This window comes from Pituophis catenifer, unplaced genomic scaffold (assembly GCF_029215685.1).
Source record: "Pituophis catenifer annectens isolate HBS135680 unplaced genomic scaffold, rPitCat1.0.hap2 SCAF_1, whole genome shotgun sequence".
NCBI lineage: Eukaryota > Metazoa > Chordata > Lepidosauria > Squamata > Colubridae > Pituophis > Pituophis catenifer.
Genome location: NW_027256881.1, coordinates 131,510,219 through 131,582,307, shown reverse-complemented (window position 1 = coordinate 131,582,307; position 72,089 = coordinate 131,510,219). Strand labels below are relative to the sequence as shown.

Sequence of the window (72,089 nt, the reverse complement as noted above, 5' to 3'; positions counted from 1 at the left end):
ACCAATGTGAGGATGGATATAAAAATAGATGACAATGGGAAGGGGTATAATATAGAATAGAAGGGAAAATTGAATTTGATTAAGATTAGAGATGAGGATGAAGGGTAATATTGGTTTTTTTACAAAAATAGATGAGGAATAAATATGGCAAAAAGGAAATATAGAAATTGTAAATTTAATTGAAATGACTAAACACTGTTTAAATTTGTGAACCGGCCAAATACTCTGTTCAAAGAAAATACATTGTATGTTTGTATGTGTGTTTCTAATTATTGTTATTGATTCATATTTGTTCTCTTTTATTCTTTAAAGTTTAACCATTCATTCTTTATCTTAATATCTTTATATTTGTTTGGGGTTGGCTTTCTTCCCTTTCATCTTTTTTATTGTACAGCAATCTTTCTCCTCAAACCTACCACCTCTCTCTTTTCTTTCCTTCTTACTTTCTCTTCCTCCCCTTCTTCTTCTCCTCCCTACTTCCTCTTCCTTTCTCCTTCTCCTCCTCTCTTCCTCCCTCTCTTACCCTCACTCCTACTCTAATTTCCCTTCCCTTCCTTCATCCCTCTCTATTGCTGTACCCTTTTATGCATATGGACTACTCAGAGGGCTGAAAAAGTTATTTTTGACTGGTCCTCGCACTTTTGACCAGTCCTCGAACTTACGACTGTCCTCACATTTTACGTTTTTGCCCTATCTTGTCACCATGGTGAAGAGAAGCAGTTGTGAAATGAGTGACACGGTTGTTAAGAATGCTACAATGGGCATAAATGATGACCAGTCGTAAGTGCGAAGACCGGTCAAAAGTGCAAAGACCTGTCAGAAATCACTTTTTTCAGCCCTCTGGGTAGTCCTTTTGTGCATATGGACTACTCATTATTTTTGACTGGTCCTCGCACTTTTGACCAGTCCTCGAACTTACGACTGTCCTCACATTTTACGTTTTTGCCCTATCTTGTCACCATGATGAAGAGAAGCAGTTGTGAAATGAGTGACACGGTTGTTAAGAATGCTGCAACGGGCATAAATGTGAGGATGGTCATAAGTGCGAGGACCGGTCAAATGTGCGAGGACCTGTCAGAAATGACTTTTTTCAGCCCTCTGTAGTTCCTATGCAGATAGCCACGCCCACCGGTCACATGACCAGCTAGCCACGCCCACCATCACATGGCCACCAAGCCACGCCCACCCAGTCACATGACCACCAAGCCACACACCCCAACTAAGCCACGCCCACAGAACCGGTTGTTAAAAAAATTGAATCCCACCACTGGTTATAGGCTTAATTAATGCTCTTTTTTTAAAAAAAAAAAAAAAAAATTTCAATTTACCGCCCTTCTCCCTGAGGACTCAGGGCGGTGCACAGTCAGAATTAAAAACATGAAATACAAATATTAAAAACAATTAAAATCTATATAAATTTGGCCCAAAATTTAAAAAACCACAAACCAATTAAACATTTAAAAATTTAAAAAAATTCTTCCTAAGCCAGCCTGGCTTGCTGGAAAAAGTGGGTTTTAAGGGCACGGCGGAAGGCACTGAGGTCTTGGATTCTCCTTATCCCTGGGGGCAGCTGATTCCAGAGGGTAGGTGCCCCCACAGAGAAGGTTCTCCCCCTGGGGGTCACCAGCCTACATTGTTTGGCTGATGGCACCCTGAGGAGGCCCTCTCTGTGGGAGCGCAGAGAGTTGCTAGATGTTATATTTGATGCTGATTTTAATCATGTTATTGTAGTGTAGATACTGATGAGTCAATACAAAATGTTTGCATCTACCTCTGTTCGTCTGTTGGCTGTATTGTTTAAACTATAAAAAGGGGCTAATTGTTTTAAAATTTCAAGGCTTATATGTGGCTCTTGATGAAATCATGGTCTCCTTTGATGTAGTATCCCTATTTACATCCATCCCACACTGAAAGACTTTCATATGCTACTGAACTCCATCTTCTAGACATCTTAATTTCTTTAAGAAGGTTTGGATACCTATATTTTTGCAAAATCCTAATCTTTTGTAGCTACCTTTTACAAAAAACATGATAGTTGACCATTTAAGATCAGTATTAAAGCAGGACACTTAAATTAAGTTTAGATCATCAACAACATAGCATGTTGGTTTGATACAAAATGTACAACAGCATATTGCATAGTTAGGAATTTGGCAAAGTAAACAGAAAGAGTTGTGCCTCATGGGTAATTACGGAACTGTTTAGGAAGAAAATGTAATATAAACTTTTCCTAAAGTATAACAAGACATAGCAAATGTCTCTTTGGCACCCTCTCCTAGATTCTAAAGACACATTATTTTGGAAACAAAAATACCAATTTGAAGATAAGAAAAACTCAAGAGGCCAGAATGAATGGGAGAACCAGTATATTAGATTGTTTACTCATCACACTTCAATTAATTGTCCAATTAATCTAAAACTTTTGTGATGCTACATCCTGGTCTTATTTCTTTAAAAGAAATTGAATATCAGATCCTGGCATTACCATCGGTCTAAACCCCCAGGGAAGACTATCCCTGGTAATTTATTAAAAATTAGTATCTTCAGGTGGAAGCCTATTTCAGCTAAACCATTTAATAACCTTAATTTCTCTGGTCAACTTCCTAAAGATTGGAATAAAAGCATAGAATTATAGTTTATAGTTTACTTTGTCATTGCACATTGTACAACGAAATTAAATGGCGTCTTCAGTATACATTATAACTATAGAAATAAAAACACAAACATACATCCTTTACATTCTATATAATTGAAATTGAAAATCCGATATTGCACTATATCACTATAGACTGATTAGTCTGGCTAACTTCACTGCTAAAATGTATGCAAAACATCTAAAAGGACTGAATCATCAGTAACAATATGCAGAGGAATAAACAGGGTTCAATGCAGCCTATTCAACAATTGATCATAAATCATCTGATAAATAGTATTTAAAAAACACCCACATGTGTTGCCTTTGTGGATTTTCATGCAGCTTTTGATTCTATTGATAGAAACAAACTCCAAAATAAGTTAGATCAGTTGAATTTGGACAGAAGGCTATTAATTTGGATCATCATTTTATATACTAATACTCAAATTCAGATTAGGTTTATCCTGGTCGGACATCTTACAGATAATATCAGGACTTTTAAAAGGGAGAAACAAAGTTGTTTGCTTCCACCTCTGCTTTTTAATTTATTTATTAATGATATTGTTCCAGCTTGAATTGATTTTTTTCCCAATTCAAGGTGAGAAATAGGAATTTGTTTTATTTTATGCAGATGATTTATTGTTTGTATCACATTCTGAGATATACTTGGGCAGAAACTTAAAAGCTTTGGACAGTTATTGCTCCTTAATTTATCTAACAGTGAATACAGAAAAGTCAGAATGTTTAGAATTTGGGGGGGGGGGGAAGAAAAGGTGCAAATGGAGAATTGAGGGATATATTTTAGAGCAAATTTTGTCTTACAGATATTTGAGCATCCTTTTTAAGCTTCAGATAGAAACTTAATTGGCTGTAGAAAGTTAGTACCCACCCCTTTCCTGGAAGAATGAAATATTTTAGGAAATATTAAAAAAACAGAATATTATATTTCCCTGGATGAGAAATGGAGAAACATGTTTTAAAGACAAAGCAGCTTCCTGCCTCCCCCACACACACCTTTGTTAATGGGCCATAATCTGCAACACAATAGCAACAGAAACTAACACAATGGGACCCATCTAGGACAGAAACTCACCACATGGCACCTGGGAAGATTACATCAGCCAGCAAGGCTAGCTAAGACCCCCATCCCCTGGGAGTCTGACAACCAATCAGGATACTCTTTCTGGGCCCCAGGAAGTTCAAAGCCAGAGAAAGCATAAAACCTGGGGACTCGCTGTATCTCTCTCTTTTCTGTGCAGGCACTCAAGCCATGTGATCCTGTCCATCATTAAACCATCTTTCCAAGCAGTCTCCGTGTTTGCAGTGTCTTTTTCCCCACTTGGAGCTGAACCCAGGAGGATATTTCTTCCTACAGCACTTTCCCAATCATGCCCAAAAAATAAAAACCAAAAAAGCTTTGGCAGTAATAATAAACTTCTAACATACAAGTGGTAATCAACAAATTCCTCAAATCCTAACCCTTTTAAAAACCAAGTTAGTTCCTTATTTTTCATATTCTGTAAAGTTATGGGCAATTTCTTAGGTCATGATATTATTTCCAAACCAGCTCCTCGGAATTATTTTAGGTGTTAATGATACTCCTATTCCTATTCTCTGCTGAAACAGGTTTATACCCTAAAATTAGAATAATGAATAATTGTAAGTGCTTTAATTTTATTAATTTATTCATATTATTATTTTTACAAATAACTCAAGGTGGAGAATATATCCAATATACCTTCCTCCTCTTATTTTCCCCACCGTGTGAGGTGAAGCTGGGTTGAGACAGAATGACTTTTCCAGGGAGAAGTTAATTACTACGCCAAAAATATTTTTTTCTGAAAAATTGACATGAACACATTTTGGCATTTTTGGTTAAATTTTAGCAATTTTATTATGCTAAATTAAACATAGATGCTTATAACATTCGTTACCCAATAGATCAACTTTCCAAATATCACAGATAATTCTGTAATTCATATATGGTCTAATCTACACTTTTTTCAAGTAAATGTAAATATTCAAAATGGCTTATTTTAAAACAAATATTTTAGGTTCACTGCCTTAAATTACAATCCTATGTCTACTACATATAAATGTTGCTCAGAATAGTACTCAGAAAAATAGTTCTATGTATCTGTAAATAATAGGTCACTTTTCAGAGACTTAAATTTGAGGCATTCAAGAAAAAAAGATTGTATATAAGCTTCCCAGCAGGGTTTTAAAATGGCATCTTTATTTCCTGCAGCAAGAGTAAGATTGGGAAATCTGAATCAAGATGAGTATCTTTTAATATTTTTATGGTGTGTAAATATGGGTACTAAACAGCTAAAATTAAGAAAACACTAGTATAAAATTGATAGTATAAAATACGTAGTAAATTTACTATGTACTTCTTTCCCCAGCTGAATCCCCAAAAACATGTTTGTTTTGTTGAAACTCCCATATAAACGCTGAATGTACTCGTGTGAGAATTAATATTGGTTCCTGATGGGGGGTGTAAATAGGCTGTGTCTCGAAGTTTTGCCCCGGCTCTTCCTGATGGGAATAAAAGTAACTTTTAAAAACTCTTTCAAGCGTTAATAGCAGCACCTAAACAGGTACAAAAGCAGGAAATGGAAGCGGAGAGGCGATGCTTTGTTGCTTGAAGGTGAAGGTTTAAAAGTCGCTTTGACTGCCTAGAAAGCTAGGAAGAGACGTTAACGGTCAACATTTGCCACCAGCACCAGCTTGTACTCCTGCCACGAGACACCTCGGCCGTTATTCTTTTTTTTTTTTTTTAATTTGATTTATATGCCGCCCTTCTCCGGAGACTCAGGGCGGCTTACAGTGCGTTAAGCAATAGCCTTCATACTTTTGTATATTTATACAAAGTCAGCTTATTGCCCCCACAAACTGGGTCCTCAATTTACCTACCTTAGAAAGGATGGAAAGCTGAGTCAACCTTGAGCCTGGCGAGATTCGATCTTACTTTAATTGCAGACAGCTGGTGTTAAATTACAGTGCTTCTGTCTGTTCAGCTATCCAGGCTCCTTCACGAAGCAAAGTGAACGGCTGAATGAAATGTAACAGTTGGGCGTTGCTCTCAGCCCTGGTTTCCCGCCTTTTAGCCTCAGACTTCAGGGTTGCGTTTTAAAACTTTAAAATGTATTGTACACAAGTGAAAATGTAGCACGCATAAAAGAACAGCCCAAAGTCTGTTTGAATGAAATACTCAAATTCAGATTGGGCTGCTTATCCCAGTAGGGCATCTTACAGATAATATCAAGACTTTTTTTTAAAAAAAGGATGAAACAAGGTTGTTTGCTTGCACCTCTGTTTTTTAATCTATTTATTAATGATATTGTTCCAGCCTGAATGGGGGGGGGGGGGAAATTCCAGTTAAAGATGGGAAATTAGAACGCTTCTTAATCCATTTTATTTATTTATTTTAAGATAAGGTTGGCCCTATTCCAAACTCTGAATGAACTTGATTTGCAAGAGGATTTATATGCTGTGCTTCATATGGATCTCCTGAATGAATGGAAGGAATCCAACCAGGGACCTTCCGAAAGTTCTGAGTAAAACATGAAGAGTTGTATGTAGTCCAAACAGCCATTCAGAAAAGATAACAGAAGAAAATATCAAAATGCAAGGCTTTAGGTAAGAAATCTTTTTAAGCATAAATAAATATTACAATTTAGGGACATTAAAAATAAGTCATGAGGGTGGCCACAAGTGTGCGATGGAAGCTCAATCTCTTTGACATGTACTGCATTTTTTGATTTCTCACTTTCCATGTTATGCAGAACCTACTGTCATGAAGACTAAACCTGATTAGAAGTAGTAGTATATTAACATTCCCATTACTTCCCACAAATAACTCCTACTCCCCCAGTAGAAAAAGATTTTTCTCTGAGAATAGATGGTAAGAATTTTATCTTACCCATTTCTAGGTTTCTTTTGTCTTCTTTTTTCATCAGGCCGCGTAGTACATTTCCATTCATTTTGTTCTGCATCATCTTAAACAGAACGCTGTGAAATCATTTTATACACTTAAGTAGGGTACATGGCTTTATTCTTTTTTCTTGTATTAATATTTAGCTGTTAGGATTTTTTTTTTTTACCTTTAGTAGACAAATTTAAAATATTTTATTTAAAAAAAACTTTGTGGAGAAATAGTATAAATAATTCATCCAGAGTTGCGTGCTTGTTGGTTATTGTTTTCATCTGCAGCTTCTGAATAGCAGCTTCAAAATCCCCTTCAAATAACCCTAAAAGCTCAGTCCTCCTATAGCTGTCAGTTGAGATGACAGGATACCCAGATCTATATTTGAGGAATTTAAAATACATTGACACTGGGATCTTTATGGATTTTAACTTAATTTAGGAACTGCAGAGCTTTGCAGAGATATTTTCATATATTTGTTTCTTTGTGTTCTTGTCTTTGGATTTGCCCCATCAATAGTGTGGCAGCCTAGGATGAGAATGACGGCTTTCCTGTTATCTGGGTCGAGGGTAAAAAGCTGATGTCTTGAGTATGATGAAAAGAAGAAAATGGCTCTGAAATTATCAAGGGAATTAGAAAGTTTTAGTTTGTCTACAAATTCTGTCCTTGCAATTAGTTGCATTGAAACAGTGAAAGGCAGAGAGAAATATGACACTAAGTGACTTACTGAAAAAAATAGCTATTTAGAAGAAGTCCCACTAATCAGATCACCCACAAACATCAGAACCAGATTGGTCTGACACCTTAACTTCCACTTTATGCTGGTTTCTTCAATAGCAAAAAAATCACACATGGTTTAACCATCTTATTATTGAGTTTTCTGTTTGTGAGTTAGATGGGCTCAATCTGATCCAGCTCTTTTTTTAAATACTTAATAAAACTTCAAAATAGATTGTAGTGCAGGGTTGGGATATCTGTAGTGCACGGAGCTTCAAGTGTTCTTACCAGGAAACTCTTATGCTTTGATAGGAAACATTTTGTAACAAGTCATTACCTACCAGCTACTTTGTGAGCAGGAAAGTATTCAGTATTTTAAGGTATCTTGCATGTTCTAAATGTCATAATCAGCAAAAAAGCATGCATCACTTATCCCAATTTTAGTAATGCTTATCATATTTACTTTGTATCAGAAGACTGAAGAAAATACTTCCTAAATACTTGTCGGACAGTTAGTCCCTTAAGAGATTAAGCTTCTGTTAATAGTCTCTATTTACTCTAAAAAGCAGTAAGGGAAGTCCATGTATTTATTTTGCAGTTGTAAAAAGCACAGAACTGTACTAAAGTAAAATGACAAAGCTATGCTAGTTTTCAGTTCAGTTTTTTAAAATAAATTAAACAATACTCTAATAAGATATCTTTTTTTCAAATAAGATACATAATATTCTAATGCTTAACATAACAGAGAATAACAAAAGAACAGTTGGAAGGACCTTGGAGATCTTCTAGTCCAATTCCCTGTTCAAGTAGGAGACCCTATACCAGTGATACCCTATACTTTTTTGCCATCGCGTGCCAAAAGCAGTGGGAGTACGGTGGGGTCACACGCACGCGTGCCCACATCCATAATTCTATGCGCCCCCCCATGCTCCCCCCACTTTTGGCACGCGATGGCCCAGTGGGCCTGGTAGGCCTATTTTTCGCTCTCCCCAGGCTCCAGAGCCTTTCTAGGAACCTGGGGAGGGTGAAAACGGCCTTCCCCTCCCCCCCAGAGGCCCTCTGGAGGCCAGAAACAGTGTGTTTCCTGACTTCTGGTGGGACCAGAAGGCCCAAAAATCAGCTGGCCGGTGCATGCGTGCGTGCTGAAGCTGAGCTCACGTGCCCACCGATATGGCTCCACGTGCCATCTGTGGCACCTGTGCCATAGGTTCACCATCACGGCCCTATACCATTGCAAACAAATGGCTGTCCAATCTCTTCTAAAAAATCTCTAGTGATAGAGTGCTCACCCACAATTTTTGGAGGAAGCTATTCTCCTGGTTAATTATTCATTGTCAGGAAATTCCTCCTGAGTTCTAGTTCTAGGTTCGTTCTCCCCTTAATTAGTTTCTTCCGCTGCTTTTTGTCCTGCCTTCAGGTGCTTTGGAGAATTGGTTTGACCCTCTCTTGACCCCTTACTCTTAATCTTGCAACGGTTCTTCATATGTTTAGCCTCCAACCTCCTAATTATCTTTGTTGCTCTTCTCTACTCTGTTTCTAGAGTCTCAACATCTTTTTATACCATGGTGACCAAAACTGGATGCAGCATTCCAAGTGGGGTCTTACCAAGGCAATATAAAGTAGTATTAACACTTCACATCAGAGGTGGTATTCAGCAGGTTCTGACCAGTTCTGGAGAACTGGTAGCAGAAATTTTGAGTAGTTCAGGAGAACCGGCAAATACCACCTCTGACTGGCCCTGCCCCCATCTATTCTCTGCCTCCTGAGTCCCAGTTGATCGGGAGGAAATGGAGATTTTACAGTATCCTTCCCCTGCCAAGCCCACCAAGCCATACCATACCCACCAAGCCACGCCCACAGAACCGGTAGTAAAAAATTTGGAATCCCACCACTGCTTCACATGATCTTGATTCTATTCTTCTCTTAATGTACTCTAGGACTTTGTTGGCTTTTTGGGTGGTTGCAGCACTCTGCTGCCTCATATTTAAGTGATTGTCCACTAGGACTCCTAGATCCCTCTCACAGTTACTGCCATTGAGCCTGGTACCACTTATTCTGTACCTGTAGACTTGGTTTTTCTTGCCTAAGTGTTTTTCTCATCATTGAATTTCATCTTGTTAGATAGGGCTTAGTGAGCCTGTCTTCAATGAGCCTATCTTCTGGGGTGTAAGTATCCCTCTCATGTACCTATACACTAGATATGATAATAGTCAGCAGTTATCCAATCAACATTCCCATGAAATGGCAAAAAGTTCCTTGACACATTTCAAAGCATTTAACACACTGCTGCTTGTGATAAACCCAAACTTCTTGGTTTCCACACCCAAGGGCACTAGAGGGCAGTGTGGCAACATAAATGATCATATTGCACATTGCTCAACTTGGGTGGCATGCACTGATTTCCACATTCAGGGCTGATTCAACCTGGAGAGAGAGAGCTGAGAAAAATAGTGCAGTATGAAGCGAGGAGAATTGCAGACAAGGGGATCTAATGCTGATGTATCAGAGAACTATGGTTAACTGACAATTCCTGATAGCCCTGCTAAAACACCTTTCAGAAATATTACAATCAGCTGAGCACCTATTGAAAAGCTGGTAGGTTATGCTACTTCTTCTCCAGGCCCAGAATCATTCTGATTTAGACAATAGAAAAGCCCATTTCTTTCAAACCAACTTTATTATCTTAACCACTGGTTTCTCCAATGCTGGGGATCAGGTGATTTGTGAGTTTGGAAACTGGCCATTAAAATCTTCCATTTTCTCTACCATCCAGACCAAACATCTGATTCCCATGTTTGGAAAAGTATCAGTAAAGAGAGAGAACTTGGTTTTTCACTTGTGAGGATTTTCCTAGACATCTAAGCCTTGGACTTGAGGCCTGGTGCCTTTGAAAACAGTGGCTTTCCTCTCTTAAACAGGTATCAGCTGTCTGGGAATGGTGTCTCATCAATCTGATAAAAGCAGCAGCATCCCCTTCTGATGACTGTCTCATGTTCAAAACAATCAGAATTCAATATTACAATGCAAACTATCTTCAGACAAATGGATTAAGGAACTGCATCCAGAGAACAGATATATGTGAGAGTAATGCAGGTTCCCAAGTGGACCTGGACTGTTGAGCCTTTCTTTGCACTTTGGAACCTCTCAGCCCTTTGACTACCCACCACTGTAGACTTAAAAGTGTTTTGTGGTCATAGCCTGGACTATGCTTTTTCATGCAACAGTACTCGAATTCTTGCAATTAATGGGCTTTCAGGTCTCCACAGATTCATTCTGAATTCCTGTGGATCCAAAAGGATACCGTATTTTCCGGCGTATAAGATGACTTTTTAACACAGGAAAATCTTCTCAAAAGTCGGGGGTCGTCTTATACGCTGGGTATAAGCCTACGATATCTACCTTGACAGACTGACGGAAGTGGTAAGAGCAGCTACTATCATCTCTAGTCATTGCTAGAGATTTCTAACCCGAATCTGAGTTGCCGGCGCTGACCGATGATGCTATGGGAGTGCCGACAACATTGAGGAAAGCTGTGCCGATCTCGTCAAAGCTGCATGCCGCTGAATGCTGGACCCAGCTGGTTGCTGCGCAGAGCTTCCCCTACCGTCCCAGGCATCCAGGTGGATATTACCGACGCTCTGACTTCCCCAGACAGCTGGGGCTCACCATCACTGGGGACCCCCAGTGTCTGGGGAAGTCGGAGCATCAGTAATATCCACCTGGATGCCTGGGACGGTAGGGGAAGCTCTGCGCAGCAACTAGCTGGGTCCAGCATTCAGTGGCATGCAGCCTTGACGAGATCGGCACAGCTTCCCGAATCTGAGTTGCCGGCGCTGACCAATGACGATACGGGAGTGCCAACAACATTGAGGGGAAGCTGTGCCGATCTCGTCAAGGCTGCATGGGTGACAGGATATGGGTGACAGGACAGGATGAAAAGAAAAAAACCTGGTACGAAATAGCCCTCTTGCCGCTACACGTGGCCCGTTACCTTGACAGATGGGCAGCCTGGCTCGTAGGTATCTGTACTGGTTCTGTTAAGTCCTCAGGGTTACGTCCTACCCACAGTTGTCACTGTTGCCACCCTACTCTAATTGGCTAAGACGCGAGCAGGCTCTTCGCAGGAAAAAACACAGTTCTCCTATTGGTTTTCCTCTGCCTGACAGGCTGCTATTTAAGCAGCTGTCAGTCGGCCACCTGTTGTCAATTGTGTGCCTTATTAAAAGTTAGCTTGTTGTTAATAAAAAGTTTGGTGTGCATTGGAAGAGGGGTAGTCTTATACGGCGAGTATAGCCCAAACCCTTTATTTTAACAGGAAAAGTAGGGGGTCGTCTTATACACCCAGTCATCTTATACGTCGGAAAATACGGTAATTAGAAAATTAGAACAACTTGTAAGTTGTTCTTACAAGTTCTTATCCTAGCATTACATTTAAAAGATTAGATTTGCTGCCAAACTGTAATGTTTAATATGAGCAAAAAGGGAATAGTTACATGGAAACTATAATATACATATGAAAATAGAACTATCATAGAAGAAAAAGTCAAAGTGATACTAAATAAATTACCAGGTAAATTGTCTTTAAAATTTATTACTGGTACACTATCAGATTGTAGCTTTTGCAGAAAAATAAATGGGAGCAAAAGAAAAACTCAACAAAGTAAGATAAAACTTTTTATTCTCTTATACATAAGATATTAATTATTTTGAAAGTAAACATACAAGAAACAAAATTATTGTGTGTTCATGTGCTAGTTGCTAACAATAGATTTTTAAGAAAGATATGTTCAGTCTTAGAATCATTGATTGTAAGGATTTGAAAGTTTCTTAATTATTATTTACTGGAACCTATTGCCAGTTCGTCTGTATTATGCTAAATATGCAAATATTATATTTTAGCCATTTAAATTTTGTATTTTTTGAGATCAGTATCCCACTGTTTTTTTAAAAAATGTTTTGGTCCTTTATATATTTCCTTTATATGAACTCAAGATGGTGTACATCGGTGGGCCATAAAGTATTTCTGATTCAGTTCCAAAAAAGTAGCTTGGCGCACATGGAAATGTCAATTGAGCATCTTGTCTGCAATTCTTTAAAGAAATTTTCATTTTTTCTTGGACCTTGTTGTCTGGAACTGTCATATGATCCAGGGAAAAATAAAACTCCTTTAATTATTTTCACATCCCTAGAAGCATTTTTAGGGAAGTGAATTTGAAGTACTAAATAGTACTAGTACATAGAACTTCACTTTTCACAATCACTTTGTGAGATAAGTTGAGAACTAAAGATCTACCCATTCATCAAATCTGCTTCTGTGGTTCCCCCAAGTTCTTATCTAACATCTTTACTACTAGTCTATAACAATACACTGAAACAGTCTGTGAGGACTCATTGGTGTAGTGGTGGAAAGCAAGAAAGAGTCATGCTAACTGAAAATGTTTTGTTTATCTAATGTACCCTGCAGCTCAGTAGGGCTGATTCAGTGACTTATTTAGAAATGCCATAACAATGTAAGTCAATGTAGATAAGTTTAATATAGCATAATAAAGTGAACCTAAAGCAGAACTATAATCAATCAAAGCAAATATTCAAATTGAACATCTTTATTAATTATGTTTATTAAATAAGCATATGCTTATCCATACACAGATCTAAAAAACATTAACTGACTTGTTTCCTTGTGCTGCTGTGAAACTATAAGCCACTGATACTGTTTGTAGTAAGGTAGCTGTAGGGTTCTGGATCCCCCAAAAGTCAAGCAGAGATAGTTAATCAGTTTTAAGTTTTGTTTGCATGCTGGAGTTAATTTTGTAGCTCATTTATATTCATAAACGTATCCCAGTTTAATTCCAACACTAGCAACCTTGAGAAGCCAATTAAATAAATACCCATTTCTTACAGCTGGGATTTGTCTCAGACTTCATATGGATTTATTTGTGCTGATGAAATAAGAACATGCTAAATTTAATTTTAATTTCAGTCATTTCATGTGCACCTCCTCAATTGTAACCCAGGTAGAAGCACATTACATTCAGTTGAATGTAATTCTGTCATGGGATTAAGAACTCAGTCATCCTTATTACAGATACAGAACTTCACAAGAGTTAATTTACAGTTGTAACTAATCTTAATCTCAGATGGAGAAATAGTTAATATTAGATAAATTAATTCAAATTTTTGTTGTTTAATACTAGGATAGGTGATACTCAGCTTCTCGATGCCTACAATGGCAAGAATAAAGAAAACCATTTAAAAATTGTATATTATCAGACCTTGGATACAAAAATTACAACTATTGTACTATATAATAGCCTATAGATTTAAAAAACATTAAATCCTTGCTGCCATCTGCTGCTCATCAGACCTCGCAGCCCAGGCCTGGTCATAAAACTGCATGGATAAGAGAGATCTGCTTAAATTCATTTCTTCATTTGCTTATACATAGGTATAAGCATGCCAGCTACCCTAAATCAATAAAATAGTTTATTCTTTCTATAATCTTGTTTCTTTTAATTTCCTATTGTCAAGTTATAAAGTATTAAATGCTACTTGGACTGTTCATTTAAATTAATTCAGTCCAGGAAATCTAAACTGCAATATTTTAAATGTTAAATATACTAGAGAATATGAGGAATTAGTGTGCTAAATTTCAGAAATTACTATTCTCCTGAAGATGTATTTAAGAAATCACATGAACATGACTTCTTGTTTAAAGAGTAAGTTTTTTGTGTAAAAAAGGAAATCATAGACATATTATTTAAATATCCTAAAAGAATTGTACTGTATATCTTTTATTCATCTCAAAAGTGAAGAAATTGAGGGTTTTGCTTCAAGGTATAGGTTTCTGGACCAGAACTCAATTTAAGCCCAGTGATTTCAAATAGCTAAGCATTGCCTGAATGTGGGCCATATTTATTTCAGGAATGCAAATTGTGTCATCACTGCTCTTTCCTTCTAAGGGGAATTGATATTTGAAATACCTAGAAATACCTAGATTATATTTACAGCTGTACAATTCTAATATATATTTCTAAACATCTTATAACCCATCACATTAGGAGCAATTAGGGTTAGGGTTAGTTTGCAAACTAACATATTTTGTTGCTTTTCCTGATATTTACATTTTACTACCATTGTTCAATAACTTCTCAATGCTGCATTTAAAAGTTTATGTTCCTGTGTGCCAACTTCTATCCAGATCAGTCTATTCACAGCAGCGGTAATCAGCTGAGAAGCACTTTTACAAAGTCTTATTGAAAATTATAAAAGTCTTCATTTCAAAAATTAGTGGATTTCTGAGTAGTTTTGCTATGGAAAACAGTTTATTACATTGTTAGACACTTCTGTTTGTACTGCACAGGAATGAACCTACCAAGTCAGCCACATATCTTCCAACTATGCAAGATATATTTTGCACTTTTATCTGTTGCATGGACAGCTAAACAATGTGATTCCCTGCATGTGTATATACTGATACACACACACACACACAAATAGTTTATCGAGGCAAAACCACTAAACATATTGTGGGTTCATATTTTCTGCAGGTAAAATGACAAAAGAGGAGTTACTTCTAAGTCATCCTGAAAAAAATGAGTTTTTCTAAGATCAAAACACCATAAATGGTTTTATTAATAACAAAAACAAATCCTAATGCCAAATAAGAGTGAAGTAAACACATGAGAAATAATACCTTCCTTCTCCATAGTGGGTAATCATAAATAGCCATATCTAATAAATAAGGTTTATTTCCTACATTACTTTTCTCTTACCTGTATCCCACTATACTCACAAGTATAGAGGGAAAGGTCCATACTCAAGACCTGCACAAAAGAAAGAGAAATTTTAACAAAACTTTTTAATTATGTATGGGTTGATGGTGGGATTGCTTGAAAAAATGTAAATAAAAGGATGGATGAGGATAAAACTATCTTGGGATAGTTTTACGCACTGATAGAAAGGATCTCATAAACAAGAAACCAACTTCCGTATAAAATCAATCCAGAAATTGGAGTACAGATTACAATAGTTGGACTGCCCAAATTATTCACCCTCCCTCAAAGAAATGCATATAGAGAGCCTGGCAGGGGGAAACTTTATTAAACATTTTCTTTGTCAAATTCACATACAAAATTCATTGTAATGTGACATGCCACATCATTCCAGCCCCCAGAAGTGATCATTTCTACACAGTCCTCCTCATCATAAGCATTATTTGGTTCACCGCTGCTCCACTTGTTGAAGGTCTGCATAGGGGATCGGTCAGAGTAGACAAAGCTGCCTTCTTTCTCAAGGTCATTAATGCCAATGAAAACTCGGCTGAGGCCAGCTTGATTGATGTAAGAAGCAATGAGATTATTGGTGGCTTCATCCTTGGGCATGCTCAGTGTCCCTCCTCTTCCTTGGCAGTAGAGTTGGGCGTCCACATACTGCTTCTGTTCTTTCACCAGCAGGTATGTCTTATTATCTGTCTCACGCACACCAGCAACAGCTGCGGGGGAGGGCAGTGCTGAAAAGTGACCACTTGCATTTCTATAAACTTACTTAATGCATTCCATATAAGACAGACACAGCTGACCAACTAAAAAGCAAGCCAGGTTCTTCTGAAAGCAATTCCTTATATTTAGGAGGGGGAATATGTTTCCATAAACATTCCTACCTTTTTTAATGAACTTCAGCTCTGTTGTTAGCAGGGTCACTTGATTATCCATTTTACCAATGGCTGTTCGTAGCTGGCCACATTCACAAGGAATACCTAAAAAGTATAAGAGCAGTCTAAAGGCCTATTTAATGGAACATTCTTTTTCCATGAAGCCCAACCCAATTTTGACAAAAATCCCATAAACCAGATATAAGTGCATTACTATAATACTCTTCCTTCTGTGTTCACCAACAACCAGTCCTGAAAGTCATATAAATTCAAATTTTAATTGTTCTACTCTGTCTTCAAGTGCTCATCTTCTTTACAAGGCTTCCCCATGGAGAAGACCCACAGGAATAATAACTTTTTTTCTGTTAACTGTGTTTAAGCAGGTCTTTTCTGTTCTGATAGTCAGCCAGTTCTGATATAATTTACCTGGATCTCCATTAGGACCAGGTGGACCTATATCTCCATTATCTCCTTTTTGTCCTAAGAAAAAAGACAATTCATCATAAAAATAAGTCCTGAAGGATATGTTGATAAGCCTTAATCAACATATTAAATTTTTCCTGAAACTAATTTAAAATATACTGGTTAGCATGATTAATAAATCAGTTAATTAGGAAGAAATAATATCTATAATTTTCTTTTACCCATATCAACAAACTCAAATTCATACATTTTTTTTATTTCTAAGCCTTACACGTGACTTTTAAGTTAGTTTTTAAAATTTTTATACACAGACACACATACACTGTGTTTCCCAAAAAATAAGACCCGCCCGGTCTTTTTTTTGCCTCAAAAAGAGGCATTATGTCTTATTTTTGGGGGAGGTCTCTACTGTCTCACCTCGCAGTGGCAGCACCAACAGCCCCACCCAGCTGGAGCCCGTGTGGCCACTGCCAGCCCACCTCTTCTGCGGCTGCTTGCCACTGCTTGTGTCTGGTGCCCCCGGCCTCCATTTCGCCATCAGAGGCCTTCAAGAAAGGCCTCTGCAGCCAAGAAACGAGCTCCGGATTGACACACAGCGCTCCCCAGCCTCATTTTGTCATCAGAGGCATTCAGGAAAGGTCTTTGTAGCTGAGAAATGAGCTCAGGCATTGCCTCTGACAGTGAAACAAAAGTCGGGAGGCGCACATGCTTGTTTCTCAGCTGCAGAGGCCTTTCCTGAAGGCCTCTGACAGTGAAACGGACGCCAGGCACGACGCGCGCCACTGGTGGCTAGCAGCCACAGAAGAAGTAGGCCGGCAAGGCGTGGCAGGTGTTGGAGTATGCGAGGCCTGGCTGCAACTGTCCAAAGGTAAGTGGGTACGGGGCATGTGGGGGAGCTCCCCCCATCCCCCCAGTTTGATTTTTACCTGTGCCCCTCTCCCCACCCTGTGCAACTGGGGGTGGGGGTCTTAACTAGGGCTTATATTGGGGGTAGGGCTTATATTAGGTGCACGCGTAAAAATCAAGCTATGGCTTATTTTTGGGGAAATACGGCGCACACGCACACTCACACACACACATATATAGTGAAAATTAAACTATATTTTTCAAGGCTTGATACAGAATGAAGAAAAATATACCTTTTGAGCCTATGGGACCAACTTTTCCATGTCGCCCTATGCTACCTTTCTGCCCTTTGTCTCCCACTTCTCCTATAATATAAAAAAAATCAAAGGAAAATTAAAAGGACTTCTGTTTTTATGAACTTCTAACATCGTATCTGTCTTAATTAAAGCTAAATCTAGTTGAAGCTAAAAGGAACAAAATGTGGAAGAGCAAAGGAAAGGAAGAATGTGTGTTGAAAGAATTACTTCCAGTTATCATGGTCCACAGGGAGAGTGCATCATATTTGCTTGGAGTATACACGCTAAAGAGAAAAAGTTAACACAATAATGATAATTCAAAGAAGAAAATACTGCACACCAGCATATGTTTATAAACACAAAAAAGCTCCAGATAAATGAATCCATCTTTATTATTGGCTTGTATAATTTCCTCAGAGCTTAAAGCTTTAGAGACAACAAATTAGAATTGCAAACTGCTGATTTTGGAAAATTTTACTTGAGAGATGTTTATCCCAATCTTTTCGATCCTTCCAATCTGGTTAGGCTCGATGGGCATGTTTCGGATCCCACTGCCTAAAGAATGCCGGCCAGGCCCAGAAAATATGCCTTTTTTGCTATAGTATCTGAGCTATGGAACATTCTCCCTCTGTAGATAAGGGTAAATATGGAATTGCAGTTTATCAAACACAAAAAAAACAAAGAACTTTTCCAGATGACAGTGTGATTCTTAACTCTTTAATTCTTTCAAGCAGTAATTTTTCCTCTTCTCCAGAAACAATTATTATTTGGGGCAGGATCTGGCATCTTTCACAATAATGAGATTGCTGTTGCAATCAGAGTGATGTCTGCTCAGCAACTCTGGGTCATTTTGGGCTGCTGTTAGCTTGTCCACACACACCCAAATTGCTGAGTACACTTTCCTAATTCTAGGCACCAAAAGAGGAGGAACAGATCTAAATATTTCATATTTTGTATTTTCCACTACAAAACTCAATCAACACAAAATACAGTAATTCTCAAATAAACCATCCCACATGCATGCTAGTTTTAATAAATCAAAAATTTAAGATTGAGTTTAATTAGATACAAACCTATATATGCAACTGTGGCATTAAGAAAATATACACAAAAAGTATATTCTCCATTTATTATTAAGCAATATTAATCCAATGCTTAATCCATTTTTAAAATAAGATTTACCTTTTTCCCCTGGAGGCCCAACTCGTCCAGGACGGCCTGGAGCACCTTTTTCCCCCTTTTCTCCATTTTCCCCTATTATGTAATAAAACATAAGGTAAAACCAAAGAAATTATTCAAAATTCAGTGGTATTATGTTCATAATTCAATTTTTGTAATGAAAATGACAGCATCATTCATATTATTTGTCCTGTCTCTATATGTAGTGTTCTCATTGCTTCAGCATCTCTATCAATGTTTACATTTAGAAGTTTTTTTTAAAAAAAGAGGAAAACAGAAAAAATAGGTGTTTTGCTACAGAACTTCAAAATAGATAATGAGAACATAACGAATTTCAAGAAACAAGTCTAAGAGAAAGTTATATACAAATTTCAAATAATAGTTATTTAAAATAACTATAGAAATAGAAGGGGGAAGTAGTTTGGCTTTTAGTTTGGTCTGAAAAAACTAGATGGCAAGAAGAAATCAAAGTTCTCTGTCCCTCTTTCCTGCTACCTTGTGATTTTCCAGGTTTTTCACATGAAGGATGCAATTATATTAACTGTTGAACTTTACGGTGAAGAACTCATTCATCCTTACTTCAGACAATAACCTTGGATAGAGCCTGATTATTTGTTAAAAGTGACCTGACTATTGATTGCACTCCGTACTCAGAACATTCCTTATATTTTCTCCTCTAAGGACTAGATTAGATTTAGTTAGAGTACCGTATTTTCCGGCGTATAAGACGACTGGGCGTATAAGACGACCCTCGAGTTTTCCTGTTAAAATATAGAGTTTGGGCTATACTCGCCGTATAAGACTACCCCTCTTCCAACGCATACCAAATAAAAATAAAAAAAACATCAACTGGCTCACCCACAATGTAAAAGCAGCTGTGCTAGACCCAAAATGGCCCCTGCAACAAGCAGGAACCTCACACAGCCACAAAAAGCCCCCCAAAAAACAACTTTCACACTTTACACACACAAAATTCCACATACAGCTTTGTGACATTATGTGTGTTTGTGTAGTTAGAGTGAAACACTACAGAAACACACTAAATCTCAGAAAGCTGCACAAATATTATTTTATTTTATGTTTATATGAAAACTAAATTTAAAACTTCCTAAACTTTAAATGGCTAGGTCTAAAAAAGAACAACTAAAAGAAACCCCAATTAACTATTTTTTTAAAAGCTCCCAAAGGGGAAAAAACTTACCCAATAGAACAGGGGTCTCCAACCTTGGCAACTTTAAGACTTGTAGACTTCAACTCCCAGAATTCCTCAGCCAGCTTTGTTTTGCTGGCTGAGGAATTCTGGGAGTTGAAGTCCACAACTCCCTGCCTGCTTGATTGCAGGCAGGGAGTGGCTTGCTGATGGAATGGATTCAGGCAAGCGAAGCAAGGCAAGCGTTGCGACTAGCAGCTAAGGTAAGCAAACTGGAGGGGGAAAACTTTTTTCCTTTTACATGGCTCTGGCGATCCCAGCTGTGTTGCCTGATTAGCAGGCAACGCAGCTGGGATCGTCAGAGCTTGGATCGCCAGAGCCATGTAAAAGGAAAAAAGTTTTTTCCTTTTACATGGCTCTGGTGATCCCAGCTGAGTTGCCTGATTAGCAGGCAAAGCTGGGATCGTTAGAGCTTGGATCACCAGAGGCATTTAAGGCTCGTCAGAGCCTTTCGGGCTGGTCTGCCTGATTACAGGAGAACGACACCTGGCGTATAAGATGACCCCCGACTTTTGAGAAGATTTTCATGTGTTAAAAAGTCGTCTTATACGCTGGAAAATACGGTATCTGAAGATATTTCAATGACGTACACCATTATTGAACTAGTAGCTATTATTTTGTTTCAGATAATAAGCCACTCTTTCCAAACATGTTTTTTCAGGGGTTAGCAATATCGCTACTATATGATCACAGGATGACCATCAGGCATATCACTCATCTAGGCAAGTCTATTGCAATTACAGTAATAACAGCTGATTATTACTGATCAGATCCTCTGCATTTACTCAGTGCCTGTTCTGTTAATTTTTTCTTTAAACATGTTATCAGGTTTCTTGACCTATAATACAGAATAGAACAAATTAAGGAGTCATTGCACAACAAAACAGCAGAAGATCCTTCAAATACCTTCAGATATACTAATTAAATCTAATTTTTTCCTTAGGAGTGACAATATAAGGAATGTACTGGCTATGGAGTGCAGTAGTCAAGGTCACTTTTAGCAAGTAACCAGAGTCTACCCAAGGTTATTGTCTGAGGTAAGGATGAATGATCCTTTAGCAAAAAGTTCAGCACTGTTAATGTGAGTGCCTTCTTCACCTTACTGAGGGTAGCTGGCAGCAATAGCAAGCGTAGAAGTGTAGCTAAAAACAAGGAAGGAATAGTAGGGTGCAGCTGCTCTCTTTCCCGTCACTATACATTTATTGCCGGGAACAGCAGTATCTATCATGCTATCTAGATTTTGGTAATAGCATCTCAGACATATGGTCATTTCAAATGATGTGGCTCCTTGGTTCAACTTCTTAGTCCTCTCAGAAATTACTCCTAACATCTCCTAGAAGAAATATGATTGGTCTGCAGTACCAAGACTCAGATTGCATAGACATTAAGGACACATTGGATTTCAGCCAACAGATAAAAGACTTCATATCTCATTAGTGCACATCTAAGCCAGGGAGATATCCCCCCGACAGTTTAGCTCAGACACTGATGATTTTTTAGAGATTTTACATTAGCTGCAGTCTTCGTAGGTTGGCCATTTTGTGCTTCACTGCATTTCTTCATCAATCTTCACCATTATAACTACAGCTTTTAATTAGAGAGACTATGCTGAAGCATGAACAAATTTGGGGTTGTTTTTTCCTTCGGGCTTTCATTTTTTTAGTTTTATATCTCAGTGTTCCTGTTTCCTTGATAAAAGAGCAATTATTGCTAGAACAGAAGAATCATGCATAATACTTAGCTCTGGTGTGGCAGATTTTAGCAGGCTGTTTTTTGGGAAAACACTGCCAATTGTTCAGGCAGACTGAGCAAAGCAGTGCAGTTTTTCTAACCATAAAGTTTCAGCTTTGCAGATCGAAAGGGAAACGAAGATACACTACTTCCAGTGTGATTTCCAAAGAAGGGGGTCAAGATGCAAAAATTGGACCAATAAGAAATAGCATAATGAAACTGCATTATTAAGCAAACATACACAAAAAACCCCATTTAATATGTCTATTTTTGTTCTTCTATAAAGACCCATATTCTTTCTTTGACATTGAGAAAGATGAAGACAATAGGGGTGTGTAGAAATCAGTACTTTTCACTGAGGAAGAGGCATTCCAGAAAGGCAAGGAAACAATCTGAGAAGGTGTCCAAGGACAGACTGCTAGAGCAGGTGAGAAGCACCTGTGCTCCTTCCTCCTCCTCCCTTCATGGCCCTCCCTCATTGTCAGGGCAATCCAGCTGCCAATCAAACAGCAGCATTGGGATGAGGCAAGAAAGAGGGAAGACAGGATGGTTGCCAGAGAGCTCTGCAGCCATAGGCTGAATAAAGAGAACCGAAGCCCAGGAGTCCAAGTAAAAGGGGAAACTTAAAAGTTAGCAGCACACATAAGACGCAACAGGAAAGTAAACAGCAGCTGAAAAAGCTAGGGAGAAAGATATGTTTCTTTCCTTCCCGCATACTGGCATGGCATACTCTGTGAGCCATTTCCCTCAGATGGAGCAAATATTTGGAAAAATAAGAAAACAATGAAGAAGCTCCACCAGGAACAAAAAGCAGAAAAGATTAAGAAAAAAAAGTGATTTTAATGGGTCAGAGATAGAAAGCAGAAATTTTAAAAAAAGACAGATTGAACTCTAGAAAACAAGTATAGTTCTAAAGAGAGTGAAATAGAGATACTGTATAGAGGGATTCAGACAACAGAAATATTGATGTCAGCAATAAACAAAGATATTGGAGATATAGAAAGATATGAGATTTTTAAGCTTTCTTTTTGAAGAATCAGTCTCTTTAATTTATTGTCCACATTTCCAGCACTTAATATCTATTGGGACTTCATTAATATAGTTATTGGTAGTTTTAAAAAAAAATGTGTCCATGCTTTCCCATCATACATACAGTACAACCCTCTAACGGAAAGGAGTGAAAAAAACAATGACTACATTCATGTCTTGTTCTAATCCAGCTTTTGTGGAACAAGATATGCTGGGTTCAGATTATGAATAAGCATAATATGGTTTATAGGCTGAACTCATTTTTTTATTCATTTACATATTAAACAAATGTAAATGGCCACCCAACACAGACACAGGTAACACTAGCACCCATACATTAGTCAAGATTTGTTAAATATATTGAGTTAAATAAACCAGAGTCACTTTTACAACTGAAGAAAGCAATTATGTTCCATTAGTCAATTTCCATTTCATTTCCTCCTATTTTCCATATTCCAAGCTTCCTCACAATATTAAAAGACTGCTTGTTCAGTTCAGGATGTAAGGTTATTGTAATATTACAATATCTGTATGAGAAAGTTCGGACGCTAAATCCTAACTGAGTTTATTTGCAAATCATACCAATGCTTTCTCTATTTTCCCACAAAACTATCACTCACGCTATGCAACTTCCTCAGCCTTAATTCTTCATGTTTAAATGCTTTTTTCTTCTGCATAATTGCTTGGCCCCTGGTTCACAAATATTGTGGAACAAATACCCAGATTATTTTTAAAATGTATTGTCTCCTTTTTTAATAACTCAAGTTGGAGAACATCTTCCTTCTATTTTTCCCAGAAACCCTGGGAGGTGGCTTGAGCTGAGAGAGAGTGACTGGCCCAAAGTCACCCAGCTGGATTTCATGCCTACAGCAGGACTAGAACTCACAATCTCCTGGTTTCTAGGCCAGCACCTTCACTATTAGACCAACTGGTACTTGAGCAGAACATCTTTATAAGAAAGGAAGTGATAATGCAAAAAAGATTGTATATTAGAGATCTATAATGATTTAATAATAGAAATGTATATGAAATAGAAAATATATTGTGTTTAACACTTAGAGCAAAAGAATCATCTAATGGAACAAATTGTTCCATTAGAATGTTTCAAGTTGGCTGTGTTCTGCAGATAAAAAGTTCAAACAGTTCGAGCAGAATATTTTTAGTCTCCTGAATTAGTTGAATTGGAGACCATGATAGACATAATTACTACATAATACAAATTGCAAAAATCTGATATAGAAGATACTTTTAAAAAATAAGTACAGTATCCATAAGAAATCCACAGCACTTTTCTTACTCAATGAAATATTTAAATCAGAAGCAAGCATCCCATCCCCCTTCTCAAGCATAGAACAAGCAGCGGTCATTTGAGTTACTTTAAATAAACTCTTGGTCAATCAGGGTTTTTTTTTCATGAGTGCAAAAAAATTGCTGGTACTTTTTAATTGCATGAATAACTCTAAAATAACAAATACAAGAAACAGGCATGGCCATTTTGACTTGGAATGTTTTGGATATGTATTATAATTACTACTTGGATTCAATTCAAGGATACATTTTGGAGACAGGGAGCTATTTCTAGCAAAAATGACCCAACTATGATTCTATCTTTCAGGATGAATTCATGAAGATGACTTTGAAGCACTAAGAGGCACCACAGTGCTTTGAACAAAGTTTTATTGTGGCATGAGTTTCTTCAGAAAATTAATTTATTTCATCTGATTCATTGAACAAATAAAGTAATAGAGCAGTACAATGGAGAATAAGTTCACCAAAAAGTTAACAAAAATACAAAGAGTACATCCTGACATCATCAAAAGAAAATACGAATCACATCCACCACCCCAAAATCTACATTAATGGAATACTGTGAAAAGAAAAATCAACAGAGGCTGGAAAACTTCTGGTTGGCGTCACAGCGATCCAGACGGTGGAATAGTGGGGCTCTTAGGAGCCCCGCAAAAAACTCATCTCTTATGCTGCCACCGCCAGGTCTACGGACCTACCCTGTCCTGAAGGGACAGGGGGAAAGAGAGGGACCCCCCGGTCGGCCGAGAGGAACGGGCAGGTTCCTCGGGGCCAGAGAATTACCCTCTGCGTCGGCGGCGGCTCAGCAGCAGCCATGGTGGCTGCTTCGAGGCTGTGGCAACCGGGAAAAGTGATGTGCAGGAGGAAGAAGTGAAGAAATAGAGCAAACTGTTTGGAAGCCGGGTAAGTGACTTAACCCAGGCGGGAACAGCACTTAAAAATGGATTTTAAAAAGAGAGCCCCTAGCTTTAAACAGTGGCTACAGACTGTGGGGGCAAGAAGATTTAAAAAGTTATTTGCTGGAGGAAGAGACCCATCTTTGAACTACCCTTATTATTGAATGCCGTGGAATGGCTGTTAGTTGGAAATTGTAAACTTTGAAACTCTTTGTCATTGAAATGGATTACTTTTGGAGAGATAAAGAGGGAAGAGGTGGTAAGAGAAATTTTTTGAAGCAACCAGGAAAGCTCAGTGGAGAATTACAGCTAAAATGGAGTCATGCCGTGGAGAAGTGAAAGTTTAAACCTGTGGATTGCTTTTGAATTAACTCAGACACAATGTATCTTGTTACCTAAATTGGTTTATTATGAAAACAATTAAGGAGCTCTAATTTTGGGGATTTTTAACTTGTTTATTGGTGGTATTAAGGAAAGAAATAAGAAACAAGACGGAACAATTTAAACTAAGTAGATGTGGCAGAGGAAGCTAAAATGGTTGCCTGTTAAGAAGTGAAAGTGAAAATTGTGGACTGCTTGTTACTTAAAGGAGAAACTTTGACTCTTGCTTTCTCAATTGGATTATTTTGAAGGAAAACTAAAAAAGTTTGATTTTAGATGTACTTATTTCATTTTTAGATTACCTATGGATAGTTGGAAAGAAGGAATTAACTGGTCAATTAAAACTGTTGATTAAAGGCGAGGCAACAAAAGGAAAGGGTGTAGAAACGGAAGAGGACATGACAATATCACATAGGGAACAAAAAAGAACTAAACACTTTAGTCTTTATAACTTTACTGATATTGGAATTGAAAAGAAGGGGGGGGAATTTGGGTAGCAAGATGGAAAATATTACAGTCTGATTAAAATGGATGTAAATTTTTTTATGTAATTGATGTTTAAATAATATAAGGAGGAGATTTCCTCTTCCTTCTTTTACTCTCTTCTTTACTTTTTCTCTTTCTTTTTTTAATTTATTTTATCATTCTTTCATTTTATTCCTCTCTTCCTTTTTTCTGTTCCTTTGTGGAATTCTTTTTTTTTATCCTTTTCGCCATACCTTTATCTTTTATTTTATTTTTATTTTTTTATTTTTTATTATTCCCTTTTCCCTTCCTCTTTCTTTTTCATTACTGTTATTAAGAGAAGTGATTTTTAAGGTGGGAAAAATCTGATTTTAGAAAAACTATAAGAAACATGAAGAGTATGAATAAATTTTTGATTATTAACAAGAATTATTGACAGATTTAATGATTACAGAAATTTGCTTTTTTAAAGGGTCTAAAATATTGTTTTTTTACAGAAAATAAGAAAATGTTTATGAAGCCTTTATTAACAAGAATTGTTTATAGATTTTAATTATTTTCAAAGTGAGAAATGTTATTATAGAAAAAATACAAGAAATTTGAAGACTATGAAAGAACCTTTTAAGTATTAATAAGAGCTTTAATGGTTATAGAAAATTTATTTTAAAGTGGATTACAATGATGTTGGTTTTTTTTTCTCTTTAAAGTAAATAAGAGAATGGGAACGAATTTTTTGAATATTAATAAGATTTGCTTATAGATTTTACAATTATGGTAAATTGTTATTGATCAGATAATTAAAGTTAAATTGTGAATTAGTTACATACAAGGTTAGGAGTGGCGGAAAGCATCCCTGGAGAATAGATGATTAGGCTGTGAACCAGCCCAAAATAAACTTAGGAGGAGCGGAGGAGATAAATGCTGGAGAGGAGTTAGAGCCAAACTGTGAACCAGTTAAATATAAGGTAAGGAATGGAGGAAAGCACCACTGAAAAACAGCTAACTAAGCTGTGAACCAGCCAAAAATAAACCTAGAAGGAGTGGAGGAGACAATGCTGGGGACCAGTTAAAATCAACTGTAACCAGTTAAATATGAGGTAAGGAGTGGAGGAAAGCACCACTGGAAAACAGCTAATTATGCTGTGAACCAGCCAAAAATAAACTTAGAAGGAGTGGAGGAGATAAATGCTGGAGAACAGTTAGAGCCAAACTGTGAACCAGTTAAATATAGGGTAAGGAGTGGAGGAAAGCACCAGTGGAAAACAGCTAACTAAGCTCTGAACCAGCCAAAAATAAACCTAGGAGGAGTGGAGGAGACCATGCTGGGGACCAGTTAAAATCAACTGTAACCAGTTAAATATAAGGTAAGGAGTGGAGGAAAGCACCACTGGAAAACAGCTGAAAAGCTGTTATCCAGATAAAAATAAACCTAGAAGGAGTGAAGCACATTGTAAGTTGCCCTGAGTCTCCGGAGAAGGGCGGCATATAAATCAAATTAAAAAAAAAAAAAAAAAGGAGAAAATGGTGGAAAGCAGTTAAAACCAAACTGTGATCCAGCCAACAAATAAGGTTAGGAGTGGAGGAACATCCCTGGAAACCAGTTAATTAAGATGCAATCTAGCCAAAATAAAATTAGGAGGAGTGAAGGAGATATCTTTGAAGAACAGTTACTGATTTTGAAATGTTTTTTAAGAGAGGATTAAAATATTATATGTTGATTATTAGATGTGATTTAAAAGAAACTGACTTGATTTGGGTCTTTGAAATAAGGAGAATATATGAAATACTGATTGTTAAAATGATAAATGAATATTATAAAGAGCTGTTTAGATTTGAAGTTTAAGATTTAGGGTGACTACATAATAGAATGTTAAATGTTAGAATAAGATGTTAGATTGAATGACAGAAATTGGGTTTAGATTTGTTTTGTTTGTTTTGTTTTGTTGTAAGATGTTAATTGATGAAATTTGGAATTTATACTTATTTTACACCGCACCAAACCTTTGCTCTAAAAAGATGTTGTTTTATGTTTTATGTGAAAAATAAATAAAAAAAATTTCAAAAAAAAAATCAACAGAGGCTGCTAACACAAACTTGGGGCAACTGTTGTAGCAGTCATTCAGCTATATTTTATATTGATAAGAGAGCTGACGATTTTACTAATTCCAGTAGTCCCTTTAATATTTCCACAATTATCTCAAAATCAGAGTTGTACACCACACATAACAGTTTTCTCTAAGATCTTTGGTAAAAAGAACACGAATAAAAAGCTTTATTCCCAAAGAGTTTCTACTTCTCCCAGAATTGACCATTAAATGTATGAGGGTGTCATGTTGTCCTTCATTTTTATTTTGTATCATAAGGTCTCCCAATTTCATTGCAATTAAATTAACATTTGCTTTCAGTGGTGTCGATTCTTATTTTCATGATAAAAGAGCTCAGCCCTGTTGATGACTACATATCAAATCATTGGTCAAGCTACTAAGGTAATCCAAATAAATTAGTGATATTTTTCAGAGTTTGGGCAATTCAAACATAGAATATGGTTAAAGTAGAGAACTCAAGAGTAAATCATCTGTGTCCCCAGATGACGTGGACAGGATTCTGGGTAGATTGAATGCGACCACATGTTTGTTGGACCCGTGTCCCTCCTGGTTAGTGCTGGCTTCCTGGGAGGTGACGCGAGGCTGGCTCCAGGGGATTATAAATGCTTCATTGGGGCAGGGTGTCTTCCCCGCCGCCCTGAAGGAGGCGGTGGTGAGGCATCTCCTCAAGAAGCCTTCCCTGGACCCGGCAGTTTTGGCTAATTATCATCCAGTCTCCAACCTTTGCTTTGTGGCGAAGGCTGTTGAGAGTGTGGTTGCGCGACAGCTTCCCCAGTACCTGGATGAAATGTCGTATCTGGATCCGTTCCAGTCAGGCTTCAGGCCTGGGTACAGCACAGAAACGGCATTGGTCGCATTGGTTGATGATCTCTGGAGGGCTCGGGATAGGGGTTGCTCCTCTGTCCTGGTCCTGTTAGATCTCTCAGCGGCTTTTGATACTATCGACCATGGTATCATGCTGCACCGGTTGGAAGAGTTGGGGGTGGGAGGCACCGTACTATGGTGATTCTCCTCCTTTCTCTCCGACCGGTCGCAGTCTGTGTTGACAGGGGGGCAGAGGTCGACTCCGAGGTCCCTCATATGTGTGGTGCCGCAAGGATTGGTCCTCTCGCCCCTTTTGTTCAACATTTATGTAAAGCCGCTGGGCGAGATCATTGGTGGTTTCGGGGTGAAGTACCATCAGTACACTGATGACACCCAGCTGTACATCTCCACCCCGGACCACCCCAACAATGCCCTTGAAGTGATGTCCTGATGCCTGGAGGCTGTACGGGTCTGGATGGGGAGAAACAGGCTCAGGCTCAACCCATCCAAGACCGAGTGGCTGTGGTTTCCGATGTCCCGATATAGTCATCTGGTGCCATCGCTGACTATTGGGGGCGAATCATTGGCCCCCACGGAAAGGGTTCGCAACTTGGACGTCCTCCTGGATTCATGGCTGTCTTTAGAAGAGCACTTGACGGCCCTGACTGGGAGGATTTTTCATCAGGTTCGCCTGATCTGCCAGTTGCGTCCCTTTCTAGATCGGGACTCCCTACGCACAGTCACTCATGCCCTCGTCACCTCTCGTCTGGACTATTGTAACGCTCTCTACATGGGGCTTCCCTTGAGGTGCACTCGGAGGCTCCAACTGGCGCAGAGTGCGGCCGCGCGGGTGGTGATGGGAGCAACGTGGAGCTCCCATGTAACACCTCTCCTGCGCGAGCTGCACTGGCTCCCGGTGGTCTTCCGGGTGCGCTTCAAGGTTTTGGTTATCACCTTTAAAGCGCTTCATGGCTTAGGACCTGGTTATCTATGGGACCGCCTGCTACCACCAATAGCCTCCCACCAGCCAGTACGCTCCCATAGAGAGGGGCTCCTCCGAGTGCCGTCGGCCAAACAATGTTGACTGGCGGCCCCTAGGGGGAGAGCCTTCTCTGTGGGGGCACCTACGATCTGGAATGAGCTCCCCCCGTAGATACGGAGGATCCCGGATCTGCGCACCTTCCGTCGCGCGCTCAAGACTTTCTTATTTCATCAACCTGGCCTGGCCTAAATCTTCTCCCCTTTTAAATGTAAATTTTAATTTGTTTTAAATTATTGTATATTTTAAATTGTTTCAGTCAAATTATTTAATTCGTTTTTATTCTATTTTAAATTTTTGTATTTATCTGTTTTATCTTATGGCTGTTCACCGCCCTGAGTCCTTCGGGAGTAGGGAGGTATAGAAATCCAATAAAAATAAAATAAATAATAAATAAATAAATAAATCACTAATAATTAAGCATACCATTTCCAAAATATCCACTCTATCTAACCTTGCCCCTCTGAAACATGATAATAAATGATCAAGTAATGCAGTCACAGAATGGGTCAAGAATGGAAACAAACCAGTTAATGTTTATAAAATAAGGACATAAGAAAAAAGAGAAATAAGGTCTGTTACTGTCCTCCAAATTCTACATTCTGTTTATGCAAATTAGACCCATTCTCTTATAAAATATTTGTTAGTTTTTTGTTGGTGTGCAGGTATCAGTATGTTCCAAGAAAATGAAATTTTATAAATGAGGAACTAAAAGTAGAAAAGCAGAAAATGTCTCCAGGGCCAGTATCCAAGAAAATTAGAAAGATAAACAGTATGGTAAATAAGATTTGTGTGGTTTTTATTGGGAATTCTGTGGAAGGATTGTTTATGACCATCCAAAGCCCTCTACGGTTGTTTGCTTTAGCGGCAGCCGAAATGATCGTTTCATTATTATAGGCCAATTGTCCCAGACTAGGAAAAGTTTAAGAGAAAAGTTAGCTTATTTCACTAAGAGAATGCAAGCCTGCTAATAATTACTAGAATGCCATCAGAACAATAAAAATGAAGAAGGAATGTCTGACCTATTTATGGGAAGAGATACGCATATTACCTTTGAGGCCTGGAACCAGAATCTGAACAGAGCAGGATTCCTCTGCAATATGCTGAGCATATCCAGATCTTGGCAGAGACAGGAATGCAAGGCTAATTACAGAGACAAAGAAAACCAGATCACTCTTCATAATGAGCTTGTCCCTTACTCCTAAAGGGAGGAAAAATGAATAAACCATTAACAGGGATTTAAAATACTTCAGACAGTTCTAATATGTTCACTATCTTCTAAGGACACAATAACCTTTACAGCATATTAATATATATATTTAATATATGATAGCTTGCTAAATTGCAAAATTTGTTGCTATTTTTTTGGTAATATGTTTTATTGGGAAGGAACACTCAGGTTTCAGAAGAGTGAGTGTCTTTGCAACACAAATATATTTTCCCTTAGATCTCATAATCCATATTTAAATCAACAGAAAAGAGTTTGGCTTGGTATACTTGTTCAAAATCCCCAGAAAAAGAGAACTGGTCCTTCATACACACAAAAAAAGATTGGAAAGAAAAAGCTAATTTAGTGCATGATGAGGGTCATCTACATAAAGGTTCCCTGGGGAAGTCATGAACACATTTCCACACTGCTGAAAAAAACTCAATTGAAGGGAAAACAAGAATCTTTGGGAAAAATCCCAAGTCCAAATGATATGATGGGAAAATGTATAAAATTGCCTTTTCCTGCAATTTTTAGTCAACTAAGAGAAAGAATAAAGACTAAGATCTTGTTTTTGAATGAAGCAAAAGCACCTGTGTCTAAAGTTGTGCAAGAAAAAATGGCAACGCATACAGTACCTCAGTTTTCAGTTATTTCTACCTATCTTGATCAATTCACATAGCATTCCAGAAAGATACGAAAATTGTACGCACTGGGAAAAAAGGCAAGAACTCTTTCTGTCCTCTGTTCTCAAATTGTATAACACACTTGTAATTTTGTGATATTACTGAACTATCTTCTAGGAATAAGGCATCAAGAGATTTGTTTGGGATTTTCAAGGATGGCGTATAAAACTTGTGGACAATACAATTTCTTCTCAGTAAAACTCTAAATGATGTAATACCTACATTCTGGCACTGCTAAACTAGTATCAAAGCTAAAATTTGATCTATTACTGATCTTAATTTCTGCTCAAATACTTTATGTATGGTTTAGGGTACACATAACGGTATAAATATATCATTCCAATAATAACTTCATTTGTACAATGTGGTGAGATACAAACTAATCACATTTTAGTCTAGCTACCAGTAGTACATTAGCTGAACCTTGTAATTAATGTATCACTGAGTGCATATCATTCATTTATGATTGAATGTCTACCTTGCAAACCAAGAAAGCAATGCTAAATATGGATCAGCATGGATTAAGCTGTTGTGAATCACACACTATATGGATTCAGCAAGTTCACTTTTATGATGCAATAGCCCAACAGCCTTTGATACTAAAAATAAAATAAACCAGCAGCTGACAAGATAAGAAACGACTTTCTTTTTGAATATTGTTTTGTTTTTAATCAGCTACTGCTTAATATCTTCATTCTTTTCTCAGGTTAGTGAATTTTATCAACTGAAATAGACTTTCAGAGCAGCTTGGTCTTTCCTGACATCAGCCTTTTATATATATTGAATCAGCCATCATACTCTATGCAACATATTAGGAGGGTTGTGAAAATACATGGTTGTGCCTATCAGAACTGACTTATTCATCAAGTCTCCAGTACAAACAGATGTTTGTAGACATCCAGTTCCATATAATCAAGAAATCAGAATCTACCTGTGTTTTGGATAGTGTCTTGAAATGTTTAATGTAATTATTGCAATTTTGCTTTAATAAATTTATTTAATAATAAATTTAATAAATAAATCTGTAGGAGGATGGAAGAAAGAGAGTATGGAAAGAAACAAAGAATTCTATTTTCTCTGTAGCTTATTCCTCTCCATACTATTTGTTCTTTTGTGGACTGAAAAAGGTTCTGGAGATGGGAAATACATAATTCATTGTGCAAATTTGTTTGCCTTAGAGGGAAAATAGAGGGAAAACAGGCAATTTTCAATGCCTACAGAAACAGTTGCAATATTTTAAATTCACCCTTTTCTGTTGTCATCTGTTTTCTTGTTTTCTTTTCTTCATCTCCATAACGTTTTCCTACTTTGCCAACCCATCTATTTGCATTTTTCATTATTTTCAAAGCTCTTTCACCTTCTATTTTCGTTTTTTAGATTTAGCCTTCCTGTTTTGTTCTTTTTCCTGAAATAGACTTATTTAGAAATAGCACTTAATTTTAGCGAACTCTACCAAAACATTGGTTCACATTTTTTCCAAAGCAGGGGGATCTATTCCAAAAATTGGTTAGCAATAGTAATATAGTACAATAAACCTGCTTGTTAGAACACATAGGGTATCTCACATTCAATCCTGAGTGATCACAAAGCACAGTCAGAAACTTGAGATCAGAGTTCAAAGTTAGAGGCTATAAATTATAGCCTAGTTGGAAGTGATAATTTTATGGTTTGCCTACTTGAAGAGGACTGGTTTAGGAAAGGATGCTCCAGATCTCTAGCAGCTGCTTGTGAGGAAAAATTAAATTTGGACTACTATATTCCATATTCTTCAACCAACACTTTATAGTCCATATTCTATACTCCTTAGCAATGTGGAGACACATGAGAGGGAAGAACCAGAACTGAACTTTTCAATTCCAGATATTGTATAAGTTGTGAAGATTATGCTTTGCCCTTTTGTAGCATTTTATCTATCTCTTAAATAGCTCCTCACAAACAAACCCAACCTTCCTGTTTTCCTTACGCTTTCTGCTCACTCTGTACCAAGAAACAACTCATTTATAATAGCACAGCGTAAAATAAAATATATACTTCTATGCAATCGTGAACACTATATAAATTAATTTCAGATGTTTAATAATTTTTTAAATGTAAAGACATGAACCAGTCTGTAGGTCTATGACATTAGATGACCTACATTGCAACAATTCCAGACTGACCCCAACTCAGCCCTGATCTGAAAGTCAGTAGTCTCCTCTTTATCCAGCTTCCATGAAAAAAAAAAAAACGTTTCATAGCCTACTCTCTTTTAAACCAGGGTTTTGGCTGGCACAATCATCTTAGCATCACCTACCTTAGAATTGCTGAGAGAAGAGGCGCTGTAGCTGAGCTGCTGACTGAAAGGGCACTGCACCACAGATGGACCTCATTGCTACTATTTACAAAAGTCCGATAGGTTTTAATTTGAAGCGGACTCAACTCCTGCTCTTCGACCATTCAGCGAATCAGGCCCAACGTTTGCAAGCGTTATCTATAAACAGCTTCCTGTTTGAAACAGCTCAGCTGTCCAGCAGGACGTTAATTAGGAGCAAAATGTGTGGGAACATGGCAACGACCCATGATATAAACGGCTGCTTTTGGCAGGGCGCATTTTTGGGAATGCAGGACACTTCTCTTTTTGCCTCTCTCGCCTTCCCATGAAAATAAGCCCCTTCATTAACTCTTTCATGTCTAGTGTCAGATAGCAGCCCTGTGAATAGGATTCTAATAGAGCAAAGGTCTTCCTTAGTGCCTTACTTGGGTTTTGAGCATGGATTTTCAGAAAGATTGTAAGGACGCAGAGCTAAGACATGCCAGAAACATTAGTGTTACACATAAGAGTGGGTGAATTCTAGCTGGTGCAATTTTGGCTAGAATCAAAAATATTTTATTTAGCTCATAGGAAAAATAACCTTATGGACAGAAAAATTCTGCAAAGCTCCTTCTTTAACATGTTAGCTCATTATACGCAGATATTTTAAACCCAGTAACAAACCTATTCTAAACTGGCACAGACTTGGATACCAGGACCACCTCCTGCAGGAAATGTGGATGATTTTATGGATTATTTCAGAAAAGCTCACTGTCCCTCAACAGCCTGCGGTACAAAGCCTCAGTAAAGTGCCCCTAGTCTGGCATAGGCTACATTAGAAAACAGAAGAGCTGAATCCCCGCTTTTCCCCAGTCCAATGCAACATCAGCCTGGGACAGAAAGACACTTTGTTGATACTTTATGCTTCTCCAAGGTAGGCAATCTGAGGTTTCTGCATATTTTTTTGAACTCCTGCTGAACATTACTGAAAAATAGTGTGCTTTCTTTCAATATTGAAACAGGAAAATTTCAACAACTATTCCCTGTCCTAAAATAGGCTTAAAATATATTTTTTTTAATTGCCAAAGCCCACTAAGAACCCCCAAATTCATAGCAATATCATTGTTTCCACTGTGAATCCTGCAAACCCAACTGTTTATGGGAATATCCACCAAAAGATTGCCAGTCTATCTTAATATTACTTACATCGAACAAGTGTCTTCTAAATTTACTGAGATAAGGTACAAAATTCATATCTAAAATTTATAAATATTTTTTAATTAAACATCTAAATTAGACATCCTTGTTCATCCCTGCCTTTATCTTAAACCCACATGACAAAACTCCCCTAACAATTTATACAATTGTGTACAATGAATGGTATGCCGCAGCAGACTTGTAGCACCAAATTGACCTTGGCTGATTTTGAAAAAGCAGAGACAGACCAGGGTAGTATTTCGATGAGAGACCGGTAGGGAATTCCAGAGCTATAACCTATTCTTAAGAAATTGATAAAACATTGTAGAAGAAAAGATTTGGGAATTTTCTTCATGAACAAAACTGACAATTGTGTCCATGCATTCACCTGGACTTGTGTTCCACTCAATCTTGGCATTTAATAATTTAATTATCCCAGTACAGTTTAAGACAGTCAATAGCTATTGTTTCAAGTTCACTGTTTCCAAACATGAATTTAGAAGTTCATGTAGCTTTGTCATTTCCCTTAGTGTCAAACTGGTGGCCCGCGGGTTGCATGCGTCACACACAGGCCAAGCCACACCCACCCCACCTCCGCAAAGGCAAAAAACATCACAGTACATCACGTGACATCAACATAAGTTTGACACCCATGCCTTAATGCATGTTTAAAAAAACAGAGTAAGTGGGGTTATTTTTTGGTAAAGGCTATATAGTCCAGAGCAAATGTAGTCCAGAGCAACCCCACATGCTCGCCTTTCTCTTCATAAAGCAACGTCTTATTAGAAGCTACTACTGAAAATGAAGGGAAGAGATCCCACTTGTCCCATCTCTCAGCAAATCTTTGATTTTCATTATTCCTGAAGACTTAATGTAAGGTCTTGTTCGATCTCATCTTTCAGCAGCTATTATTTCTGGAGACTAAGGAAGAAGCTGCAACCAAACCGGGTAGCAGCTGCTTTGGGACAGATGATGTCCAGAGATTATTTTGATACTGCAGATAGTTTTCCATTAGAAATGACAGGATATGAATGTCTATATTAATCATTTGCACCTGAACTATTCAAGAATCCACATTGGCAATGATTTGGGTTTTCTAATAGGAATTACTTCAGCCATAGAGGCACAGGGCACTCTGTATGAATTAGAAAGGTTAGAGAACTTGACACCTAGAACATGAACAAGTTCAGCCTAGCATTTTAATTTTCTACTGTAAAATACTCTGCAGAATTATCATCTGCAGACACATTGACTACAGATGAAACGTGTAATGAAATGAACCTTCAAATTAAAATTATGTTAAGTGAAAAATAATTAGAAAGTTTATGGCATATATTGGCCAATGATAAAAAAAATATAGAGAATACTGTAACGGGCAAATCAAACCTCAATTATTTAAACCTACTAAGTGAAAATGAAATTGTACCAGTTCTGAAAAACTTCCATGACAACTACCTCTGTAAAGTATGAAAGCAACTAGGCATTGCATTCAACCCACCACTCCTATGTAAAGAAAAACTTTTAATATGCAATTAAAGCGAAGGATTTGACAAAATACAGGTTAAGAAAAACATAGTCAAGATAGAACTGGACCTCAGAGTATTTTTGTTTCATAGATTGAGCCAAATGAAGGCATACCGAGTATAAAATTCCATGGCTCAAGAATTCAATTTTTTATGTAGATTCTTGATTTCATGCCTTGAGGTTTTTATAAAAATGGTAAGGTCAAGTGAATACTATGTAGCAGACTCTTGGGTTCTATGCTGTTCCCAGAAGAGCAATTAAAACCTTAGGCAGCAAACAGACTTCCCACAATGCCATCAAGAATTTTGTCTGTATTAAGACTATGCTACTGTAATCACAGTAACTGTTAATGATCCAATGAAGTGGCAACATTTTGCCCATTTTATAATTGTTATTTCAAAACAATTATAATCATTTTAATGGGAAAAAAAGTTGCAAGTGATGCTTTTTATATATTGCTCACACATCTCTAGTAGTTCCCATGAAGTCTAAAAATGTATCAGCTGACTGAGTTTGCAGTTTCTTTTGGCAATGGTTCTGGGAACGAGGACAAGTTCACTTTGCAGTGTATCTTTCCTTTCCCTTTTTAAACCTCCTTATGCACACATACACAAATGTAGTTCTTTGATCACTCAGTGATAGACCAAAATAACCTGCAATTATGAGAATTCAAATGCAGTTTTAGTTCACATTCTTCCAAACATGAACAAAGCCATCACAAGCATCAATTTTTATGTTTCTATCCACAATTGACAGATACTTTATAGCAATTAATCTTTGCAATAAAGCCCTATAAATAAAACTGTCAATATTCATTAAAATACTGTGGAAATTTGTTATAGGACTGCATATTCTGTGAACTTTGATAGTGAATGACAGGCACTGAAGCCTTTTTTTATTATTTTACCTTTCATTACCCCAAATTAACTTAGTCTAAAAAATCTAATATTGATGGGTGATGATTTCTCCAAAATATATATCTAGACACAAACATGACCTAAGAAGCACCTGATTTGTGCAGAAGGGATTGGTGGAGCTACCTATTCTTTACTGTCTCCTATCTTTTGAACTGAATCCAGCTTGCTTAATATTTCAAAACCATGAGTGTCCTATTTAAATAAAGTAACATCTCACTACATATTCTCAAAAAAGCTCTTTGAAAATTAGGTGAGTAGGTTACCACACAAGAGTGATTTCTTCCCCTTCTCTGGGAGCTTTGAAATGTATCATCTATTGGTGATGATGTAGTGAATCCTATTGTATGCAGAGGATTAAACTTGGGTGACATCTTAACTCCCTTCAACTCTGTTTTATTTAAAGAAATAGAACAAAGCAGGGTGTCATTTTCATTAACATCATGGTGAGCTGATGGAATCCATATATTATGTTTTGTTTCCATCAAGTGCAGAATATGTAACATAACATGTAAGTCACCTTTTAGGTAGTTTCAAACAAAAGTTTGAGAAACTTTTTCTGCATACCTTAAATCAGGTGTCTCCAATTCCCAGGTTACGAGTTGGTGTGCTGTGCTAGCAGTAGGTGAGTGCACGGCTCCATTTGTGTGAGTGGCGGGCACTTGCAAGCACCACTCATGCAAATTGAGTTGTGTGCCACTGCTCACACTGAACCATCCTCTCCCCCCCACCACCTGTCTACCAAGCTGGAAAGGTTAGGGGTTGCTACCTTAAATGCTTTACATTATAGCCATGCAGGTATCCACGCAGAAGTCCCAAACTCAGCAGGCAAATGGGTATAGGATTGAAATTTTACACTTTTCAGGAAAATCAATTCAAAAACTGTTTAATGACACCCTGCTTAACTTCACTCTTTCACATCTCTAAGAATGTTTGCATATGATTAATCTGTGAAAATGTACCTGACCTATAACCCAAAAATATTATTGAAGCATTAACTGTATCAGGTTGTTTTAGTCCAAGTTGCTTTAGTATTTTTCTAATGCAGGACATTAAAAACATTTGGCATAGCCAAGTAATTTAGAAATGTTTAGGTGACATTTATTGGTGGCAAACAAAGACATGATGAATTTGTTAGATTTTACACTAAACCAAACCTTTCAGCTCCTTTCATTACAAATCCTGGAATATTAAATTTTCAAGATTCAGTATTTAGATGTATGCTTTAATCTTCAATATAATTTAACCAGGGGTGAAATGCTACCAGTTCGCTCCGATTCAGACGAACCGGTAGTGATAAAAACTACCAGTTCAGGTGAACTGGTAGTAAAAAATACTTTAAAAAGGTTAAAAAAAAAAAAAAAAAAAGGTTCTGACGATCACATGGCACAACTATGTCACGCGATCCTTGGAACCTTTTTTTTCTTTTTTAAAGCAATTTTTAATACCTATTCACCCGAACCGTTAGTAAAAAAAAAAATGCTTTAAAAGTTTTTTTAAAAAAGTTGGCCACACCCACCCAGTCACATGACCCCCCCAACCAAGCCACGCCCACAGAACCGGTAGCAACAAATTTTACATTTCACCACTGAATTTAACCCTCTTACCACCACTTTTGGGATACTTAAAATTAAGATAGGTTTCTGGTGTTTTATGGTATCATAGAAGTTCTTTGGCTCTCTTGTCACTCAATAGGACAAATCAAACCCAGAATTTTATTATTCAATAGGTGCCACAATATAATGATGGCACAGTAGAACTAATTGTAATCATGACTTTCAATTATGTCCTTTGACCAGCTACAAATGTTACCTATATCATATTTTCATCAACAACCAAATGTATAAATTTTAGTTTCATACTTTAAAAAAAAAAGCATGACATTAAAAAATATGAAGAATTAACTTTTATTAATTCACATAGTTTTTGCACTTTACAGCTGAAATTCTGGAAACTCAAACACAACATCTTTGCCCGTCAGCTTCTTGTATACACCAGAAAATGTTTCAACCTGCAAACAGAATAACGAAACGTTAGCAAAAGTGGGAAGCATAAAATACTAGTGGTACTTGATAGTAAAGAAAGAAAACTATAGAAGAAGGATATGTCAATTCTGAAATTAAAGAAATACATATATTACCATATGCATTTTTAAAAAGCTGATGGCCACCCCCTACAATACTCTAAAATTAATTATACATCACTGAACATTTATAGGAACAACACATTTGGCACAAGACAAAAGTAAGCCATGGGAGGTGGCAGCACAGAATCAATACTGAATATAGAAATCACATAGTTGAATCTGGATGGTACTTAAAATGATAAACCATCAGAAAGCTTCAGGGATGTCAGCTACACCAGAAATAAAATAGCTAATAAATAAAGCAGAAATAGCAACACTTATATAATTTGCCAATAAAATAAAATATGTCCAGGTATTCACTAAGAATCAAGCTTGAAGTTGTCTCTACCTCCAATATTTTTATATTAGATTTAATATTAATATTTTCAAATAAAGAAGCCATTGAGAGTTGACAATTCAAACTGGTAACCGAAAAAATTTGATTTATTGTATCTCAGAGTATTAACTACCATTTGATATACAAAGTCAGAATTTGAAGACAGGACGAAGCAGAATTTCCCTTCTTTTTCCCTATCAATTCAAGTTTCATCCTATGTATAACTGTTGTAGAGTTTCTATGACCTAACTGGGGAATGTGTACTAGGAATATCCATTAAAATAGAAATTACTCACAGACCTCATTACACAAGCATGACAGATTATGTATAGATGTTTATTATTTGTGGTAGTCACATTCTAAAAAGTCACTGTGAACAATGAATTAGCAAATACTGAAACCTCAGCTAGAAGTGTGGGCATCAAGTATTTTTGCCCCAAGTATTACATTTTGCAGCTACAGATAAATTTTACAAGCAGGCAAATTCAGAAATATGAAATCCATGAATAAGAATTGACTGTAATTTAGATAGGGTTATTACACAAGTAGCATAAATTAAATAAAACATAAATTAAGTCATTTAGATGTCATCGTTACCCAAATTATGTTAATCTAAGTTCCAGTATGAAAATTCTCAAAAGGAAAGCCTGAATCAGGTTTGTTACCCAAAACAAGGAATAGATAGAAACTCTATCTCCTGCCCAAAAGAGAATTGTGTCCAGCAGTTCATGTGGAATGAGGGTAAGACACAAGAAATGCAAAAACTATTATAAACTGCAGTTAATAATTTCTTAGCTTTTCTGCAAAACATTGATATCAGATGGTCCTGCATAACTGTTGTCCACATTTAGTTTGGTTTTGGCCTAACCCAAACAATGTGAGTTGCAATTTGCCTGATATGAAGTCCATTAAAATGAGATACAATAAACTGTGGTTTTATTCTATACCTAAGTGTCATTTTTTTATTTTTAGAAATCCAGGAAGATGGTTCTGGAAAACTCTAGAATTGTTTTCTTCCAGATTTTGTTATTCTGGGGAGGGGGGATTAAATAGTGTAAACCAAAAGCATTTTGAGATATTCTGGACATATTCTAACTGAAATAAAGGACCTACTTAAATGTGGAACTGTCATTTAATGACAATTTCAAAGTTACGATGGCCTTGGAAAAGGTGATTTGTAGCCTGTACTTTTAACTGTGGCACCACCTCCATACTGATGTGATTGCAATTTCAGGCAACAGGCTCCCATTTATCACTGGCTGTAGCATTCATGTGATCACGTTTTGCAACATGTCCGTTGGGGAAGCTGGATTTGCTTAATAACAATTCGGTTAAGTTCAACATCAATCATTTAACAATCGTCATAACAATTTCGTAAAATCAGCTCCAATTTAGTTTATAACAGAAATTCCAGTCCCAATTGGTGTCATAAGTTGAAAACTAATGTTTCAAGGCTAAGCTAATGGTGTTGTTTAGAAGGTATTTGGCAGAAAATTAAACATTTCAGAATTTTCCAGAAGGCTGTTCCCACATCAGATTCCGCATATCCCTGTAACACAGGCCATAATGTACTATTCCTTATGTAGCATAAATAATGTTTTATGTCCCTCTTTTCAACCAAAAAGAAAACAAAAACAAAAAATCCCAACATTTGCAAACCTTGCTGGTAACCATATTTCAGCAATTCCAAGAAAGTTCAATCATAGGACCAAGTTTACATTAATCTCTGTCCTTTGATCATTTACCAAGCTTTGATTTTCAAACGTATCTGCTTCATCAAATGACCTACTGCAGTCTGCTTCATGCATTTATCTAAAGTTTGAGTAAAAGCAAACTCCTCCAACTTTTTCTTACCTTGTGTTCAACATTGTTCTGTTGCGCTTTGTCTAAATGGACCTTTATAAGCCGGCTGCCATCCAGTTTTACACGAATTCTCTTGCCCACAATTTCACTGGGGAAAACCAAGTCTTCAAGAATGGCATCGTGCACTGCAGTAAGCGTACGGCTAAACAGAAGAGAATCAAATATTTGCTAAAGTGCCTTCAAATTTTACACAACTTTTAAGTCCCCAACCTTTCCACCTTGGTGGCCCGGCATGGGGGTGGTGGTGGCATGAGTGGCAGGCTCATAGGCACCCAAATGAAGCTTTGTCCATGAGCAGAGATCCCTTGTCTGCGAAGCTTCACTTGCGGTCAAGCACTCTACCCGCAGAAGCAGAGGGTACAAGGATCCATTACTCGCACAAGTGGAGCTTCTCGCATGCTTGCCCATCACTCACATGGCCCAGTTTGAAACAGGCCCTGGGGTTGGGGATCCCTGTACTAAGGAATAATTTAGTTTTAAATTAAAACGGATTATTTAGGGGGAATGTTTTAAATCAGGCATTCTGCTTCCAAAACACTGCATTACCTAAACAGTAAGATTAAATTTAAAAATTTAAGTAGCAATTACATTTTAGTGAAACAATTGGCTATTCTTGCCCATTTACCACTGTAACAAGGTAGACTGTACTAAGAAGACAATTACGGTATATTTTTCTCTCAGCTAGTCTTGCTTGATGTGTGCATTCAAAAAGATGCAATGAAATTACAAATGGAGTCTCCTGGATCAGAATCCAAATGGCTACATTTGGATAGAGTAATAAACTATAACCCTGCAAAATATTATCTTAAAATGCATGAAGTCTCTTGGATCAAATAGGGCTATTTCCATCCAGAGTGACTAAAAGAAACCTAAAGTATTATGTTACTAAAACTGAGTTTGACTCAAGACTAAGTATCTTCCTAATAAACTTGGCTTATAAACAATGCAACAAGCCATTAACCTTAGTTCAGACAATATTATTATTGGAAAGAACCAGATGGAGAAGAATACACATTTGCACTGCTACTAAACACAAGGCCCCAAGAGCAAAATGGTAATACATCCCTGTTTGATTAGACATAATGTTCAAGTCAGCCTTTTCAATACAATATACTTGGAAGTCTGCAGCTTTCTGTAGTAGCAATACTGTGTTAACAATATAAAAGGCAGAAATGGTACATATAAGCCAAAATAATAACTTCTCAGAACAGCCAATGAATTGAACTTTTTAAATTAACCTTGCAATTTCCAGGTCTGTCTTTCCATCTAATTTATGTAGCTGGCCATTTCAAAACTGACTCTGGTCAGTATTCAACAAAATTACAAAATTTATTTGATTACTATTCTTATTGTCCCCAACCAGATGTCAATAAGGCTGAGAACAGTCGATTGCAGAAGCTCATCTACAGCTTGTCAGAATGGGTGGTCAGAGGTATAATATCCTCTCCATTTCAGCATTACTCCACATTATGTAAAAATCATACTGGCTAGGGAATTCTGGGACTTGAAGATGAAGTCCACACATCTTTTCAGTTGCTATGGCTGAGAAACACTGGCATAGAATGCAAGAAAAGAATGTTGCATCTAATATTTTTAAGTAACAGCAAATAGCATTCCAAGCTGGCTATAAAAAAAGCTTTGCTTTTTAAAATGAACAAATATTATCCAAGTACTAAATTCTGCAATTCAAATTCTTTCTCAAGTGAGAACTACCAAGTTTATAACTTAAAAAATTTAAGTACTCAACAAACTACTTTTGTTCATTCCTACTTATACCATACCAATTTGTTATAGAGGGCTATTCAACCAAATATAACAGCAGCTTCTGATAGCAGTTTCCATTCCTTCAATAGACCAATAAAAAGGGATATATTTTCAAAATATTTTTATGTTTAGTTAGACACATTCATCTACCAGTAGTCCTCAACTTACAACTATAATGGGATCTCGGATTTCCAGTGTATGTCATGAGTATTCTAAGTCAAGGCATCCATGTGACTAATTTTATAACTTTTTTAAAACAGCCACTAAGCAAATGCCACCATCATTAAGCAAACCCATTGTCTGTAATGGACATTTTTTGTTAGAAACTGTAAATAAATGTCAGTTTACAGCAAAAAAACAAAAAACAAACTCCTTATAAATCAGCCACATGACCATTGGATGCGGCAAATGGTTTTAAATGTGACATAGTTGCCAAGATGCAATCATGTGACTGCTAGGAAGTTGAGAACTACCCTGTTTCCCCCAAAATAAGACATCCCCTGATAATAAGCCCAATCGGGCTTTTGAGAGCATGGCAGTAAGGCCAAACACTTATTTCAGGGTTCAAAAAATTGTAAGACAGGGTCTTATTTTCGGGGAAACAAGGTACCTGTAATCCATTATTATTTGCTCCAAATCTTTACAACAGACTTCTATTAGCTTAGGCAGATGTCTTTATCATTATTTAGGATCCTTATGCAAATTATTATAATTAGACCTAACATTTCCCTGAATGCAAACTGAGACCAAATAAATAACCAAATAAACTCATATTGTCTCAAACTTCCAAGCATTAAATCACATTAACTTATAAATAGCAGGGGAGGATTTGAACACAGTTGTATCAAAATATTTTTATTTCTTTTCAAAACATAACATTACCTCCTGGGACGCTTCTGCTTATTTTTTGTGCGGCTTTTTCTTGTTGGCTTGGGTAAAATTCTTCTCTGTTAAAATAACATAACAGCATATCTATAAGTGACAGAAAACTTTTACAGCAAATTAGCTTTTGGTGAGCCTAAAACAGGCTTTCAGTACAATACAAGGCATAAATAACTGGAAAGTAAGACCCAGCACTGAGTAATCATATGCTGTAGACTACAAATTTCATAAGTGAACTGATAATCTTCACAAACCTCAGTTTCTAAAATCCAAAGGTTCAAATATTTATGACGAACACCTACCTGGGCAATGAAAACCACGTGTTTTCCACTGAATTTTTTCTCCAGCTCACGAACTAGCCGCACCTGAATCTTCTGAAAAGATTTCAGCTGGGGAACTGGTACGAAAATGATGATTGCTTTTCTACCACCACCCACTTCAATCTCCTAAACAAAAAAACAGAACTGGGGATGAACACGATTTACATTTTAAAAGTACAAAACTAGCAATTTTATTTCCATAAACACAAAAGATCCAAAGGTATCTTAATTTTTGGAATTTCTACAGGCAAAAGTATAATCTGGGAGTCCATCTCTTGCGCACTATGTTCTGAGAAATTCCTATGGAAAGATCTAGACAGAACTTTTGAATGCATCACTGATCAAATCCAACATATTGAAAATAATCATTTCACATCTTGGTTTTATAGCAAGGGAATTGCATTTATCAATATCTAGTTAACTCCCTTTCTATGAACCTGTAATCCCTTAATTCAGAGTAGAGTCGGGGCAACTGGATGGAGCTGAGTGTTTAGTGGCTCAATGCCTTTACTGACAATACATGAAGTTTGCAGATATATTTTTTTGCACCCTAGAAAAGAAGTATCTACTGCTACCTAGGATTGTATCAATATCTACCCTAGTATAAAATAACTAGTTTTAGGTTCTTGAAAGCATTTAAATTGATACATGCACCTGAAATGTGCAAGTCTTCAAGTTGTTGATGTAAAAATTACACAGTAAAGAAACAAGTAAGGAAACAAGCTGATTCAGCTAACATTTCTGATTTCCACACAAGACTTTTTTTAAAAAAATGTAGGCATGTAAACATGTATACTGATTGCAAGTTAAAGCATTATAAGTACCTTCTACAATTTTGTGATTGCAGTTACTGTACACCCAAGGAGTTTTAGGAACATACAGATTACTTTAAGAAGCTTTTTATTTCGAATAAAGAAATTTTTGTATCAACAAAACTCTATATTCTATTGAGGCTCACTCATGTGAGAATTACTTCATAGGATGCCTATACAGGTAGTCCTCAACTTACAACAGTTCATTTAGTGACTGTTCAAAGTTACAACAGCACTGAAAAAAGTGATTTATGACCATTTTTCACATATGACCTTTGCAGCATCTCCATGGTCACATGATTTACCTTTGGATGCTTGACAACTGACTCATATTTATGACTGTTGCAGAGTCCCGGGATCATGTGATCACCTTTTGAAACCTTCTAACAAACAAAGTCAATGGGGAAGCCAAATTCACTTAACCGTGTTATTAATTTAACAATTAGTAATTCACTTAACAAATGTGACAAAAAAATGGGGGTAAAACTCACTTAGCAACATAAAGTTTAGGCTCAATTGTGGTCGTAAATTGAGGACTACCTGGAATTTAGTCAAGGCTACAGCAATTTCCCGGTTTCAATGATAAAAGTAAATCAATGGTATGAATGGATGAACTATAAAATCAAACACTAGGCGTTATATCTGGATATACTAGATTACTGTTGTCCTGTATCCTACTCAACTGTCTGGGACCTTTGAGGTCCATGCTTCAAAATAAATAATCCCAACCAAAGTTTACATATTACCTTTGCTGCTGTAATATTCAGTTCTCTCAGCTGAGCCTTTAAGTCAGAATTCATCTCCAACTCCAAGAGAGCCTTAAGAGAAGATTATTAGATTTATAACTTGTCTTTCTGTTTTGGATGTTTTACTTTTCAAAAATAATCATTTAACCACGGCATTTTGATTAAAATACTTAGATGAACTACACATTCAGCTGAAATGTCTAGAAGCTATCAGCCCAGTTTCCTCTTAAATACACTGAAACACATAAGGCAACTTTCATTTCTATTAAAGATAGTTCAACCACATAAACCTTACTAAACTGTACAACTGAATGTTCATTTAGGCTACAGAAATCATAAAATAATTATTACAAATCCTTAATATTAACCAGCTCATTAGTCATGTTTTAGAACTGCTCTTATTTCCTTCAGCCTAAAATTTTCAACAAAAAGGGCACATACCTGGGAGATGCCAGATTCAAATTCATCTGGCTTTTCGCCATTGGGCTTCACAATCTTAGCGCTCGAACTGAACATGGCCTTTCTACAATCAAAAAAACAAAACAAAACAAAACAACCCTTAGTACAAAATAAAAAATGTCCCTCCCAAAAGTTAAGGAAAAGCAAATGTTGGCCCTGTGTGATTAATTTTTTAACTAAACCTGCAGATTGTAATCTACAACATAAATGGAATATACAAATACTATACAAAGCAGTGATGCGTTTAAAGATATAGGATCTAGTAAAAGAAAATCTACGTTTATTTATTTAGCGTATGGCTGGTCACACACAATATTAAAACACTTCATTTTTACAGGTTAAAACAATTAGAAAAAGAGCAGTAAGAAAACCTGAGGAAAACAGAAATAACATTTCAGAGTTTAATGTCGAGTTTGGAGATCCAGTCAGTAGCTGTCATCGTTACGCAGAGGAAGTCCCTAAAATCTCCTGGATACTTTCTGTTAGAGCATTCCCCCACTATATGTTGGATAGTCTGTGGGGGGGGAGCCCCCGCAATCGCATTGTACTGAAGGTGTCTTTCCCCAATTATACAAGGAGTCGGCACACACCCTTAGAAAAATGTAAGTTCAACCATCTGCTTAACAATAATTTCTGAAGTGCAGTTTCCATTACTGCGAGTTCAATTCTCACCAAGGTTGATTCAGCCTTCCATCCTTCTGAGGTAGGTAAAATGAGGACCCGGTTTGTGGGGGCAATAAGCTGACTTTGTATAAAATAGAACACTGCTGGGGGGGGGGGGGGCAAAAAGCCCTACTAAGCAGGTATATACAAAAGCATGAAGGCTATTGCTTAAAGCATTGTAAGCCGCCCTGAGTCTCCGGAGAAGGGCAGCATATAAATCGAACTAATAAATAAATAAGTAAGTAAAAACTTACAAGAGTAGCCTACCTCATAAGGATATTGTACATGACCAATACAAGTTGCAAAGTTCATGCTATCCTTATTTACACACAGCCCTTCACACACACATCTAAATTCACAGTGCAGGATTAATAGCTTCTCAGAGCAGTTACTGTGAAACATTCCACACTAACAAGGTGGTCAATAACATCCTTTCCAAAACACCCTCTAAAAATGAGATTGTATAATGGTACAATGATTTGACTCTAGATGATCCCAAAGATGCTTTTTTAAAAAGGCATGTGGACTTGGTTTTTTTTCCACGTTTTGCTTCTCATTTGCAGCTCAGACCTGAAGCAGCCTCTTGGATGAGAAGCGAAACGTCTTCAAGGAAAAACAAAGTCCAATAATTGCCTTTAGAAAAAGCGCCTTTGGGACAACCGGGATGACCCGAGTCTCTATTGACAGACTCTAGATAACAGACATAAATACTACAGAAGCTTTTTAAAGAATGGGATAGAATTTGCCATGTAGGGAAAAAAAAAATCTTAACTTCAAAGAGCGATCCGGTTGTTAATTCAGTACGTATATGGGAAATGCAAGCTGGGGAAAACGGCAATTAAACCTCGTGTTAAAAAATCAAAGGCCTTGAAGCAAAGTTGCCCGATTTGCATCAGCATCTCACCAGAACACGTATGCCGAAGCTTAGTAAATTCATCCACCATGTGCCATCCATGAGAGCAAGACGAGCCATTTACTCTTGAGTAAACATCGTTGGGAAACAACAGCTTATTTTGCTGCAAACTATTGCCGCAGAAGGCAATCTTGCCTCCCGGTAAAAACGCTGCCGGGATCCCCACGAAGGCTGAATTAACAAGCTCACGCGTGTTAAATAAACGCACGAACCCGGAAGCCTTGGCAAATCTGAGATCTACTGAGACCGAAGTACCATTAAAAGGCAAAATCGGGTATTTTGTGCTTCTTCCTCCCGGGTTTTTTTTTTTTTCCCCTCCGTAGCGTCCCTCCCCCCCCCCCTCCCCCAAGAAGACCAAGCTCCTTTCCTGCCGCCAGAAGCCATCGGCAACTAAGGAAGAGCGAATCGGATGCATCCCGGGACGCTCGGCCTAAAAAAGCAGATTTCCACCAACTCGGCATCACATCGCTAGACCCTCCGAGGGAAAAACACGCCATCACCTCCCGCCAGGCCCAAGTCGCTCATACCCACCACTTTCGGCGCCGGCCTAGAAAAAGGAAGAGCTCTCGCGAGAACACCGCTCATGCCCCGGTGTGGGAAAGCTTGACTCCGCCCTCTCACTCTCCGAAAGGGTCAATGGGAAGCCTGGAATGCGGAAGATTTCAGCCTTCGTGAAGTTTGCTAGCGGGAGTAAACTCCGGGCAGCAGCTCTGCAAGCTGCCTCGGGAAAAGTCCGGCTGAGATCGCTTTAAAAAAAAAAAAAAAAAAAGGAGGGAAGAGGGGATCGGTTTTAAGCTGGTTGTCATATACACACCTACATACGCGTTCCCTTTTCAAATATTGTATTATAAGATGTGCCTTTATTAGAATAGAACAGAACAGAACAAGTATAGTATAGTAAGTTAGTATAGTACAGTACAGTACAGTACAGTACAGTACAGTACAGTAATAGTATAGTATAGAATTAGAATTAGAATTAGAATTAGAATTAGAATTAGGAATTCTTTACTGGCCAAGTGTGATTGGACACACAAGGAATTTGTTTTGGTGCATATGCTCTCTGTACATAAAAGATAAATTCGTCAAGAATCCTAAGATACAACACTTAATGATAGGGTACAAACAAGCAATCAAATCACATTAGGAAACAGTCAATATAAATTGTAAGATAAAATTGTATTAGAGAATGGGATGGAGTCCATTAAATGGTTTGTGTGGGGGGGGAGGTTATTATTTTACTATTTTATTTTTATATGATTTTTATGATCCGTGTAAGCCGCCTTGAGTTTCCATGTGTGAACAGGCAGTATAAATTTTCTAAAATAAATAAATAAATTAGCCTCCTTAAAGTCACAACATAGCATGCAAACTTAAGTTATTCATTTATGTTCTTTATTAGACAGGATAAAAAGACAAATTGAAGGAGGGGGAAATTGGAGTATTTGTTTGGAACTGGAATGCTAAAATAGAATGTGTCCTTTCCCTTCCTTGGAGCCTGGCAATGATCTGGATTAGTGCCTGAAGTTTTATTCGCAAGATTTTCAGAAGTGGTTTTCCCTTGCTTTCTTCCTAAGATTGGGGGAAAAAAGTGACTGGGCTAAAGTTACCCAGTTAGGTTCATGCCTCAGGCAGAACTCAAACACACTATCTCCCCAGTTTCGTGGAGCCTTAATCCATAGAGACATATTCAAATCTTAGTCCAACAACTGCTAATTGATGAATATATCTTTTCTTTTATGCACACTGAGAGCATATGCACCAAGACAAATTCCTTGTATGTCCAATCACACTTGGCCAATAAAAAATGTATTCTATTCTAAGAGCTCTTGGCTTTGCATTGTATTCTGACATTACTGGGGGGGGAGGGACCATTTTTGAAACTAAACAATCCAGTTTTATAAATGGCTTTTTTCTAAGTACTTTCAAATTTGTTTAGCTGACAACAAACACACAAGATGAATGAATAGGAAAATCAAATTTTGCAACAATGACTACTATATTAATAGGATTAAATTGCTAAGTTTTCAATGTTCTCTGAGCTTGGTTTTCTTCTTGCATTTTATTACCAGTTAATAACATCAGATAGGACAAGCTGCTATATATAAACATCCAATAAACCCCACTTCCCAGTGACAAAACACTAGTAATGAAATATCTGCAAGAACCCAAGCTCTGAACACCTGGGGTTTATTCTGATCTTTTTTATTGTTTGGATGCTATTTCAACCTATTTTGATTGTTCTATGCTTTTTTAAAATTATATTACTTTAAACCAGGGCTGTCAAACTCCTGGCCCATGGGCCGGAAGTGCCACATGCTGGCCATGCCCGATTTAGCAAAGGGGAAAAAGTCCCAATGTCACATGGCAACACCCTGAAGATGAAAGTTTTGATACCTCTTCTTTAAATGTTTAGCTTGGATGAGACTGGCAGCTATATGAATTAAATAAAACAAATCCAACATTGTTATAAGCTCCTCTTCATTGGAAACATTACATAGATTGCTTGTCAGCTTTCAGAGGTGCCAAGTTTGAATTCAAGTAATCTATTTTAGTTCAAAAGTTGATTTCTAAGTTTAGTAATTCTTTTCCATCAATTTGCTAAGAACTATGGACAGGAAAGACCAAATAAATGAACTTGCCTAGGAAACAATAGGGATTGTGTAAAAGAGGAAAAAGAGTTACGCCAACTGAAATCACCAAATAGCACTATTTAGTATTCCAGAACACTATTTGGAGTCCTATGTAATTGTTGGCTGTCTTGCATTTCCCTTTCCCAGTAAATTTTATACCCTTGTATTGTTCACTTTAGAAAGGAATATCATTAAAACTTTCCCATGTGAAAGATTGCACAACTAATTACCATACATAGCTTCACTGTTCACAGGAGGTTCATTATCATCTTTACTTGGGGTTTTTTGAAAAAAGGTATAGCAGGGAGTTTTAATTTACTCCTTGTCAATTTGAAACAGGTGGTTTACAACATTTCTGTGACAACTTACAGAAGATACCAACTCTATCAGTCAGATGCGACTCAAGAGTACTTAAGAACAAACAGAATAGTGCAGCCTAAGTTTTGTAAATAAATCCTTCTTAAAATTGAAATCACTTAGCTCTTGTAATTTCAATTTAAATCAATTACGTCCGGGGGGGGGGGAATCACCGGTCAAGGTCAACTATTCCTATTGCAGCTCAAAAGTGAGCCATCTGAATTTAATGATGATCAAATGATTATCATTTCGAACATGAACATCCGAGTCACTTTCCCGCCTTCAAAACAAACGCGAAAAACCCGCGCATGCGCCAAGGAAAGCTCGCTTGAGCCTTTCCCGTTTCCAAGGCAGAAACTGGAAGGAAAAAAAAAACGCGGTTGACGCATGTGCACGGACTACTTTCGTTCTCGACGGTGCCTTAAACTTTCTAAAGGCGAGGTCATAGAGACGGGGGTGAGCGCGTGCTTCCGGCTTCCACTTGAAGGTTTTCCGGGTGAGACGTCAAACTCGGTCGATGTCCTGCTCGCGGTCACGTGAGATCGGCTTGAAAACCGGAAGTGCTGGTCAACCAATTCGTGTTTGTGTCTCCGGTTCTCGGTCCCGCAGTTGCGAAGTACCGTCCTTGAGGGCTCTCGATTATCCCGGGAGCGTAGATTCCGAGTTTCTGTCGGCTCTCTAGAGTGAGACCGGGAGGCGTCGGCGGTGCAGATGGGAGGGAGCGGGGGGAGGCAGGGCTAGTTGCTATGTGGCGCCGGATCTTAGCTCTGCTCGTTAATCCATTTTTGCCCACCAGTTCCGGAGCCCTCGGTGTCGGCGGCGGCATGTACTACGCGGTGCGGAGAGGTAGGAAAATTGGAGTGTATGCCACCTGGTGAGTAGCTGCATATCTTTCTCCCACCCCATAACTTTTCAATCTCTCTCGTCCCTTTAAAGTCAGAATCCTTAGACTTTGCTTTTTCCTTTCCTTTCCTTTCTTTCTCTCTCTCTCTCTCTATATATATATATATATAGAGAGAGAGAGAGAGAGAGAGACAGAGACAGAGACAGAGACAGATGATATAGATATAGATGATATAGATATAGATGATATAGATATAGATATATAGATACAGTAGTGGCCAAACCTGTGGAAACCTTTTGGGAAAAGTATTTTTGAGGTTTGATGGCTAATAAACACCACTTTTTTTTCTTTTTTTTTTGAATTTCAAGATAATCAAATTCCACTGCTGGAATGGCCTGGGAATAACCCAGATCTTAACACAATTGAAAATCTATAGAGCTGACTAAAGAAACTTGTTAGTCAGAAGCATCCCAGCAATAAAACCCAGTTAATATAATTATAAATATATATTGTTAACAAGATAAGAATTTTGAGAAAGATATTTAATAAATTAAAGAAAGGTCGGGATTGCCTGGACACCATGGTGAAAATATTAAATTGAAAATCTATACAGCAAAAGAGAGAGATGGAAGAAGAAGTAGAGAGATAGAAGAGAAGGGAAGGAGAGAGAGGGAAGGAAGGGAGGGGAATTCAGAGTAGCAGAGAGGGTTAGTTAGGGAGGAAGAAAGGAGGAGAAGGAGAAAGGAAAGGGAAGTAGTAAGGAGCAGGAGAAGAGGGAAAGAAAGTAAGAAGGAAGGGAGAGAGGGAGAGGGAAGAGACTGAGAAGAAAGATTGCTGAATAACAAAAAAGAGGAAATGGAAGAAAGGCAACCCCGAACACACATATGAAGATATGAAGATAAAGAAGAAATTGTTAAAAAAATAAAACAGAATAAATGTGAACAAACAGGAAAATTAGAATTTGAGAGCGAATGAAGATGATGTTTATATAAATAAATATAGAAATATTGAGATATGAATTAAAGAAAAAATAGGGAAAAAAGGAAGATTTTGGCAAAAATTGTAATTGAGTAAAATGTATTTGAACTTGAAAAATTGTATAAGATAAGATAAGTATGGCCAATACTATGTTCAAAAAAAGATGCGGGTGAATGTGGGAGGAAAAAATCAATAAAACTTGATTCAAAAACAAAATAAATAACAGAAGCAATAATTCAATCTTGGTTTCACATTATAACAGCTGCAGAACTAAAAAACTTGGTTCACTCCATGGAAAGATGTTGTAAGGCCCTAATTCATGCTAAACTAATTATTTACGACATGATAATTTTTGTATATCTTGTTTTTTCTATGTGTTTCACTTTTCTTCTTTATACTGTAATTGCTATTCTAATAGCAAATTCTTCATAAAAGCTATTACATTACATTCTTTACTAAATTATCTTTCCATTGATATATAATTTTATGGTACTACTCCAAAAAAAGTGGTGTTATTGGCTAGTTTTAGAAAATACATTTTTCCCAAACGGTTTCCACAATTTTGGCCACTACTGTATATAGAGAGAGGCATGCCGAATGAAGGCAAATACATGTGTCCCAGAATACAGCTACTCCTTGACTTAACAACCATTAATTTAGTGACCATTTGAAGTCCCAATGGCATAATTGTGACATAATTTTTTCACACCTATAACCGTTGCAGCCTGCGCATGGTCACGTGATCAAAATTTGGATGCTTGACAACTGATTCACATTTATGACTTCGCAGTGTCCTGGGGTCATGTGATCCTCTTTTGCAACCTTCTGACAAGCAAAGTCAATGGGGAAGCCAGATTTACTTAACAACCATATTATTAATTTAACAACTGCAGTGATTTACTTAACAAATGTGGCAAGAAAAGTCATAAAATGGGGACAAAACTCACTTAACAAATTTCTCACTTAACAAGATAAATTTTGGGCTCAGTTGTGGTCGTAAATTGAGGATTACCTGCAGGATCCAATCTAAGTCACCAGGACCAGAGGTTCTTTCAAGCTTTCAGTCGTGCTGGAGCACATCCTCAGGGAATTTCTCTGTTCCTGGGCTGTTCTGCTGTCCATAGTATTTATATGGTGCCTGGTTGTGTGTGGTTTTTAGTAGTTTTAGTTAATTGGGGTGTTGCTAGCTGGCCATTAAGTCACTGAGTGTTGTTTCCTTGTGCCACAGGCTCCTAAGTACCTGATAAGCTGGTGGTAAATCAGTACTCCTGTTGATTGACAAGTGGCCTATTTACATGAATGTAAATAGGGCACTTGTCATTTAAATGAAGTGGCCTTCATTTCTTTGGCTATTTTTGCCCCTGCTTTGCCAACAATCTTAGTAGCTGTTAAATTGAATGCATTATTTCATACTCTTTGATTCTGTTCCCCAAAGTGTCATTGTGTCAATCAAATATTACAGTTGCAACTTACTATGTATTTATACAGCTTCCCATCTCACCCAGCATAACTCTGGGTGGTACAATAAAAGCAATCTTTAAAAAATTGACAAATAAACATTTTACAATTAAAAATACCTATCAGGACTACTAATAACAGTAGCAGAGAGAGTTATTATAGGTAATTTAGCTATTTAATTCACTACTTTCTTGAGATCGCCAAGCTTATGAAGACATCCATGCTTAATTTGTCCAGTCAATTATTTCTATGGCTGTCCGTCTCAGCAAGTCAGGCATAACGGTAATAATTTCTTGAGGAAGATAACAGGCCGTTAAATAGACATCAGTTGCTGTTAAGATTGAACTTTAAAAACAGTGAAATCATTTAGTGCCATATTCAAATACTGAGCTATTAAGTTCACCAGACAGTTTGGAGTCAGTCATATTCTTCAATCTTAAGTAACTGTACAAAGATGTTATAACAACACGAGTAGATGGTGTTCCCAACTTGTGCTTCTAAAAAGAAATATAAAGATTTACATCGAAATTACAGTAAGCAAATTTACTGAGATTCAGTTTCAAGGTACTACCGGTATGTTTTGGGACTCTGAAAATCTCATCCTATAGATGAGAAAAAGCCAAGTTGAATTCATGAATACACCATATGTGTAGATAGATTGCAAGACCTAAGTCACTTAGGTGCGATGAGCAGTGTAAACATTTAATAAATAAAACACTCATAGATTTATATTGACTATTTTTGCAAATATATTTGTGGAAGGGGAGAAGAGACTTGGGCTGTGTTTTAAAAGTAAGAAATTGTCTTCTAGGGCTTCCCTTATCTCTATCATATTCCTTTTTTCAACTGAATGACATGTTGCTTTCTGGTATACAAAGTAACTTGAACTGAAAAATAGATTAAGCAAATCTACAGAAGAAATTTCTCCAGTTCTGTTTTCATTTTACACAGTTTTAAAACAACTTAAAATCTAAAGGAAACCTCAAAAGCTAAGATTTTCCATTTAGGGAATTTGGTATTGTAATCTAAACAATATGCTGCCCTTTTCTCACTGTATTTTGACAGGAATGAATGTAAAGAACAAGTTGATAGATATCAGTATGCCAGTTACAAGAAGTTTGCAACAGAAAGAGAAGCTTGGGCTTTTATAAATGAAGAAGCAACAGAACCATCAATTTCTTCAAGAGGTATACTATGCAACTTTCTAAATTTGAATAGCAGAAATATAGAAATAACTTTCTGATAATTAAAGACAGTGTGGATTTGATTTAAATCAAGTCCATCATGATTTAAATCGCTACTAAAAAGACTTGATTTAAATTAACTCGATTTAATTCATAATTTTTAAAGAGCAACTATCATCTCTGCTCATGTGAATCATGTGAATGCATCAATGCAGTGCATGTTATCTCAGCATGCAGAGCTTGGATTCATTGAATGAGTTTACCAAAAATGTAAATATTGCAGACTATACAGCCTCATGCCACATAACTAAGCTCCATTTCATGCTGAATAAACTAAATTATTAATGTATCTTAAATAGAAAACTATGCTTAGATAGATTTTTATTCCAAAAGCATTTTATTAAAATAAATTTGATAAAAATAAAAAAAACTGATTTAAATTTAAAAATCTGATTTAAATTTAAAAAATCCAATTTTATTTTTTTTAAAAAAATCATCAATTTTTATCCACCCTGATTAAAGATAGTATGCTAGATGTAGTAAAAAGTGAAGTAGGATGAAGTGTATATTCAAATGAAATTCACAACTCCAATGAACAGGTTGTATCGCCAGAAAATAATTTCAGCTATATCTATTTTTTGATGTAGGCAGACTGGTCGTTATTTTAAATCAAAATTATTATTGCAGTCATTAATGAGTCTTAAAGTTACCTTGCTTTTCAAAGTAGAATTGATGGAATTGACAAAAATAAAAAGTTACAGCTGAAAGAATAAGGGTTTTTCAATCATGCCTTATTTTCTTAATAGCTAAAGTGGTCTGCAAAATGTCATGCTATAGTGATAATTTTCCTTTCTTAATGAGGAAACACACAGCTGGAGAAGTTACAATAGAAATAGACAAGTATGGCAATGGCGTTGAAGAAATGTAACAGATGTTGTGTAAGAATTAGCTTAACCCAGTTAGAGGGAAGGGAAGAAGGGAAAAATTGACATGTTTATTGTCCTTGGCATAAGAAGAATATTTGTCAGAATTTAAAGTTTCTGTTATTGTACCACATACCAATAAAGCTCAAGTGATGCCTGTTTCCTAACTGGTCTACCTTATAGGGCCGACAGTAGGCTCACAAAACACTGCAGTTTTTGAGAAAACAATAATGAGATAACAAATCTGGCAAATCTATTTTTGGATTTTTTATTTAGGTTTTTCTACCTCCGACACCAAAGACAATAAGAATGGGGTAATTCTTCTTCTTCTAAGTTTTTGCCTTTGAACTTTGACAGTCCATGTCCCAAGTATTGAGCAAATATCCCATTATTCTAAAATCTGGACCTTTTCTAATGAAGTTTATATTATAGTTGTTAGTATGCAAAATGTGAACAATGTAAAAGAAGCTGAGAAATAACCATAGCAAGAAAGATATGCAACCATCTATCTGCACCCCTCCCTAAGAAAATTGGATGAAAATGGATGGGTGCTGGATTCTGCTAAATTGAGCAATAGTTCCTTGAGGAAAGGTGGACCACTACCTCCTTCAAAGCTGGTGGAACCAATCCCTCTCACATGCATCACAGTTGTATGGACCCAACCACGAGTCATCTTTGGTGGGGGAAGCTTGTCCAACCAGGAGGCATAAGCTAAAAACACAAGTGATCACACAGTCCCAGGGACTGTGTCTACTCTTTCAGGACTGACAGGTTCAAATTCTTCACAGATAATAGGGCTAGTCAATGTCTTAAACCCCTCCCTGGGATCTACACTGTTGCCATTCATCTCAGAGTGATTCCAAATTACTTTTTCCAACAGATGCATAGAATAATCCTTACACTGGCCTTGCAGATATTCTTAGTTCCTCCTTACACAGCCGTGATTGAATCGGCTGGTAATCTATTGATGCAGAAGAGTGGATTACCGGAAAGCTGCTTTCTCTTCCTTGGTCAAGTTCACTCTTTGGCTTCCACCAATAGCACTCTTAGAATCTCTACCACCATTTCATCTCTCAAAGCTCCTCCAAAAGCCAAGGGAGTCCAGGTTCTATGAGCAGCGAAAATCATTTAATCTTATATAAATAATATTTAAAGGCATCAGTGTTTTTTAGCTTTCATAATCATTGGCATTTCCAGCCATTTGTACAGTATGTTCCGTTTAGCCAATCTAAAACACCTCAAAATATGTTCTTGGGTAATAAATAAAATGTGTTCTCTTTTTTTTACCAGACAATTACAATAGTATCAATTCAGCATCAAAATTTGGTTTTAGTGCTGAAGTTGCTTGCACTATCTGCAATGCTGCTTTCTGATGTTAGTGTTTAAATCATTGTAAAATCATTGTTGGTAGTCAAATCTTATCTTTTAGTTACAAGTTAGGCATGGAAAATCCTGCATATTTTTTCTATTAGATATGGATACTATCTGTTACCTTTCACCTTTGGATTAATAAATTGATAAAGAGAAAGGATTATCTCTTAATATTGTATATGGGAATTATTTTTCACATTTAAAAAAAAAAATTTTTTATGAGACTTGCACAAATATTAAACAAGGAAAGTCTCACGTGAAAAGACCTTTGGATGTATGAATTAAACTGATGAAAATGTTTACGTGAAGAACTCCAATGATGTTCTTTGATATGGACATTACACTTTCAATTTGATATTTGTATATTTTTCTTTTTTCTCTTAAGGCCTTGGTGGAAAGCAAAACAACTATAGACATTGCATTAACAAGGCTACATATGAATCAAGTGATACACGATCGTACAAAAGAACATATGAAGAGCTTTCAGAGAAGAAATATACAAATAAACGTGTAAAATATACAGACGTTCCTTATACTTCAGCAAGTAATGAATTCTTGTATATGGGTAACTCCCCTCTTTCTTCAACTTGTTATAATGCATTTTAATATGTTTTGTATGGTTTTTTTTTTTCTCTTGGTGAAAAACTATGTTCTTCACTCTTATAGAAGTTTGGTACTAGTGTACTTTGGTACTTTGCTTCTGTGCCAAATAGAGGTAATAAGAATTTGGGGTTTGAATGTTACAAGTTCTATAAGTATCTAAAATGAATACTAGGGAAGATAGAAAACAAATAATGCTAGCAAACGATCAAACAAGCAAATAAGGGGTAACATTTGCTTAACTGTTGGGAATGTGTGATGGAATGTAGTCTGGATTTCCAGGAGGGAGGGGTTACATTCCAGAAGGCAATGAAGTTTAAATAGTTTGGTTGAACTTCTCAGGTACTTAATTATGTAAGTACCATGTTCCCCCGAAAATAAGACCCTGTCTTATATTTTTTTGAACCCCGAAATAAGCGCTTGGTCTTATTTTCGGGGAGGTCTTATTATTTTCGGGCGCGTGGAGCAAATTGGGACTCTTGTTGTCTTACCTGATTTCCAGCTCTACGTTTAAATATTTTCGGGGAGGGCTTATTTTTGGGTGGGAGGCTTTTTTTAGCGCATGCGCTCAAAAGCCTGATTGGACTTATTATCAGGGGATGTCTTATTTTCGGGGAAACAGGGTAGTTGCTTTAGTTTGGCAATATTGATGCCAGCCTCCCAAGAACCAAGGAAGACATATAGAATTCTAGCAGTTTCCTTTATTGTTCCTCACCATAGACTGGGGGTCTGTAACTTTAAACACTCAAAGAGCCATTTGGACCCCTTTCCCATGGAAAAGAAAACACTGGGAGCCACAATACCACCATTGGCCAGTGAGAGCGGAGCAGGCACAGCGTGCACTGTCCCCTCCGCTGCAATGGCGCTGGCCAACCTCTATACGCAGGTAGGAGGCAGAGGCGCCGCTGAGGGGCTCCTGTGGCCACAGTGCCTTGGGGGGAGCCCCAGTGGGGACTCCTCACTCAGCCCTGGGAAGGCTCCAGCTGCCTACACCATTGCGATCCCTGCCACCTGGCAAGGTGGCAGCACAGTGCCTCCCGGGTGAAGGGAGGGCAGATGACAGCGAGAAGCAGATGTGGGCGGGCGCCCACACCCACCTGCTCTGGGAGGGAAGGCAAGCACTGCGCTGTCTAACTCAGCCATCCGGGTAGAGGCGAGCGCCACAGCAGGTGGGATGGAGCCAGGAGGGATGTGCAGTACCAAGTGCCAGAAGAAGCGCCCGCAAGACCCAGCAAGAGATGAGGCAAGTACATGGATGCTTTGCTCTCCCTCTGGAATATGGAGTGAGTCTCCATCCACTGCCGTCGCCCTTACCTTCTCAGGCCAGGCGAGGAGTGACTGCGAGGAACAGGGCCAGCCAGTGGTGGGATCTGGTTCTGCAGGGAGCCACAGCAGAGGGCCAAAAGAGCCGCATGCGGCTCCAGAGCCACGGGTTGCCGGCACCCACCAAAGACAAGTTCTACAGAGGAGCTGTCTTGATCCTCTTTTTCCCAGCAAACTAAACTTCACGCTGGCTATTCGCGCTGGCCCTCTGGAATGTAGCCCCTCCCTCCTGGCAATTCAAACTAGAGAACTGGAGCAAAATGAAAAGCTTGGGGGAAGGGAAGAAGGAATAGGCTTTGAAAATGGATTTGAGGGGAAGGAATTTTATCCAACTATAAATTTACACATTATTTTCCAGTTGTGGAGGGAAGTTATCCGAAGCTGAATTATGCATTTCTTCTACTTTAGCAGGCATGACAAAAACCATAGGGGAGAGCGACCCTGTGAGCTAGTTTTCTAAGCCAGGTCTATGACGTCTCGGGTCTGCCATCTTGCCAGTGCCATCTCGGTGTGGGACAGCACCTGGGGAAACAGCACCTGCGACAGGTTGCCGCGCCCCTGTGGCACCTCCACTTCGTAGCCAGCAGCTGTCAACCACGGCATTGTAATGGGCCACATCTTCGGATCCAGGTCCGGCCTCCCATGGGTATGGCCAGTCAGTTTGTAGTGTGCCTGCTCCACGCAGCTATCTGCAGTTGCTGCCTGCTTGCAAAAGACACATCCTGCCTGCTGGGGAGGCTTTCCACCTGAGCCGCATTCGGCCTTTTTTTTTTTTTTTTTTCCCTTACAGGCCTTTGCAGGATGGTGGCATCCATGCCAGTCTCATCAATGCAGACCTCTTCTCCCGTGTGTTGCACTGGACCATGACTGTTTCCAGGGCTGGGAGAGGAGCAAAGCAGGGACAGCAACAGCTGTCTGGCAACTGTCAACGACTGCTGCTTAGCCTGCCTTTCATGGAGGTGTGTTGCCCTCTAAAGGCTTCCTCACCTCACTTTCCAACACCCCCTCTCCATGACAGATAGCTGTGCATAGTGGACACGCTCTGACCTGACCAGCTGGCCACACCCACGGGATGACAGATCCGGAGACGTGGCTCGTCACAATGCTGTGGTTGATAATTCTGCAAAGGGAGATGCTGTGAGAAGCGTGGCGAGTTTCCCATGGCTATTTGTCCATGCCGAAGTGGTTGTGGCAAGATGGCGGCATGGAGTTGTTCCATTTCATTCCAGGCCTGCCTTTTCCATTTACAAATTAAGACGTTCCTACTTTCCATTTTCCTTCTTGCATAATACAGTTTCTAAGGGATCAGAGGGGACCGTTTCTGCTTGGAGTCAGGCAAGCATTCCAGAGGCTGGGATCATCAGCCCCAGAGCTTTGTCCTTCAATCAAACTACTTTTGCAGGCACTACGGTCACCTTCCTAGGCACTTTTCCCTCTATAATGCTTCAGATTCAGCTTAACATTTGTGGAATGCCTGAATCGATAGATGTCTATTGCGTGATGCCATTCTGCATGGCATCTCAACTGAATTTGTGAGGATCTGAGGATAAGAATGAACGGGCCTCTGGAATGAAGAGCTGCTGATTTCTCTTCCATTAAAGATAGGATTGATCCTCTTATCCATGGAGTTCTGCTACTAGATTTAGGCAAATAATCATTATTTTCTATGTCTGATCCCTTCACTTCTTCTCTCCTAGTTCCTTAGCATGCTTGCCAGACCATGGCCTATTACATTTTCACTATGGATGTGATCTTACCAAGAATCAGTGATTTTCACTGACTTTCCTACCTATCATTCATAGGTTTCGCTCCTGAAATCTTCATGTGACTTCTAATAAGGTATTGGTAACTATTCCATATAAGGCACTTCGTAAAGTGCTGTTCAGTTTCTATCTTACAAAATAGGATAGAAATTTTTTATTGCTTCAGTTTGATATATTCTGGAACTAGTGACCCTATCATCTTGAAGCAGGCTATTTGTTTTTATCTTAATTCTGTAGGAATTTAAATAAATCTGGCACCTATGGCTGAAGGCAATTCTGTTTCATCAGTTGCAGTTGTGGCTTCCTTTGCTTCCTTTCATCTGGTATAGGAGACTAGAAAAAAGATTGGCATACTCTATAAAGAATTTTTGCCATTGTTTCATCTCAATGGGGTACGAAGTATTTACTACAATCATTCTGGAATTGATCCGCCTTCCTGAGCTTGCTGTGAATCTCAGCGTGCTCTTGTTACAGCAAAATCATAGTCCATTCCACTAGAGTGCAGCCATTGCTAACAATGTTCCTCTAAGAATTTAACTGCATGATCCATTTTCTCTTCCTTCTTGCATTGCAAGCTTTAGCTAATGTTATCTTCAGCAGGAAGTTTTTTTTCAACAGTGTGTGATGTGCTGAGTGTAAGTTCCTACCTTATTGAAATCCTGTTCTTTAGTCCTAGCTGCAGTTATCATCTTCCACTGTTTGAAATGGAAGTATGGAGATACTTTTCCTTCTATGGATAGTGGGGGGTAGGGGGGGGTGTCTGTGTTCTCTTGATGAGACTTTTTCTTTTTCTCTTTTATAAGGATAGTTAGAAGTATTTGATCTTGCCTGCTGTTGTGAGGAAACTCCAGTCTTAGATACCTTCCTCCACGTATAAAAGAATATTCATGGTAATTCCAATAGGTCTGTTGCCCCAGAATTATTTTTTTTAGCGTTGGCAATTTATCAGCTACAGTTTTCAGTTCTGGCTTCCATTGTGTAGTATGCTTAGATAATACAAAAATCACTGAGTTTTGCTAAAACTGGCTAAATATTGTATATCATACTCTGTAGTTTTAATATCTGTATTTAAATGTGGTTTCCAGAAACAATCTATTTAAATTGTTTAGGTAATTTGGCATCGTCTTGTGCTGTTTTAATGCAAATCTGCCTTTATAGGAGACTATATAGTTGTTTACACGGATGGATGTTGTTCAAGTAATGGACGCCAGGCGGCACGTGCTGGGACAGGTGTATATTGGGGACCCGGTCATCCTCTGTGAGTAAGCTGTTTTTTTCTTTATATCTGCTAGGAGAGGTTTGGCAGGCATCGTTTCATTTCCACTGTAGCTTTAGAAACATAACATGCATGGTAAACTCTAAAAGAGGAGTAGATGTGATGTTTAGATGGAGGGGCTAAAAAGATACTTGGACAACCTTTTAAATATTTGATTCATGGCTGGTGATTGTGAAACTTTGAGTCAAATTGGCAGTGCAGTTTTCAGAGCGAAGAAGCTCCATCAAGTGACCCCTGTCCAAAGCAGACCCTGGCCACAACTGCTTTTGAAATGCAAACTTCACCATGCAAAGCATAACATACCCCTCAAACCAATAGAAATTCTGCATACCTGCTCTTAGCAGTTGCCATTCATTTAATAACTGGGCATTATTGGCTGCAGATTGTGCCATGTGTACAACCATTTTGCTTATGCCCAAATTATTTGTATGTAAAGTGAAGTGAGTACAGATAGTTCTCATTTAATGACTACTCGTTCACTTTAAAGTACATGACAGTTTGAAGTTACAACAGCGGTGAATTAGGGAACGTACAGCCAATTCTCAAAATTGCAGCCATCACAGCTCCTCTGCAATAATTTGTTTGCATTTCTGATGGTCGCAGTGTCCCGTGGTCAAATGTCCCAATAGGAAAGGTTGCTATTTCCAACCTTTCCTATCGGCTTCCCACAAGCAAAGTAAATGGAGAAGCCTGCAGAAGGTTGCAAGCCATGGTCATGTGACATCTCACTTAATGACTACATGCAATTTACTTAACAATAGCCACTGGAACTGCCAGTATAAGTTGGCACAGCCACATGATATTTTTTTTCAATTTATGAATGCATCACTTAACAATGAAGTTGCCAGTCCCAATTCCCATTGTTAAGAGAGGACTATCTGTGTTGAAGTCATTTTATATATATTAGTCTAAGACTACATTTATACTGCACCTCTTTTTGTATGAAATCACATTTTGACTTATTGCTGTTTTCAATAATTTTGGTATATGTTGTCCTCCACAGAAATAATAGTGAAAGACTTCATGGACGGCAAACAAATCAAAGGGCTGAAATAAATGTAAGCAATAACTGAATTAATGTTAAACTTCTGCAATAAGGCCAATCAAATTATTTAACTTTGCTAAGAATATGGTCTGACTATTGTTTATCTATGATGGATTGATCTGCCGTACTATAAAATGGAAAACCTCACTATTTATGCCTACTGTATAAGTAGTCTTTGTTTAATGACCACTCATTCAGTAACTGTTTAGCGTTACGGTGGTACTGAATAAGTACAATGGCATTAATCTTTCTTTTTTTTTTTTTTTTTAATTAGATTTTATTATAACATATAGTAATACAATCGGTACATTTTCGGTTCATTGGTGCAGTTATATACATATATACATCTGTATACATTATTGCTTGTCTTTTGTTGATATTGTTTCTTGGAGCTAGATTTAATTTCAAACACTTAAAAATAATAGTGCTCAGCTCCCTCAGACTAAATCTAATACTATTCATATAGATTTTGTTAATTAGTTAAAATTTAATCTCTATTACCTTCTTTATTTCTTTCCCCCATCCATTCGTACCACATGTCCCACACGCTATAAAATTCTGAATCTTCTCTGTCATTAATTTCTGAAGTCACCATTGTCACTGGTCATGTGATCAAAATTTGGGCACTTGGCAACTAGCGTACATTTTCAACCATTGCAGTGTCCTGTGGTCACATGGTCACTATTTGAGACTTCCCAGCTGGCCTCCAACAAAATCAACGGGGAAGCTGGCAGGAAGTCACAAGACACGAGTTTCTGCTTAACCACCCACAGAGTCCTCACTTAATGACTGCTGTAAAGAAGCCATTATAAGTCGTCATGTTCATATGGGGTCCTCATTTAATGATTGCATTGTTCAGCAGTATAGTTTCCGGTCCCAGTTAGGTTTGTTAAATGAGGGCTGCTATATATTATTGGAGCATTTCCGCCCAAACCTCAATATTTTGCTTTTATGCTAATCAGGAGTGTATAGTCCCATTTCAGTTCCAAGGGATCTGAATGATGAAGATAATCGTGGTCCATTTACTCTGGTTTGATGGCAATTTTTGCCAAGAACTAAAACTCAAAGTGGATGTGTTCTTAGGTTTAGATTTCTGATTAACTTTCAGGAGCATTAATTATGGCTTATTTCTGACCTATCTGGCTAAGATCCAGTTTGGGGAAGGATTCATACTCAGAATGTCGATCTTGCTCTCAGACTTGTATCTACTATTGCTGGATAAGATCAACACTCTGAATAAGAATCCTTCCCCAAACTTAGATTTTAGCTAAATAGCTCAGAAATAAGCCATGATTAATGCTCCTGAAAGGGGACACGGTGGCTCAGTGGCTAAGATTCTGAACTTGTCGATTGAAAGGTCGGCAGTTCAGCGGTTTGAATCCCTAGTGCCGTGTAATGGGTGCTTACCCCGTTACTTGTCCCAGCTTCTGCCAACCTAGCAGTTCAAAAGCACGTAAAAAATGCAAGTAGAAAAATAGGGACCGCCTTTGGTGGAAAGATAACAGCGTTCTGTGCACTTTTGGCGTTTAGTCATGCCAGCCACATGACCACAGAGACGTCTTTGGACAGCGCTGGCTCTTCAGCTTTGAAATGGAGATGAGCACCACTCCCTAGAGTTGAGAACGACTAGCACATATGTGCGAGGGGAACCTTTACCTTTACCTTTAATGCTCCTGAAAGTTAACCAGAAATCTAAACCTAAGAGGAACACATCTACTTTTGCGTTTTAGTTCTTGGCAAAAATTGTTGTCAAACCAAAGTAAATGGACCATTATTATCTGCACTCCTGATTAGCATAAAAGCAAAATATTGAGGTAGAGTTTTGCAGTATGATGCAGCTTTTATGGAAGATACCCAATCCTAAATTTTCCACTGACTGGCAGTTCTTCAAATGTTATAGTCGGGTCTGAAGGCAGAACAGGAGATTTATATCCAGTCTTTTACTGATTATGCTAAAAGCTCCAGGTCATAGTCTCAGAATATTTCTTAAACCTTCACTCCTTTTATTTAATATCCATGAGAGGTTTCCAACAAAGAGGAGCTGAAACCAAGTGTGATCATGGTAAGCTTTATGAAAGGCAAATATTTAGAGGAGTAAGCAGGCAATGCTCCCTGGGATAAGCACCAGTAGGTATGTATGCAGTGTTTTGCCGTGACATTTGCATGTCATGGTATAGGTTTGGAAAGCTTTTATACCCAACACACTGAGCATGAATCATGGGTATCAAACAGACTCAGTTAAAACTGTGAGAAACTAGCATCAGCCTGTCAAAGGCCTTTCCTGTGAACTCCTCATTATCTCTGCACCTGATATTACTGCTCAGGTATATTCCCAACCATGCTGTGCTCTACCTCTACTGTTTTTTATACTAAAAGTTTAGTATAGTGTTAGTTTGGTTGTAGTTATACACCAGTATGCCCAGTGAAGTTGTCTTTGGAGATATTAGAGCTGGCTGTGAGGACAAGTAATTTAATTGGATTAATGAACTATTTTTCAGTGGGAAGCTGCCGTTGAAATGTATCCAGCAATTTCATCTGGTTGAGAATGTCATACCAAAAGTCTATTGTCTGGGGCTCAGTGCCAAATAGCACAAGGTATCTTCGTAGGCACAATTCAGGGGGTTGGTTTTCTTCTATAAAATCAAACACAACATGGGATTGGGCTGTTTGAAAGAACACATTCCAGGCTTTAAGGGTACTGGAAATCCTTCTGTCCTGTCACTTAAGAGATACAGTAGATAAGGACATAAATGAGAAAAGACATTTTCAGTGGCTTCTCTCAGACATTTTTTTGAGGCTAGAGAGGTCTCAGTGATTCTGCTTCATTATGATTGTGCAGTGCTTCAATGTCAAAGGAGAAAAAGGGTATGGGTATACAAATAGAGCACTTGTTTGCAACCCCTTAAATCAGTGGCATCTTTTCCTAGGATCACATACATTCCTAGGCCTTTCACAGCTGCCACACAATTCTTAAAACAAGATGCACATTGTTTAAAAGAGTTGCAAACAAATGCTTCCAGGCCCCCTTTTCACTTCTAAATAGATCTAAAATGTTACCTTCCTTTTTCCACAGGTGTTCAAAAAATGATTTTATTCAGGTAGGCCCTGGGATAGGAATTTTACCTAAGGAGTGGATCAGTATTAATGTTTTGAGTGTGATCTAGTCCACTGATGGATTTATTGTCATTGAAATAAAAGTACAATTTCTTGAACTCAAAGTAATTGTAATGGTCACATGAACATTCATTTCGTCTATCTCCAGCAAGAAAATTCATGTCTAGTCACACCTAAGGATCCAAGACCAATAAAATATTTATAAGAAAACTCAGTAAATGTCATGATAAATAGTCAAACATGGCTTACATCCTCAGTTCAACCCTGAGCTACAAGCTTTCTCTTGTATCAGTATGGTTTACATCCTTCAGAGGGAACTTGCACATTTCTGTGGATAAAGTGTCCTGTATTGCAATTGAATCGCATCAATTTTGTGGGTTACAGTCCTAAAACTAAAATCAGTATTTATTCAGCTTCTTTACTCCTGAAGTATGTTCTCTAAATGTTTTCTTCAGGCAGCTTGCAAGGCAATAGAACAAGCAAAGAGTCAAAATATCACAAAACTGGCAATCTATACTGACAGCAAATTCACCATTAATGGTAAGCATTTTAGTCACTGAGAAATGAAATAGCCGCCTAAAATAACAGATTACAGAAGGCATGCATTCTCTTGTCTTACCAGACACAGTCAACATCCATTAAACTATTTTTTTCTAAAATTAAAAATGTTTGAAATTATTTTTCCCCTTGCTTTTTATTTATTTTTAAAGCACATCAACATAAATCCAAAAGGAAGAATACGTAATATTCCTGCAAGAAGCTGGGATCTGAAATTTAATATGCTATGGTGATTGTCCTGATGAAATTTTCTGTGTGATGTCATACTTAGCCCTTGTTGTGTGCAGTGGTGGGATTCAACTGGTGTAACAATCAGTTCACTGAGCGTGCTCTTTGCGCGCGCACACAGTCCATTTGAAAAGACCATTAAAAGTTACCTCCTCCTAGCATAATACAGCTGAGGCACGGCAATCCGCTCTGCCGTGCCTATCACCTGGGCTTCAAACGAACGAAATATAGTAGGTATAGCACAGGGGTGGGCAGGCCAAGCTGATGGTCGGAGCAAACCGGTTTGCTCTCAGCTGGTCGTTGGAGCAACCAGCTCGCCCAAACCGGACCAAATAGGCTGAATCCCAGCCTTGGTTGTGTGTCTTTTTATATTTGAACAAAGATGGTGGCCTATGTAAAAAACCTCTGAAATCCCTTGAGCGTATTCCAATGATCTGCACTGCTTCCTCAAGCAGACCCATGGCCTCCTTTTACATGTATTTAAACATGCAGCTCTTCGTCCTGTACAAAAGAAAACAGCAAAATGAAATGGCAGATACTAGTAAAATATGATGAAACAGAATGTATAGTTATTCAACTATTCCCAAGATATTGAGTATGCCAGTAAGCAAGTACACGGCATATTCTGTAAATATAGTATTAAATTTTGACCATGTAAAGTAGAATTAATCAGCCTTTCCATTGTGAGATCAGAGACCTTGTTCATAAACAGAAAACAAATATGTATCATTGATATTGTAAAACAATTTTAAAAGAATCATCATTTTTTATTACTCCCCATTACTTATTCGTGTAATGTTAAATACCGAATTTTTGATATACTGTGTTTCCCCGAAAATAAGACCCTGTCATATTTTTGAACCCTGAAATAAGCACTTGGCCTTATTTTTGGGGAGGACTTATTATTTTGGGGTGCGTGGAGCAAGGTGGGGCTCCTCTTGCCGTCTTACCTGATTTCCGGTGTTTAAATATTTTTGGGGGGAGGCTTATTTTAGTGCATGCACTGAAAAGCCCAATTGGGCTTATTATCAGGGGATGTCTTATTTTCGGGGAAACAGGGCATACAATAGAAAAGAAACATACCCATACCTTTAAAGTGTACTGCTGTATGCAAGACTGTATTAATAGATTTCTGAATATTATACCAAAATAGAACAAGCCTGTACCATATGAGCAAGCATCTCCTTTTAATATTTTTGCATAGTGAATTTGACAGACAATTGTTTTAAAACATTATTTGATGTGTCTAATAAATATGAAAAAAATCCTTTGCTGAATTATCTTAGTATTGTAACAAACATTATTGTTAAAGACCATTACTCAAGTACTGTTCGCAATTTAGGAATCAGGTGCTGTGCTGCTCCTTTTAGTTCAAATTGTAAAATCAAGAGGTTTTGATTGAGTATACTACCACTTTACAATTTTAGGCAGCCCAAATTCCTTTTTGCAATAGTTAAGATTATTCAAGAATTTGATTGGCAGTATTAATGCTCATATTAGTCCTTGAGTTCAGAACAGGGATAGAGATTGATCTGTAGTTTCCAGGCTTGGAGTTACACCTAAATTTAAGTTTACTGTGTGAATAAAGATAAACATTATATTTCTTCCTAAAGCTTTTTATGGACTTCTCCATCTGGCCATCAGATTTAAAACTGGACTTGGGGGAGTTTTTACCTTTTTTACTTTTGTCTTCAACTATATACTCTTTGCCATTTCCTAAAGTATAATCTCTTTAAACACTATTTATAAATGTGTATTTTGTGTTTCCATTTAATTAAAAGTAGCAAATACTCTTTGTCAGGGTATACATTGTTGATAGTAGAATTGAAATGCGTGGAGGCTACAGCTATTACTTCTCCTTTCCCTTTCTACCCCCTGCCCCACTTCCCACCATCACCACCATCCTGTCATGAGATTTCCCAGGCATTATTACCTGTCAGGATTTATCATCTTTCAATTTGCCTTCATTCAGTCCTACTCTATTTTCCGACGTTCAGTAACATACTGAATTGCTCAGGTTGGAGATCAGATTATCACTGGAGCCTCAGAAAATTGATGAAAACATAGCTAATGGTAACTAAGTAAATCAATAAATTGCTTCAGCTTTTGGAAGCAGAGGGTAGTAATGAGTCGATAAAGAAATTGTCTGAATAAACTTTTATTTGGAGTCAGGATTGAATAACTGCAGCGAGATATCCCTATGTCAGGTTTGATATTAGCAATTCTGTTCTGACTCGCAAAAGCAATTGACCTCAAGCTAAATGATAGAGGATCACAAATCAAGTAGAACTCATATGATTTGTCTGAATTGCAATTACAAACTGACTGTCTTGAGCCAATAATGGGGACTATTTACAAAACAACTTTGGTTGATCAAATTGTTAGCCTCTTGGATCAGCTCAGTTACATGGGATTGTTTCAGATGGAGAGGCAGGGGAGAATTTTAGCAGGTAGCCCCAGACGTTCTGAAGCTGTCATCCAAATTACAGTCTCACCGTAGCAATCACTTTTTTGACAGGCATGACAAACTGGATCCCAAACTGGAAGAGTAACGGCTGGAAAACCAGTGCAGGAAAAGAAGTAACAAACAGAGAAGATTTTGAAAGGCTTGCTAAGCTTTCAGAAGGCATGGATATCCAGTGGGTAAGTGATGTTCTTCTAAAAACTGACTGAAGTTTGAAAGAAATTCAGATTGCCAATTAAAATAGCTATGATAAATAGGAACATTTAAAATGAGTTATGTCAATCCAAATGAAAGAGATTTATTTGAAATCTATGACTGGGTTTATATACTGTACCAGGCTACACAGTATATTCCTTTGGACCCTCTGATATGAATGCTGCGCCATAAGGCATAGAGGAAGATAAGTGAATATTGCAGATAGTTGTAGAACACACATTGTTATATGTCTGGAGTAATTAATTTGGACTCTTGTTATCAACAGATGCATGTTCCCGGTCATGCTGGCTTTCCTGGAAATGAAGCAGCTGATCGATTAGCAAAAGAAGGAGCTGGAAAATCATTATCTTAGCATTTTATAACCCAAATACTCCACTTAGTGATAAGAATAAAGATTAAGCTTGTTTCAAGTTAGTTTTTGTTGAGTTGCCATATGCTTTAGAATAAATGAGACAAATATCTTGCTTAAATGATGAAGAATGTAAATGCTTTTTATGTACCCTATATGTTGCCATAGCATCTCCTCCATTTCTCAACCTGTGTCCAAGAGTTTGCATCATATTAGTTATGTAAAACAGCAAATTGGGAAGTGTGTGTGTAAAATAACTCGACTTGCTTGGATAATATGTTGTTTCTGAAGGGTTTTTAAAAATTTTACTGTCTGTACAATATTGTACAATTCTCTACAATACAGAAAGGAAAGTTTAATACAATACAAAATCAGAATTATTACCTTACCCAATATGGTGCAAACTCTGAATGTAAGATCAATGTTCACAGTATGTTCACAATGTTCAGGTGTTTATATTTTTGGAGCAGATTGCTTTGTTATTTATATAAATAAAATGATTTATTGGTGCTGTCATACCTAATATATAATGCCAGCACAGTAAACATATTTGCTGCTTATGGTTTCCTTTTTTTTACATGCATATTCCACTATTTATCAAGGAGTTTAAAGTGAGTTGACATGGGAATTTCTACTTTTCATCCCCACCTCAAAAAACCAGTACTTAGTGAGGTAAATGGGGCTGATTAAGCTCCACTCACATTATGATTTTCTGTAACTGAGGATGGATTTGAATTTAGATCAACCAAGTCCACGTTCAGAATCTTAAAACACACTGGGTGTATTTTATAACTTATTTACTCTACTTATACCCTTTTTTCCTCCAAAGTTCACACTGTTCCCTTCTCACATGAAGCAATCCCTGGAAGATAACATCTATTCTGATAATGATCAATTATTATAGCCTGTAGAGTTAGAACATGTGTCTATTATGCCTTCTAAGGAGTTGGGATAGGTAGGACAAGATTTGGTGCTCTAGTTGAGCTGATTTACACCATTCCAGAAAACTAGAATGGTCACTTTTCACCCATCGGCCTTCGGTGCACATATTTAAGCTCTTGTAA

At 37.6% G+C, this 72,089-nt stretch overlaps 3 protein-coding genes across 6 annotated transcripts; 1 reads left to right on the top strand and 2 right to left on the bottom strand.

Annotated features, from left to right (window-relative positions):
- Positions 1-15,365: 15,365 nt before the first annotated feature.
- COLEC11 (collectin subfamily member 11) lies at positions 15,366-32,923 on the bottom strand. The gene is made up of 7 exons (XM_070955179.1): positions 32,782-32,923; positions 30,694-30,843; positions 18,678-18,749; positions 17,493-17,564; positions 16,357-16,410; positions 15,940-16,035; positions 15,366-15,771 (listed from the first exon to the last, which is right to left on the bottom strand). Exons 1-7 carry the CDS (start codon positions 32,870-32,872, stop codon positions 15,380-15,382), a joined length of 927 nt encoding a protein of 308 aa, XP_070811280.1. The 5' UTR covers positions 32,873-32,923; the 3' UTR covers positions 15,366-15,379.
- A 6,428-nt stretch (positions 32,924-39,351) lies between these two features.
- Positions 39,352-48,905, bottom strand: RPS7 (ribosomal protein S7). The gene is made up of 7 exons (XM_070932970.1): positions 48,876-48,905; positions 46,751-46,832; positions 46,310-46,381; positions 44,734-44,877; positions 44,432-44,496; positions 41,777-41,927; positions 39,352-39,471 (listed from the first exon to the last, which is right to left on the bottom strand). The coding sequence occupies exons 2-7, from the start codon at positions 46,823-46,825 to the stop codon at positions 39,394-39,396; spliced, it is 585 nt and encodes a 194-aa protein (XP_070789071.1). The 5' UTR covers positions 46,826-46,832; positions 48,876-48,905; the 3' UTR covers positions 39,352-39,393.
- A 2,903-nt stretch (positions 48,906-51,808) lies between these two features.
- On the top strand, positions 51,809-71,574 carry RNASEH1 (ribonuclease H1). Of its 4 annotated transcripts, none has more exons than XM_070955165.1 (9): positions 51,809-51,827; positions 52,128-52,205; positions 55,677-55,798; positions 58,475-58,654; positions 62,934-63,033; positions 64,055-64,109; positions 67,666-67,750; positions 70,515-70,639; positions 70,942-71,574. In XM_070955165.1, exons 2-9 carry the CDS (start codon positions 52,156-52,158, stop codon positions 71,026-71,028), a joined length of 804 nt encoding a protein of 267 aa, XP_070811266.1. In that variant the 5' UTR covers positions 51,809-51,827; positions 52,128-52,155; the 3' UTR covers positions 71,029-71,574. The 4 variants fall into 4 exon arrangements, with proteins under 4 accessions (XP_070811266.1, XP_070811258.1, XP_070811249.1 ...); XM_070955157.1 differs by lacking the exon at positions 51,809-51,827 and adding an exon at positions 51,942-52,014; XM_070955148.1 differs by lacking the exon at positions 51,809-51,827 and having other exon boundaries at positions 51,989-52,205; positions 58,475-58,633.
- The last annotated feature ends 515 nt before the right edge of the window (positions 71,575-72,089 follow it).

Excerpts from the sequence above, each read along its gene's own strand:
- RPS7 (XM_070932970.1), bottom strand. The coding sequence starts at position 46,825 with ATGTTCAGTTCGAGCGCTAAGATTGTGAAGCCCAATGGCGAAAAGCCA. Across the intron at positions 44,497-44,733 it reads ACGTGGTTTTCATTGCCCAG|AGAAGAATTTTACCCAAGCC; the intron begins GTAGGTGTTCGT and ends TTATTTTAACAG. Across the intron at positions 41,928-44,431 it reads AAGCAGAAGCGTCCCAGGAG|CCGTACGCTTACTGCAGTGC; the intron begins GTAATGTTATGT and ends TCTTCTGTTTAG.
- RNASEH1 (XM_070955140.1), top strand. The coding sequence starts at position 52,078 with ATGTGGCGCCGGATCTTAGCTCTGCTCGTTAATCCATTTTTGCCCACC. Across the intron at positions 64,110-67,665 it reads ATCAAAGGGCTGAAATAAAT|GCAGCTTGCAAGGCAATAGA; the intron begins GTAAGCAATAAC and ends TGTTTTCTTCAG. Across the intron at positions 67,751-70,514 it reads CAGCAAATTCACCATTAATG|GCATGACAAACTGGATCCCA; the intron begins GTAAGCATTTTA and ends CTTTTTTGACAG.
- COLEC11 (XM_070955179.1), bottom strand. The coding sequence starts at position 32,872 with ATGAAAAATGCAAATAGATGGGTTGGCAAAGTAGGAAAACGTTATGGA. Across the intron at positions 30,844-32,781 it reads ACAGATGACAACAGAAAAGG|GAGTAAGGGACAAGCTCATT; the intron begins GTGAATTTAAAA and ends TCCTCCCTTTAG. Across the intron at positions 15,772-15,939 it reads GCTGAAGTTCATTAAAAAAG|CTGTTGCTGGTGTGCGTGAG; the intron begins GTAGGAATGTTT and ends CCTCCCCCGCAG.